Genomic DNA, 72,089 nt, shown 5'->3' on the forward strand with positions numbered 1-72,089 from the left:
TATATATAAGTAATATGAGAACAAGTCTTGGGTGGGACTTTCTATAGGAAGCCATGCAAATGGCAAAAAAAAAAAAAATGAGTATTTTCCCAGAGGTGAAATGGTAGTCTAATTGCAGTGGTAGCAAAAAGAGATTTGACATACCAAATAGGTGTTCTCACCAAATAGGTATGGGTGTGTATATGAGCTATAAAATAGCCTATCTTGTGTCTTAGACTAAATTATTTGTCATGAAGATGGTTTGTCCCATTGACTTTGACCTTTCAGAAGTAAAGATAATTTTAAGTGCCTGGAATAAAACAAAATGTTGTTGGAATATTTAAAGTATCCTGTATATGACCCAAGAATAATATATGTCCTAAGGATTTCTCTATAAAGATATTCCACTAAAACTTTGTTACACAATAGTGAAAATAGATTGAAACATTCCATTCCAGGTGACTCAAATTCAATGTCACATTAGCCAAAATTTGGGGGCACTTAATCTTTGGGGCACTTTATATGCATTATCTCATTTAATAATTGTCTCAACTCTATGAAGTATGATCAATCCTATTTTTCTACTGAGAAAACTAAGGCACAAGGTCACACAACAGGTGGGAAACCAACGTCAATACTGCAGTCCTGCTAATAGAATTAGTTTGCCTTGTAGCTTGGACTCCGGGACAGGGTTGATAATGGGCTACCAAAAATTACTATTACAAATCTACTCTGACACCAGCCTGAGCTGCCAATGGCTCCACCAGTTCTGGTATTGAAACAACTGGGCAAACATTTGACCATTTGAGTTCGGTCACTCTCCTGGACTCTGGATGACACCACCCTTTCCCCACAGATTCCCAATCTCTCCAGTCCAAAATATTGTCCCTGTAGCTCATGTAGTTGGGGCTCCTCTTTCTGCCAGTCCCCAGGGGCCAGATGTGTGGTTTTGCACTGTCCTGGTTCCTACCACCATGAGGACTCCCTCTAAGGCTATGTCACCCATCTCTATCCCACCTCCAGTCCTCCCCTCTGCTGTCAGCTAACACACTTTTCATCACTCCCCTTTAAATCCATCATCCTGAAACCAACATACATAAAGTTTCTTTTCAAAGTAGATTTATTGACGTTAAACAAAAGGATAAATTTAAAAAATGTATTTATGGAGATACAGAGCTGTGACAAAAATCACAAAGGCTGAGGCACCCAGACGTATAATAAAAAATCTAAGCTCTTTAATAAGCTTCCAAGAGCCTATATCACCTGATCCATGCCTGCTTGCCTCTAAAACATCACCCTTCACCACTCAGTTCCCCACTCTTCACATCTTAGCTGTGCAGAACTACGTGTGGTTAAGAGAACATTCCGGGCTCTTTCTTACCCCACTTCAAACCATATTCATGATGTCTCTTTGCCATTCCAATCCCAGACCAATTTATTTTAGGCTAACTCCTAGCCTTAAGACTCAGTTCAATGGTTATTTTTTATAAGACCCTTGACCCCATCAGGTTAGTGGTAGTGGTGGGAAGAGAAATTTAACTCTGAAGCCAACTCTGTCATGTCGTGGTTTTACAAACATCTATTATATGTCTGTCTCCCTCATTGCTCTGTGGGTTTCTTAAAGGGATGAACTATGGTGCAATTGTCTCTTTCCCCCCAGCACATAGTGGGATACAGAGCATTCGGTGAATGTTTGTGGAATGAATGGATACCACCAAAGTCTCTAAGGGCAAAGACTCACTTAAAATATCTTCCCTGTCATTATTGCCTTTAAGTTCCTTCATTGTTAGCGCGAGGTCCTAAATGTGATTTCAAAGTTGTAATTTTGCATTTCAGAGACAGAAGCGATGTTGTGATTTATTTTTCCAGTGTCAAGACTGTTTTTACATTTAGGGCTGGGCTGGGTGAGCACACACTTGAAAGTTTTGCTTGCACACTCATGGCATTTATAAGTGCCCCATTCAAAAAAAATCAAATGCTCTTGAAATCGCAATCTCTTCCATTTTAAATAACATTCATGGTAGGTGTCCCCTGAGTAAAATAAATGTAAAATCAGTATGTATCAGAGGGAACATTTAAACATTTTAATTGAACTGCTAACCTAATCAACTCTATCATCTGATATATGCCCTCTCCATTCTCATTTCCTGAAGCAGAGAGAGAGAAGTGTACCTTGTTCCAAGATGTGCATTATGCGAGTGCCGCTTAATCAGCACATATAGGTTTTTGTCTTCCAATATACTTTTCTTCATTCTCTTGACTCCACTTGGCCTTTATTCTCTCCATAATTTCCAGAATCTTTGTTAGGCTTCTACTGAGAACTCCAAACATAAAGGGGATATGTTTGGCTTTAAATAAGAAAAGTTCTGTGATCTCAGAGGCATTTGCCATATGGACTCTTACAGAGGCAGACACTGGAATGCTTTCTTAGAAGACTCCGGAATGTTTCCAGAGACGCAGGCATGCAAATTAAAACTCGGCAAGGGCAGGGCTGATTTACTGTATGCATTTGCCAGAGGCTTTACCAGAATATTTTTCAGTGTGAATTGTAAACTTTTTTAAATAGCAAGAACAAGGAAGACATTATGAGCCTTGTTATATAGACAAGAAAGCGTTGGGGGAGGTAAATGGATATGCTTTTAACGTATGTTAGTATACGTCCAGTGTGCCTCCTTTCATTTATTATATCGTAAAATTTGGTTAGCAAAAATCAGTAAAGAGAAAAAGGTTTTCAATAAAAGAAGAACATAATTCCAATGAGGAGGAGAAGAATATTTTTCGGAGGCGGTAGCTTTGTAGAATGCTATAATTGGCACCATCAGTGTAAAGAGAGAAGTCATGCAGTCTGCTCACATCACATCTTTGGAGATTCGAGTGTTTACTGTGTTTTCAATATGCTGTAAAATGGTAGCATGGCATCACTAGAGCACCAGAAGGCAGGATTGGCATTTCTACTGGCAGATGGTCTGCAGAAAGAGACCAAGAGACCAGCAAAGTACCTATAGAAGTTCAAGCAGGTGCAGCAGCTTTAATGTAACTTAAATTTCCAGAGCTACAAGTCTCAGGGAAGTTAATGAATTGTGGTTTTACAAGAAAATATACATATAAATCATCACCTGGCAGTTCCGAGAATAAACAGGAACAGCGAGTTGATTACCAAGGACTCCTTCCCTGCTATCCTTCATCCTCCCTCCTAACTCCCCCTAAATGTTAACACTCTATACTCAAAGCTATCATCTAAATAATTGTTTTCAAAGAGCTATTTGAAATTATAGAACAGATTTTGCTTATTGCACAAACCTGAAATGGCTATACATAAAATAACTCCCCAGTAATATTTACTGACTAGCAACAATTTAGAGTGCACGAATTTGCATATTGAAAGTTCTTATAAACAACTATCTTTTAAACTATCCAGTGAATTGGAGAACCTGTGAATAGATCACAGTTTTAAAATCAGAAAGAGAATCATTTGCAGAGTTCTTGGAAACAATCCTTTTATTACTTGATATTCTGGACCTAATTCCTTTAATTAAACAATTAGTATAATAGAAAAAATGCCCAGCAAAATCTAGAATGTGTCATTAAAGTGTTTAGTAATATTCAAAATTTGCTGAAGTAGGTCTTCCAATATTCTCAAGGATAGCATAAAATTTTTAATTTAGCTTTCATTTGAGAAAAATCAGAGATTTTAAGGCTACAGTTCTCACTTTAATTTTCTGAGCAGAAAAATGTGTGATTAATTAGTAAACAAAACTTTAAGAATAGACTAGGTCAGAAACTATTTTTTAAAAAATATTTAGTAATTCCAAAGTAATAAGTGCACATTTTTTCTCAAAATGTACATATAACAAAATAAAAATCTATGCTCCTGCATTGACCGTTGCCAACCAAGTTGGCACAGTATTTATAAAAAATGCTTCATTAGCATTAGAAGTGTGGATATAACTTTAAGAACCAAGGACCAATTCTTAATGCTGAAGTACTGATTACTAGTAGTTATTTTTTTTAATACTAAGAATGTTCTTCCTATAAACTGTGCACCAGAATATTCTATTCTATTACTGTGAGTAATAATGCATTTTTTCTAACACCTGTCAATTCTTCTATTTCCTAAATCTCCGTTTATTCTCCTAATTCTCTGCTTTTGGCTGATGTGTACTTACAGCTGTTGATCATTAAGGTTACAGCTGGCCTGTAATGAAGTAGTCTTTGCAAAAAGAAAAATTATTTATGTTTCTTCTCATGTTCCAGTGGACATTAGCTAAAGCAAGTCCAGAAGCAGATAGCCAGCCCTGTCCATGCAGCTGGTTAGCAGCATTACACACTGGCCTGGAAATCACTCTTTCTGCAGCTCGTTTGAGTTTACAAACATTGAATAGGGAATATCATATGTTGTCAACTAGATTCCCCGGGATTTACACATGTGGCAAAACTACTTGTCTCTATAAAACAAAACAAGTATTCACGTGTATTTGGAATAAGAACCTTTCGAAATTTAGCTATGTAGGTGGTGGTAAATTCTGGTTGCCCTAATCTCCCTAGAGTAATATCAGGGTGATTTTATGCACAATTGTTTGACAATAGACACTGGAACAGGTTATTACATTGGTGAAGTAACCCAAATTATACAAATTGAAACAAAGTGGCTTTCTCTCTTAAATAATCATTAGGAGTCCTCAATCAGGGTGAAAAAAAAATTCCACCTCTATCAAAAATTGTTTCCTAAAATGATATCATTGTTTTGCTACATATAAGTCTATGAAAGTCAAAGAACTGACACAATAGTTTTGATAATTAATGCCTTTAACATGAACTTGTCTGTCACAAAGTGGTAGTCTTCATTTCATCCTATCATCAGCCCAGTTACCCAATAAATGTTGAAAGCAGTAGGGAGAGCAAATTAAAATGAATCTACTTCTTAGTATTTGCCACAAATTAAATATTCTTATAAGAAAAAAAGCATTTCAAGTCTAAGAAGAGGAAACAGTGCTGGTTGATGAATATTTCCACTCTGAGTTACATTTATGTCATAAAATATTTTATTTGCCACTGTCTAAATGGTCAGCAATCTTTCCCTTATACCTGATTCATCGTTAAAGCCACGATGGCATGGTTTAACTGGTACATGGCCCTGTGATGCTAACAGTTGAAAGGTAAGCTAAGCAAAATATAAAACAGAAGCACTGATAAACTTTAGAACAGCTAACTCATCTCTGAAAGAATGGGGGAGAAAGTAGAACGATCTATGGACAAAATCTAAAAGTATTTTGAAAAACAGATTCTTCAGGAGAAAAAAAATGAAGTCTGCAGAATAGAGCTAGGAACCTGTGACAGCAAAATAGCTTAGACTGTGACATCAATATTCTTAGCAGAGTTGACTGCATAGGTCTCTGAACAGAACACTCAGACTGCCTAGATGCAGCAAGCATTCACCAGTGTAGAAATAACTGGCTTAGGATATGATGTTATTCAAAGGGGTCTTTTCTGTTTTGAAAGGCAAAATACTTTCTTACTACTTATTTCAGATACTAGGACATGTTTCTCTAGTGTAGGCATGTTAACCCTTGATGTGCTGGATACTGTATTTTAAAAGCAATAGAAAAATCTGGAACACCATTTCATGTAAGAAAGCATATGGCTTGAAACTAAATATAGTTTAAACATATGAAGCATATTAAATTAATTATTATAATTTAAGTGATTTGAAAAATGTCTTCAGTTTTTATGACATATGCTTCTAATGATTCACATTACCTGTAGGTACTTCAAAAGCATGGGGATTCAGATTCTCTTCAGTAATTAGGAGGTCAAATGATATGCTGGCTATATTAGAGAAAAGAGCCTTGGGAACGTGGGCCATGTACCAAAATAATAACCTTCAAGACAGATGGGAACCAAGCCTCAAAATGTTCTGCAATTGTATCATTTTGAATATTGCACTTTAATGCTATGAGGAAATATAAGAGCTGTATTTAAAGAGTTTGATACAATATTTGTACCTGAAGTTAAACAAAATGTCCATTTTGCCCAAGGGTTGTCCCTATCTTTAGAGCCCTCTTTTTTTACTTCCTAGATTATTCTTTGTCAGATGCGTTTTCATGTACTACTACATCTGAGAGCCCTAATCTAAACCAGGCTGCTTTATGTATGTATGTATGTATGTATGTATGTATGTATTCACTCATTAAATAATTCCACAAAAATATACTGAGCACCCAGAGTATATGTTCTAAGTATTGCTTTAGGTACTAAGGAGATGTGGTAAAGAAGAGAAATAAGGTGATTGTCCTCTTGTATTTTTTTGCTCTTATTGGCAAACAGACAATTTAAAAAAAGAAATTAAGTAACTCCAAATATGGAAAGAAAAACGAGAAAGGAAAACTGATACAGATTGGTGGGAGAGATGTAAGTCTCTCTTGTTGGGTCATTGGCAGAAGCAGTGCAGAAGCCAAACGACCTTTTGTTGAGACTTCAATAGTGAAAAGGCAATGATGTTGGTCTTTTCTTTTGGAGAAACAGCCAGGTGATGGGCCTTGAGCTGGAAATGACCTGGGCAAGAAAGAGCAAGAAAGCATGGCAATTGGAACATGAGGGCAGAAAGGAGAAGGAATGAAGTTGAATGCTGGGTAGAAGTGAGACCATATAGAGCTGTCGCAGTAGGGAGTCTGTGTTTTATTCAACCTAAAATCACAGCAATAGCCATAATAACGCTACTACCAAGAGGGATCTCATTGAGTGCTTATTACGTGCTAGGCATTCCTTTAAGCACTACACATAACCTCATCTATCCCTTATCACTATCTCCATCTCATAAATGGGAAAATGAAGCACAGAGAAGTAAAGAAACTTCTCCAAAGTCACCCAGCTGGTAAGAAACGGGGTCATTTGCCGATAAACACCATACCTCTTACATTTAAAATAAATGGCAATCATGTGATAATTCTTAATCTTTCAATTTATTTCATGCCCTTAAATATGCATTACATGCCCACTTCCTGCAAGCTATTATATTCAGTACAGCTAGAACGCTATCTTACCCTGTGTTTTATTTGTCTGGACTCATGTCTTACAGGGACATGCCATGTAGAAGATCGCACGGTTAAGTAGGAAAAGCACCAGTCTCCGGATTTAGTGTTCCAGTTTAACAGGCTGAAAAGAGTAGTACGTAAGAGCACAGCTCAGGAGTTAGACTAGTTTTGTGCCCTCACACAATGATTTGATCACTTTAAGCATCATCTTTAACCTGTTGATAAAATACAGGTAATATTACCTCCTTCGCACAGGGATTTATTCATTCATTTAACAAATATTTATTGAGTTTCTCCCATGTGCCAGGCACCATTCTTATCTATAAATGAATTTAAAAATCCCTGCCTTTATGTAGTTTCCATTCTATTAGGACAGGCAGAACTCAGTCATGATTAACATATGTTAAAACGTATAGCAAAATATACAGTATGTTAGATAGTGTTATGTAATATGGAGAAAAAAATCGGAGCATTAAGCATGACAGGAAGTATCAGGGTGGGGAAAATGACTGCATTTTGGATAGGGAGCCCTGTTTAGGCATCACCTTGTTAAGGTGACATCTGATGAAAGATCTATTTTAAAAAAAGAGAAGACCAGAAGCAGAGACTGTGAATTGAGAGAAGACATGGGGTATCGGAGAAGGCCAGCAGAAAGGATGATGATATAGGATATACCAAGGCAGAGAAATAACTGTGGTTTTTACTCTGAGTGAAATGGACAGCCAATGGAGGGCAGGGATCAAATGAATGATATAATGTGACCTGTGTATTGACAAGATCACTCCGGCTGCTGTGAACAGAATGGACTGTGGTGGAGGGAATATAAACCATGAGGTCCCTTAGAAAGCTATCGCAGTACTCCAGGTGAGAGACTGGCTTGGACCAGGCTGCTAGCAGTGGCGATGGTAAGAAACAGTCATATCCTGGATATATTTTGTATGTAGAAAGGACAGGATTTGCTGAGGGATCAGATGGATATGAGATAGGGAAGAAAGAGAGGGCTCAAGGAAAACTGCAGTCTCAGGTTATGGTGAGGAATCCACATGATTCTACGTAGAAAGCATCCGATGCAATGTTTTACAGAGTGAAGGCTACAAAACTGGTAATTCTCATATGAATTTCAACATGCACCTTTTAATTTCTTCATCCAACAAATGGCCATGGTTCTACCTACACAACTGGTTTGTGGTCAGGATAATGGATGTAAATATCAAAGCAGTTTATCTACTTAAATTCTCATAGGAGATGTTCAATAAGGATTCAAGGGAAGAAGTTGGCACGTAACCCTCATGAACCACAGGCGACCACTAACTGTATTTGGTACTTACAAATCCTTTATAGGAATGCCCAAAATGCTTAAGTGAAAAGAACCAGAAGCAGTAGGAAAGGAGGACATAAAAACAGGTTCACACATGAGAAAGGGGAAGGCTCTGGGGGATGTTATAAAGAGAAGTCAAGGCAAAGTTCCCTAGAAGGCTAACAGGCAAAACTCTAGAGGCTTATTTTTGGGTTCGGATAAACTAAAATGGAATTGCAGATTTCTAGTAATAAAGTCATTAGTCTGGAGAAGAAAGATTAAATATAAAAAGAGCTTTTCGGTAGAGAAGAGTAAATTTTAAGCTCTCCTGTTTAGAAAATATTCTAAAGAAATGCAAATAAATAAATCAGGAGGGAGAACTTCTGTTTCATCTAGTTAATGGTTCTATGATGATGATAAAGGGAATGTTATTTTCTGCCCTTTGCTGCCTTCAAACGGAGATCTTAAACTGGAGTCATACAGCTAGATAGACGGAAAGGGCCACTTTTATAAAAACAGAACTATTTTGTTAAGTGCCTATCATTAAGAGTGCTGGTATAGGGCTCTGTAACACATATGTTCACGTGAAGTGTCTTTTTCATACTGAAAGAAGTATATACGACTTCCATTTGACTGTTAAGTCTCAGCACTTCACAGAAACATATTAGACAAGTCACTGATTTTTGAAAATGCTAAGTAAAGAACTGAGGGAAGTGAAATCACTGAAGGAAGATATAATTTGCCTTAATTAAAATGATGGCTACCAGAGTGAGTGAGAGATTATTCTAATATTTTAATTATTTAATAATTATTTTGAGTTTTTCATTAAATTGCCAGCTTTATAATGAAGCTATTGACAGGCAAGTGCTGTTATAAAACTTGTACCTCCACCTGCTAACACATGGCACTCAACAGTTCTGAAAATTGCCTGCCATTTTTAGAGTCAGGTGCTTTTGTGGCTTTCTTCTGAAAGGTATTCCCCCTTGGAACTTGCATTTTAATTACTGATTATTTTTTTCTGCCTTATTTCTATGTAGTGCTCGAGGTACTTGATTGAGCTTTATTTCAATAGGACATATGCATTGTTTCAAACTAGTTTTGCATAAGGTATGAATAGGAGTACAGCAACGATGCTATTTATTTGAATCTCAAATACACTAGCAACTATTACCCTCTGTCTTTCATTTAGCTATTATACAATAACATAAAGAATATTACATGTGCCTGAATTACGGAAGATTTTTTTTCAACTCTGATTTCCACATTATTCGCTTAAAGCTAGCAATGTAAAATTGCTTTTAATGTTTACGGTTCCAACTTTAAAGTTTTTCTTTTTAATCAGAGAAAATCAAGTTGGTGAAACACAATTAGGATTTTCTCCAATTACATTACCTTTAGGCAGTACTGTCTTTTAGATTTGTACCATACTTTACTATGGAATATCGAATGTGCAATATTTAAGGGTATGTTTCTAAAAGCAACAGATTAGAGATTCATAGAAATACTATGTAACCGATGTATTAAAACATCTCTAGCACTTCAGTGTATTTGGTACACGTTTAAAGTTTCAAAGAGCAATAATTCTGTGTTGAATGAAGGACTTTATGTAAGTTTCATGTTTTGAGGGTGTATTTTTGAATTATTTGGATAATATTTTAAATGTAAGAGGATATGTCAATTCACCTTTAAGAATCACCAAAATAGTGTTAGTAATTTCTCCTTAAATATTTTTTAAAATACAAAAAGTTACTATTGGCCTGAGATTAACGATGGAAAGTTTTAGATGGAAAGGAAAATTATTCAGAAGGTTGCAAGCAATTAGTTATAAATGAGAATCTTTAGGTCAGCTGTGTCACATCCCAGGTCTAACATAGAAGAGAAAGCTTGTATTTATTTTATTTTAATCCTAATCTTAATTTTCAGGTGGACTGAAATAAAGCTATTTTATTTCTTCCAAAACAAGCTTAATTTTACTTAAAAAAATTAATTTGTCTTCTGTTTAAGAAACCGTTTTATGATTTGGAAACTATTGTGACTGACATCAGAAATCCCAGACTATTTTCCTATAAAATATCAGAGCTATTTTTTTTAATTGAAAAGCTTAAACTAACTCTTTAACTGTTTCAATAACATGGAACTTTTTCCTCGTTATGAAAAAGAAAATCACATCTATGTCACAGGCTTATAAATTCTTACTACAATATGGCAAACAAAGTTAGTTATTAAATACGAATATGTGTAGTGTAACAGTCAGATTTCGGCATATGATCCTGAGGTCTTGATGATATGTTTACATAATCAGTCTAGAAATTAGTGTAGAAATCCTGAAGCTATCACTTAAAAATCTTATGTGCATTCTAAACTATACATATTATTACCTTTTAGGGAGAATGGCCATGCAGGTATTATTATTCATACATTTAATTAAACAACAAGGAAAAAAAGCTATATACTCAGCACTTCTTCCACTGATAGAATTTTTGGCAATGGCATATTTGGCCCTTACAAAAGTCTAACTTAAGCTGTTTTTTGATTAATAAGAAACCAAAGTGCAAATTGAAGAGAAGCTTTTAATTATATCAGTGGCTATAGGAGGATTAAAAGTAGGTCAGGAAATGATCTAACACTATGAGCTCAGTTCCGCCTTTTACAGATAGAAGTCGCACCAAATAACCTAGTTCTTTCATGTTAGAAAACTGGAAAACAAGTTCACTTGCTGAAAGACAGAGAAGTTCATCTGAGATCAAAATCATAAACTGCGAGTTTTACTCTGGCTTCGTGTCTAACTTACTCCCAGGCATTGGCCAAGTTACTTAAACCTCAAATGTTTCGTCTATAAAATGGGGATTACAATAATCCCTTGCCCTGCGATGATGAACAGAAAATGAAGCCTTGCTCTTAATGCTGTTTGAAGTTCTTCACTGAGCACTAAGGCATTATTCAAACATGTGTAGAGATTATCATCTGGAAGAAAATAGTATTTGAGAAAAAAAAAATCAAATAGGTCTGTGACCAAATGTGACGACTCTGTTAGGGATTATGCAGATGATTTTTAACACACACAACATGTATCTTCGTTTTGTCTACCTTGAGCGTTATTAAAAATAAAAGCTTAAGAAAGACATTATACAAAATAAAGTAAAAGTAAAAGGGGAAACAGAGCTCTCTAGGATAGATCGACAGAAAATCAGGGGAAGTGTTTTTGTGTTCTAGTAAGAACAACTGTAATAGAGGAATTATTTGGGCAGAATTGAAGCAAAGGATCTGGGGTCTGTGAGCACTTCTGGTCCAACTTTTAATTATGCAAACCTTTAGACACAGTTTCTAAAAACGGGGAGACATGCAAGCCGAGAAACTCCTCCCAAACCCCGCTTGCAGCATAGCTCATCAAATCATCGCTCTGAAAGGTAACAAGGACACCCGGCAAATTCAAGTCTCCTAAAGGCCCAGGTACAGGGAGATTCTAACTCTATCAAAACAGCAGCAGCAGAACTACGACTAGAATAACAATAAAACGAGCGCTTTCAGCTTGACTTCCATTTTAAAAAGACGGTTGTAATAAATTCTTGTCTGGTTCTCCAATCTCTTTTAGAAAGCATTTCAAATCTTTCTAAAGGCAAAGGATTAAAAAAAAAATTTTTTTATGGCTTCCTCTAAGAGGGATACAATTTTCTTCCAGTTTTTGAAGCTTTCAATACCCTGTCTTAATGCAAATCATTCTAAAGTGCTTTAAAAACAAACAGGAATATTTCAGGCGAAAGAAGCACTCTATCCTGACAATTGAACAGGAGAGAATATTCAGAAGTAATAAATATATATGTCTTCTTAATATCTTAAATGTATGTATTTTTCCCCCTCCATGTGGCATGAGGAGAGCCAAATGCAGAGTGCATGGGGATAATTTTCATTTACAAATACAGAATTTTCCTTCAAGGAGAAGTGTGTGTTTTCTTAATCGCTGGTGATAAAAGGCATCTGTGTCCTTGTTCATCTGGAAATTGAAGGGTGCGAAACTGTCACACGCACGTGCACACACGCACACACAGACGCACACCCCTCTTTTCTCTCATATGTTAAAATCCCATTAGAATAATCATCCAGCACCCACGAAATTTAATGACAAGCAGACATTTTATTAAAAAGAAAAATAAACCTTTCCATGGACATTCTATACTATTAAACTTAAAAGATCCCAACTGATGGGGGGTAAGGGGAGGAGGGATTGCCCAGAGCGCATGCATTAGTCAATAAGAAACAGACTGCTTTGATGTGTTTTGGCTATCACAAGCCAAGTTACTATTAATTATAGGTTGCTTTACCTTTCGACACATAATTTACGTTTATTAAATGTAAAATATATTTTATATCATGATTATACCAGAGCCAGGCTAGGTGGTGATTCTTTTTTTTCTGTATTATATGATGACAATAACTGCTATTACAAAACTTAAAATATTTTGAACTGAGGATGACACCCAAAGTATTAACATCTCAGGAACACCTTAGAGAATAATCCCCAGGAGGTAAAAATAAAGCATTTTAAGATCATTCAATTCAACCCTATATAATTCCTTTTGTTCACCTGAATTTGATTGAGGTCAGTAGAGTTTTTGTTTTCTGTTTTACATAAAACCATACACCTCGATCTCACCATGATTTCACTTATTAACACAAACAGGGACTTTGTATAGTTCAATTTTACTAACCAAAAAAGTACTCAAAATCTGGTGAATTAATTCTGTCTATATCCTGAAGCTCTATAATATATAAAATTTGAGCAGACATACCAGTGTGCAAAAAAAATGTAATTTTTTCCTTTAAGATTCATGGTGGGTACATGCAAGATTTGTATCTGAAAACAATCTTAAATTTCTTCCTGAACTTTCGCAAAAGAACCAATAGAGTACAAGAGCGTAGACAGAGCAATGAAAATTCTTCCAAGAAAATATGATTTTAATATTAAAAATCAGATCTGAATACTAAATAAACCTTTGGTTTCAGTTTACTTTAATCAGAGAATAGAAGATGAAAAATTATTTAATTCCCAACTGGACAGTTGACTTTTAAATTGGAGAATGCCAGAAAAGATTTTAGATATGGTACATTTAAAAACACATAATTAAATTAATGATAAAATAAACAGCCCAACATTTTGTTTATTTTTATCATTATTACTTTTGTGACCACTCAATTCATTGAGTGTGATGTGTAAAAGGAAAAACTAAGCCGTCCATCTGTGAGAATTATGCCTGCCATAAGCACAGTAAAATTACCACTGGAAAAGCACGATCCTTCTCTACTTCTCACCCCCTGATTTTTACAACATAAATGTTCTTGCAGATAATGCAATCATGTGAAAGGGCACCAATTTTTCTATTTAAAAAAAAAAGTTAATTTGATAGATGCCAGTGCTCATTTATCACGGATAGAATTCAAGTACAGTAATTGCAATTAACTAGCATAATTAGGGGTTGTACTATGATTTCAAGAAAACCAACCATGTTGAAATGTGTGTGTGACTCAAACATTGGTGATAGCTCAACTTCCGGAAGCCACCAGGCTACGCATTTCCCCGAAGCAATCACATCTGTAGAGTCAGTATCATTTGTGGCAGCAACAGATAAAATACAGATCGCAGCACAAATGTTGCCCCCATGGCTTGACAGAGGATAATGTAACTGCCCTGGTATCTGTGGAGTTGCCCAGACTAAGGATCCAGGACAGTAGGCTATGACCTCTCCTGGTAACAAACGTCGCACGCCTCTTTTTTTTCTTTTTTTTTTGTTCAAACTACTTTAAGGCATGGTCCCTGCTGGGGACCTAATCTACAACAACTTTTTCGACCTCCTGCTTCTACAGCTTAATTATTTAGGATCAAACAGACAACTAGATACATTAACATTGACCCTAGAAGCCAAACCTGTTACTCTCTTCAAATATTCAATTGACCTTCCAAAGTAAATATTTCCCCCTGACCCCTCTACCACTCATTTTCTCTTAAATTGGTTGCTAATGCTTTGAAAAGTCTCCTGATATTTTGCAAGCAGCTTTAAAGTAAACAATCCCTGACTGTATAATTTTAGCCTTATTGACTGGTGCACAGATAGAAACTGAAGCACAGAAGGGGTCCAACAGAGTTAGCATTATGTTAATCGTCCCAACTTTTTTGCTCAAAAGTAAGAGATCTTTGCAGCAGGCTTACAAATCTGCAGCTTCCATGGGAGCAGAGAGCTTGCTTTGTTTTATGCCAAGAGGATCTGTTTTTAAAAGAATGAGGTAAGAGTGTGTGGAGGATATCAGCACCATAAGCAGAATAAAAATTAATCTGAAGCATAAAAATATAGGTCACAGCTATTTCCATGGCGCAAGTTCCACTGGCTACATCACTTATACCCAGATAATTTGGGGGAAAACTACCAGCAACAAGAAGTGCTTAAGTGGACAGCAAACACATCTTGTCTTAACAAGGTACTTTGGGTTCCATTTACAATCTGTTGAGCTTAACATCACTCAACTATATTGCATGCCTTAAAAAAATAATGTAAATGAGCTAAAAGTTGAACAGTGGCTTTGCCTGTTTTTTTTTTTTCTTTTTTTTTCTTTTTTTCTTTTTTTTTTAGGTTTAGGTGGTAGGGCATGGAAAAGGAAGAATGAATACCGAAAGCCAGCTGTATTACTTTAGTATATAGAAAAAGAAAACCAAAACATAATGAGGTTTACAGCATTAGCGGCCCATTCTAAAAGGATGCCTTTTTGAAGCAAACACAAACACACACCATACAAATCCATTCCATTTCCAATGAATTGAAATGGTGGTAATAGGGCAGAGTAATGCACCCACTCCAGTTGTGAACAGACATTTTCCTACATGGGGGTACATAATCCCTGCTGACATCAACGGGAGTGACACGCAGGCAGCATGAGCGAATAGCCCCTTTTGTTTGTTCCCCCTTACATTACTCTAGAGTCCATTTTACAGCTCCGACTTAACTCTGGTGGAAGACGCACCCTGCGGACTGAAAATGGAAAAATGAGATTAACCAAGGGAGCAAACAGCCTCACTACTATTTGTGATGTGGGAGGCTGAACAATGCAATGAGAGAAGGATCTCGATTTTACCTTTTCATTCTTTCTTTTTCCTCCATTACCCGCTCTATTTAAGAACCTTTTCATGCTTGTAAAATTCCCTTTCCTGGTTCATGTAAAAAGAGTAATAAAATCATTATAGTTTTCCTTCGCCAAAAGGTACTTTAGAGACTAATCTTAATTTAGATCCAGACACTGCTAAGTCAAATACATCAGTGTTGGGAAAACGAATTAGAAGCGAGGTCATTTTTCTTACTAATTTTTTTAAAAGGTGTTGCAGATTGAAAATGCCTTAGGAATCATTCCTTAATGCTATGGCTACATTACAAAGTCATAATTCTCCCACTTTGACATTTAGGATTTTCAGTGGCTTCTTTTAGGGATCTACATTAGGAATTAATTTTTTACTTACTGGTCCATACCAAGGCTAAGATTTACTTTACTAAAGTGGGACAAAAATAAAAATTTCAAAATAATTATGTTCTCAAGAGTCTCATCACATAATAGGTAGACATGGCCCCCAAATAACAACTTTTGTTCTTAAAAATATTCTTCAGAAAATATTTGCACGTAGTTAACATTGTCTTCCTTACAGAAATAAGCAGCCTAAAATGTGTCCGTCAACTTGTCTACTTTTTTTGTGTGTGCTTTTTTTGCATCTTTTCCCTCTAAATGAAGCAATATGTTTGTTTATGTTTTGCTCCTAAGGGGAAAACTGATAAGATCTCAAACTGGAGAGTATACCTTTCATTCGTAGATGAAAAAGAAAATGAAAGGTTTTTTTCCATCACTAAACACCTGTTATTGTCTGAATACAAAAATAGTAGCATTTAATGAAATGAAAATGCTTTTTTTTTTCTTTTACTTTTGCATCCACAAGAATCCACAGTAGATAAAAGGCTGAAATGCCAGTCAAATTTGGGAAACTGAAAGAAAATATTTCTTAAGGGCTGAGCATGTTATGAAGAAAAGGATGACCTATTAAGACCAAGATATTGATTTGATCTGTTGACTGAATCTTTTGAGATAGTTAGACCCAAGAATGGTTGTGAATGTTTTCCTTCCCAAATAACATAGTTTGAGCAATTCTTCTTAATCTTCTTTCTAAAGAAATCTAAGTACCCTCCGAGGAATCTCTGAGATTGCTTTCGTGCATTTGTAACCCAGCAGCTACCAGGACCCCATAGAGACTTCTGATGCAGCATTGTGCAGATTCTTTGTTCATGAACAATTTATTTTATAGTATAGTAGGACACCCATTTTGGAGGCACTTGTCATCGCTCTGACTACATAATGTGAAAAGTTGCCAAGAGTTCTTTGCTGCTTTTCAGATTCACTTGTCATGAACAAAATATGTGATTAAGTTCCATTTTCTCCAAAAGGAACTCTATTTGATTCTTTACTTGGGAACAGAAAGGGAGAAGTAAAAGTGTGTCAGGTCTTAGTTATTCCTTGCCTTTTTAAGCCCTAACATATGGAATTATAGGAGCATTATGAATATGTAGATTGCATTGGATAGTGTCACATTTTTAAAGGCACTATTTCAATTCTTAAAGGAGTTGCACCAATGCAAACCCACTTTCATGGGCACATTATCCCTATGTTTTAGCAGATAATTTTCAGTTTTCATATTTTCAATGTAGTTGCAGTAGATTGCATTTTCCAAAGATGGCTGCAAAAATATTTCCTTTTTTTTTTAAAAGATTTTATTTATTTATTTGACAGAGAGAGACAAGAGACAGCCAGCGAGAGAGGGAACACAGGCAGGGGAAGTGAGAGAGGAAGAAGCAGGCTCCCAGCAGAGGAGCCTAATGTGGGGCTCGACCCCAGGACTCTGGGATCACGCCCTGAGCCGAACGCAGATGTTTAACAACTGAGCCACCCAGGTGTCCCTGCAACAATTTCCTATCCCACATTCCATTCTTACAGCGTGACCTTAACACTCCCCCCCATCAAGTGGTAGAATCAACCCTCTGTCATCACAGAAGCCTGTAATGTAATGTAAGATACCAACTATCCTAAAGCCTCCATGCTGTAAGGATGCCCAAATTAACACATGCCAAGAGACCACATGGAAGGCCCTGAAGTTACATGAAGAGAGAGATGCCAAGACAAGTCCCAGATACTTCAGCACCTTCCCCTCTGCTGTTCTAGTGCCAGCCAATGTCTAACTCTAACCACATGAGAAACTTTGAGTAAAAACTACCTGGTTCAAATCCCTGAGCCATAGAAACCATGTGAGATAAGAAAACAGCTGTTCTTATAAGCCACTAATTTCTTGTGTGATGAGGTAGACAGAATTTGATAAATGAAACAGTAGTAGATACTTTTAGAAATAGATCTAACAGTTTCAGGACACTTTTAAGATCACATACAGGCACAAAATTTCCTTTTTTACTTTGTAAGTTAGTCTTTATTATAAAAGACTTTTACCATTGGGTCACCATGTCATAAGTAAATCCATAGTCAATTAACAAATATTTATTATACACCTGAGGCAACTTTCTATCTCCTCCTCCACATATGACAGGAGGAATTCATTCAGTGTAAGTGCTCTATAAATAATTGCTAAGTTGAACTAGTCTTTGCACAAAATAATTTCATTTTAACTAATATGGTAAAAAGACTTTTCTACAATATATTGCAACATTCATTATCACATGGAAGCAAAGTAAATCAAACATAAATTTGCTGTAATTGTGGTGCTTTCAGGTCATAGTGTGAAGGTTATGGGAGCTGGTTACTTCCATACCGAGTGTTCCAAGTACTGCTGGTACTATTGCTGCGGTTGCCTAGCATAACTCATCACTTGTCAACCTATGGCCCCAGTCCCGTTTCACTCATAGTCTGTTTTCTTCTATGTCCCAAAAAGAAAAAAAAAAATCAGATATCTAATCTCATTCAACAGGAAAGAATTTAAATGGCTGTGGATATATTCCAAAGATATTCTGTGCATTGTTTAAGTTTTCTAGGTTGTTTGAAACTGTTGAAAAATTACCTAATAAATAGAGCTTTGCTGTTCTAAAAATCACGGTCTCACAAGTTTCAAGGTATTATTAAAATTCTTCTATAAAATCCTTCAGCAAATGGTTGTCAAGTTTCTGGTTGAATATCTTAAATATGTGAAGATTCTGGTCTTGAGTTTAATAACCTTAGTACTACTAACAGTTCCTCATATAGCACACACTAATTCTCCTTAGTTTGAAGGTCCAGCACCAATCCTACTGGACCCATGGAGACCCTGGCTCCCCTGGAAGGGCTTGGTAATAAAACCCGGAAGTGTTAGGAATGAACATCCTGTGGGACTGTCTGAACAATAGGCAGGAGATGAGAAGCAGCTGCCCCTTGCCTATCTTAGCCTCAAGATATCATGTATGGTTACCCACCAGACATGTTTTTTTTGTGGTGCTATTTCTCAAATAAACAAAGTATATGGGTCCAGGAGACAAGTGGTGAAAATAAACAATTAGCTCTTGTCACTATCACTTTGAGATCCACTTGTGCAATTGGTGCATTCTCCATTCCTACAGTTAGGCGGCCAGTTCCAAGGGAAGATAATTCTATAAGGGGACACAGTAAACATTCTATTGATGCAGAAGTTGAGACTATCAGTTACCATCCGGCCATTTTTTACACCTTGTACCATTGAACCAGTGGACAAAGACAGGAGGTTCTCTTGCTTGGAATAATCAATTCTGATTATCTTGAAACAATAGGTTTGTTACTACATAGTGGAAGCAGAAAAATTGTACCTAAAACCCAGAATATTCACTAGGGGAACCCTTATTCCCCAAGCCCAATGACAGCTGTGAATGAATAATTGAAGGCCCCTGAAAAAGGAAGGTTTGTGTCATTCCACCTGATAAATAATCGGAACAGCCAACGTATTGGCAGAGGATGAGGAAATCCAGAAAGGGCAATAAAGGAGGGTGACAATAGATATTAGAGCCCCAGGTGCAGCTATAGCAATGAGGGGCAGTGGCTTGGTTGGCTAGTATTCCTTAAGTCTTTTTTAGGAAATTGTCACTAGTCACTACCTTCTTTGTATGTTCTTGATGTTCCATCCTGGGAAGAAATGAGAGCATCTAGTTATTATGTGGGATATGTTATATGTGTATATATAACAAAGAATGAAAATGCATCTGAATGGCTCAAGTAGTGGATTATATAAAGTGGATTATACTGATCCACTTCACAGGCCTTTCCATTTTTACTTGACATCGCCTGTTTTCTGGGCCTTGGACATTTAATGAATGGAAAACACCATCATTGTCTCTGTCATCTTATCTCCTAAGATTCCAACTCTGCCCCTTCCCCCAAGATCTGGGCTTCAACAAGGTTTCATTATATCATCCACTGCAGTAGGGGTTCCAGAAGTTCCAGAACACAAGCCAAAGCAACCAAATTTAGGGAGTCTCTGGCTTCCTCAGTGGTGCCCAGAGGTATTGGTAATTCAAGTTGGAAATACAGGACATTTAAAGGCTTTGTAGGACAAATTTTAACTCAACAGAGACAAAAGATGGGAAAGAGCCCACAGATAAATTTATCTTTCTCTCCCCTACCAAATTTTCTATGTATCTTGCTGAAGACATCCCGCATGACTGATCAACTGGCTGTTTTACTTATGAGGTTTTGGATGGCTCTGTAAGCTTTCCCTCTTGCCCTGACTCTCTTCTCATCTTCTATCACTCTCTCTGCACAGAGATTTCATCACCCAATAAAACTAGAGACTCCTGCTAAGATAATCACATGTCTCTGAATCAGTTCTAGTCTGTCAATGTCCTTGGTATGAGGTACATAGATGTGTTGCATCACCTCCCTCATTCTAGAGAATATAGATCTAGTAATAAATCGTGTATCATTATAACTTTATTTAACTATCTAACAATGACCTCTTGTGCAGCTTTGGTAAAATAAAGCCCCTTATTAATTTTCATAAATGCTGATATATTCCTATTCTTTCTCAATATGCAAATTCACAACAGCTAAATGTCATGTTAAGTTTTATCTACCATTTTAATTTGTTGAGTCTCCTGAGAATTTTATCTTCCAAAAGTTTATGTTTCTCTCTCAAAACAATGTCAACTAAACATGCAAACAATATGCAAACACACAAGCTGATGCTCTTAACCAAATCATTAATAAAACTATTGGACTAGACAGAACTGAACACAGCCTCCTGTGGCATGCCACTATAGACTGTTTATAGCTTGATTTTGTGTATTGTTAAGCCTCACACATTGAATGCAGTAGTTTAATCATTTATGAATCTACCTAGGTGACCCGCTATCTATTTTGACTTTAAGGATTTAGGATTTTTTACTTTATAATGTGCTTCTATGTCACAGTCTATATCTTTTTTTAAAATATTTATTTATTTATTTTAGAGAGAAAGAGAGAGCATGAGTGTGGTGGGGAGGGGCAGAGGGAGAAGAAAATCTCAAGCAGATTCTGTGCTGAGCATGGAGCCCTATGCAGGGCTCCATCTCAGGATCCTGAGATCACGACCTGAACCAAAACCAAAAGTCAGATGGTTAACTGACTGCACCACCCAGGTGCATCATGTAATATTCTATATCTTAAAAAAAAAAAGTTTTTGTTAAGTTTTTTCCTCTATTCAATATGGAGAAGAACTTGAGAATTCAATTATGACTTATGGTGTTCTTTTAAGCCAAATTAATCCCTTTGGAAAACTTGGAGAATGATAAAAATGATCCTGATCAATTTAATAGTGCATATTCAATATTCAATAACTTAAGATGCACAACTCTCTTGATTCAGTAATACCACTTATAAAAATTTACTCTAAGGAAATAGCTATGAATGTCTGCAAAAAATACCTGTGTAGATATTTTTATGGAAGCAAAAATGAATATGATCTCAATAGGTTCAGCTAAACAATGAAAGGCAAATCTGGAAGTTGGAAAAAAATTTACTCATTAAAAATAGTTCTAAGGCTATTTAGTGACATGCAAAATATATTTGTATTAAGTAAGCAAGCAGCTACATCTTTCTGCTCCCCTTCAGCTAGAATTGGTTGGGTGGAGGCAACAGAAATCTTTGATCATTAGGGGATCAAAGAGCTGTAGTTATCATTTTACAGGCTAAGCATAGCACATTGCTTCCACCAAATGTCCCTGCCTGTCTAAGGATTGAATCAACTAAACTAGGGCAAGTTGCATACATAAACACGCATCAGAAAACAGACAACTAATACAATAAGAATTAAAAGTAAATCAAAATTATCACTACAATCATGCTACAAACATTTCCTGCTCGTTTTCTGAAAGCAATAGTCCAAAATTGGGGAGACTCTTTGCCCATGGATTCAATTGTCTCTAGACTTGGATATGTCCTGCCTCCACCAAAGCATGGAGATTGAATAGCCTGTGTCTTTTTTTGTTTTTTTAGGATAGTCATGTGGGAATTATATAAGGGTACTTTGGGCTTTATGTGAAGTTATTCGAAACCAAGACATTAATTATGGTATCGGGAAGAGTTGTGTTTGGAAAGATCAACCTGAACCAAAAGCAGCAAAATGACAATTTTATTGCAGTGCCTACAGAATATGTAATGAACTGGAAGCAAGGAAATTTTCACCTATTCAGAGCACTGTGGCTCTTTCTCTTTCACACACACACACACACACACACACACAAGAAGAAGAAAAAAAAGAAGAAGGAGGAGGAGATGGAGGAGGAGGAGAAACAAAGCATGCTGATATGTTAGTGAGTGTCTACTTTGAAATAAATTGCCTTCCTCTAAGAGATAAAATCTGAATCACAGTGAATCGATCCCTTTTGGAGAATTGTTAGCCCCATTTTCTCTTTTCAACTATATGCCTGTATACATCTAGCATCCCATAAGCTTCCCTTTCTGGATCGCCTTTCTCTTGGGCTGCATTCTGACCTTGAATCCAAGTGTTCTGACTCTGATACACACCTTAGTAAAATTAAAAAAAGAAAAAAAAGGTTCAACTCATTGGTATTAAGTGATAGTGACTGACAAAGGTTTGTGGTTATTAAAAATTATATATATGTATATGTATATAGATAGAGAGAGAGAGAGAGAGATAATATATACACACAAAGTGCACAAATCAAAAAGTATGGCTCCATGTTTTTTTCTCAAATTGGCCATGTATACACAATTAAAACTCAGGTCAAGAAATAGGACATTACCAGCCTCTAGAAGCTACTCCCTTGTCTGCTTTGAGGGATTACCCCACCCCTACAAAGAGTAACCATTTTTCTGACTTTTAACATCAATAATGACTTTGAACTCTTTTTGAACTTCATTCATATGAAACCATATGTATATCTTTTCATATCTATCTTCTTTCTTCAACATTACGCTTGTGAGACTCACCCATATTGTTGTAATAGTTGCAGTTCATCATTCTCATTGCTGTATTTTCCATTGTGGAATAAGCCACAATTTATTTACCCACTGTTCTATTGATAACCATTTAAGTAGTTTACATTTGGTGCTATTACAAATAGTGCTGTCAGAACATTTTAGTTCTGTGAGCATATGAAAATATTTCTATTGCTTGTACATCTACTAAAGCAATTGTAGTATCAAAGGGTAGGCATATATTTAGCTTTAGTAAATATTGAACTGGCAAAGTTCAAGATATTTTCTCTGGCATATTTACATTTTAATAAGAGTTAAGAAATCTTAAGCCATAGGAGTAAATCTCTAATTGTGGAATTAAACTGCCAAAGAGGTATTTTGAGGGTCAAGGAAATCTACCTGGGGACCATCTACAGCCAGCTCAGCCTTGCCTATAGCTGATTTTCATGTTGGAACAGGGGAAGATCATAAAAAACAGTTTTGCTAGTTTGTATTAATGAAAATTTTGTTCCATTCTTAAACCAATTATAAAATTCTTAAAAGGTCCTAACCAGATTTGTCACAAATCTCATAGAGCTGACATTTCTGGCTAAGTTGTTTTTTGAAATCTATGTATTTTTGTTTTGTTTTGTTTTCATTTAAGACTAAGCTTTTGTTTAAAATTATAGAAGAATATAAGTTAATATAATACTGAAGAAACATTGGTGCTATGGAACCAGAGGTCTCTCTAAGTGACAAAACATTTAGGAAAAAGATTTGAATCATAGAAAAATTGCACAATATTTTATAAGGGTTTTATATGGAAATCTTTTACTCTGGAAATGAGTAACACAAAGATATTTGCTAAACTTGAGCCCTCATTCAGAGAGCAGCTTTATTTAGTAGGAGGTTAAAAATCAAAATAGAAATGGAAAGTGGGTATATATGTATGTATTTTTACAACAAGAAAAGGATTTCTCAGGATTAGACAGTTTGGTGTTAATTTGTATCTCTCTTCTATGAAGACTGTGTTACCCTATGGTTTATTCAAATTACTCTCAATCTGTTTTCTACAAGAGATTATGAACTCCTGAAGGTAAGGAATGTCTTAGTCCTCTTTTTAATCCAAGGACCTAGCCTGGCATAAATCAGGATCTTACTATATATTTATTAAATTGAGTCTTTTAGAGTAAATTCTACATCCAACACTTTGATAATACAATCCTTCATATGTAGAGTACATGCAATTAATCTGTTTATTAAAAGGAACAAGTCTGAACTTTGGTGTTTGATCTGAATTTGAATCCCTCAATTCAGGAGCATATAAATTCTCGAGGCCTTGGGTTTCTTACATGGAATTGGGATAATAATAATTACCTAAATGGTTGTGCGGAGGAAATGTGATCATATATATAGATACTATAGTTAGATGATACTAATGTAGAAAGCAGAAACTCACTAAACATTATTTCTCTTCACCTTACAACATTGGAATTTTAGTAGTTGACTTTATCCTAGTCCAAAAAAACCCTTCACAATCAGTGATCTTGGAATTCCATGGAAAGAGAATCTAAGAGTCCCACTTCACGCAATTTCGAAGTCTGCTTACTGAAGCTTCTGGCTCTCTAGAGAAAGAGGAAATGGAAGAGGAGGGGGGAAGATGGCACGATGAGTAATGGACAGTAGGACTTCTCCAGTTGGCTTCCCCTACTCAATTGCAGAATTAAATAAAGGATCCTAAATGCTGCTCTTTCGTTTCCTTATTGTAAATGGCAAATGGTTTGGTGTAAGATAAAGAATGTGGGCTTTGAAGCTGGAGAAATTTAGCATCTACTATGTTGATTAAATATGGGTAATTAGGTTAATTCTTTAAGCCTCAGCTTCTGTTTGTAAAATGGAGATAAGACAACTCAGGGTAGTCAGCATTGAATAAGATGACAATCCACAAATTCTTAAAGTGTCTCTAATAATAGATAACATCATTAGTTCTCCTCTCTTATTTTTTTCCTTTCTCCCTTTGTGTTTACCAGCTAACGACTCAGAGCTCTCCCAAAGAAAAGACAATGGAAAGAAAACTGAAAGGTATTGCACTAATTGAATGATTATTACTCACCCCCCCAAAAAAAAAACCCCACAAACTTTTAGTGTTCATTGTATTTTATTGCTACTTACCAGGTCAAGAAAAAATGGAAACACAATGTGTCTATGTGTTCTGTTGCTTTGCATTTCTTAATTTCCCAGCAATGTTTGTCTATTGCTTAAGCAGCAATATTTAAGGTTATTGAGACCCTTAAGAAGTGACAACTAACTAATCTTTAAATCTGAATCTTGAGAAGAATATATTTTCATAGTTAATGTTATGCTTTTTCTGTCCAACTACCTTCCTCCCTACAACATGCCTTGCCCTAAGAAAATGAATGACAGCTTTTCATTGAAAAATCTTCCTAAGATTTAAAAAATTCTGACCATAGTTTTTTAATCCTTTGATATTAAAAAAAGCATAAGATATAACTTTTGCTAAACTTCCTCTAAGTAAAATCTATTTAATGTTGCTAGCTGACTTGATATTTACTTGTATATTTTGCCCATGAAAGTTACAGATTCAAATATAGACCACATATATTTTTTTTTCTAGTCATAATGGCACTTTTTTTTTTTTTGGTGGGAGGAGGGAGAAATGTTTTTCTACCATGTGGATGGAATTGGAATGACTATGTTCTTAAAGACCTCATCTCAGCTCCCTGATCATGGTGATGAGCTAGCCATGGCTCTTGATTGAACCTGGACTAGTCAGAGAACTTAGGATTTCGACCAAAGGATGCAGGTCTTACCTCCTTTGGAAGGAAAAATTGGGAATGTAAGTTTGGGAAGTTCTCTATTTTTCTTTTTTTTTTTTTTTAAGATTTTATTTATTTGACAGAGATAGAGACAGCCAGCGAGAGAAGGAACACAAGCAGGGGGAGTGGGAGAGGAAGAAGCAGGCTCATAGCGGAGGAGCCTGATGTGGGGCTCAATCCCATAACGCCGGGATCACGCCCTGAGCCGAAGGCAGACGCTTAACCGCTGTGCCACCCAGGCGCCCCTTCTTTTCTTTTTTTAAACAAATGTATTGAGGTGTAATCAAAGTACACTAAACTAACTGCACATATTTAAAGTATCTACTTTGATCTGTTTTGAAATATGTATTCACCTGGAAAATCATCACTGTAATTATGATATTAAACATTTCCTGCCCTACTTTTCCAAAAGAATACTCTGAAATTGGGAAAAATTTTTGTCTGTGGATCTAATTGTCCCTAAGATCTAGATAGGCCCTGTCTGCATTTTGATCAGATGAACCAATGAATCATTATGCCTAAGTTGGATTAAGTCAGGTTACCATCATCTGCTACTGAGAATCATCAGTAAATGTCCTGATTACTAGCACATTCAGAAAGCATTTTTACAGGCATTTTATTAGCAAAAATCAAATTAAATTTCAAATTCCTATTCATGCTAGGTGAAATATACAAAATTAACTACAAATGTTCATTAATGTTTGGGGATTTAGAAGCAATTCAGAAACTATTTGCTAATTTTTCTTTCACTATTAAAAAATCTCAGAAAGTAACTTGGAAGATTTAATCAATATTTCATTTTTCTTTTCCTCATCAGTACCAGTAAACTATTATATCATTTAAAGACCTACTATTCTGAAAGATGTTGAAAAATATGAATTGTCTAAATATACTTGTTTTAAGATGTGATATAACAAATTTTTTGTAGTCATTGGATCCCTGACAGTACATGTCTTTGGCTAGACCACATGAAGGGAATGGGTATAAGAAATTATAGGAAGAACATTGCCTCATTTCCCAATCTTCACATTTCTAAAAGATAGTCATCTTGCTTTGGGTAAGAACTAAATTGGAGGAAATGAAATGAGAGGGGAAACTTTGCTAGAAAGACCTCTTTCTAAAAATATGTCCCTAAATATCTCACCTTAGTCTTTGATAGTCTAACCTTGCTAAAACATCTTGGAATTGGGATTTTGGATTGAAGAATTAGAGTAAACATAATTTTTAAATAAAGTATATGCTAGGGCAAAAAAGAGTAGTAAATGAAAATTTGAAGGGTCATAGCAACATTCTTCTCTCTTTACAAATAATCTTGGTTATTATAAGATAGATTAATGCAGTTTATGCCTAATTGTTACAACATCTGAACTCTTAATTTCTTGGCATGGTTGTTGATGTCACTTGGGAGAATTTATTTTTACTGGTTGATATAATAATACTTCAAATAAAGAGAATAAAGACTTGGAAACATAAACAATAATTTAAATTTTCATATAAAATTTAACATGTAAAACAATCTCAATTTTATAAAACACCTAGAGCTTAGTTAGTTTTTCTTGTTTATTAGTAAATCCTTGAGCCCTACTCAGTCTCCAGGAAAAGTTTGTAAAGTTGTACCTTAGATCACCTTCCTTGAAACACTCAAACTTATGAGTTTGGAACTTACGAGTTTGGAACTAAACAAAAAATAAATGAGAAAATAAGATAGTATATTACATTTCTCATTACTGTAGTTTCCTAGGTTTCCCCAAATGAAGGCTTGGTGCCCACAGTTGTTTTAATAGTTCTTTAAATATTTCTCCCCTTTTATATTGATTGGAGCTCACTTCATACAAAGATTAGTAAGTATCATTTGCAAAATGCTTGGCAAATTTACAAAAATTTCTAATGATATGATTTCCCCAGGGTAAATGTAGAAATCTTTAGTAATCTGGTTTGTGTTAGCATTTTGGTCAGAGATCACAACAGGAATCACTCTCTGCATTTCACCCAGCAGACACTCAGAATTGACCAGGAATGACATTTAGCAAAGAAGTAGCTGATACACATAAATCAACTACATTGATGATGTACATCACAAATCTCTGGGGCCTTTCAGATTCCTCTAACTTTATCTCCATCCTGAGTAAGCTATGTGTCTCCTACACTGGATGGATCATGTTTCGTTCATCTTTGCATGTATGGTACTATGTACAGAGCAAAGGCACTCTTGGTTTGATGGATGGATGAGCAACCTGTTTAGTTGAGCTCCCATGGGCCATGATAGAGAATAATGTAATTTTTACTGAGTAGGGGTGGAGGTGTAGAGATAGAGTTGAGTGTTTGTGGCTATGCTTGTCTTTATATGAGTTCACATCAGTTAGAACTGAAGTATTTGGGGGGGTGAGTACTAATTCATTATCTGGAGTCTTTTCCAGACCACATCATTTAAGGGAAGATGGAGAGACATGAAGAAACAGTTATGGAGATGCAACATTGAACATGAAATGGGTGTTGGTCAAGACCCTTGGGGAGCAAAGGGATTCTTCAGAAGATCTCTGTTAGTGTGGGACTGAATTATAATTAGACATTATGAATAAAACAAAATAATAAAGAAATTAAAAAATGGGACACATACAGAACTGATCAAGAAGGGATTATCAAGAGACTATTACCCAAATACCCATTTGCAAATGAGCATATTCTCACCCAACACTGTTTTTAGTTATGACTGAATGGAAGCTCTAATTGAATAGTCCTTTGCGGTATCCAAAGTCCAAGACAGCAAGTAGTTCTTTTGTATGGGTTCATAAGTTTTCCCAGAATGAATTGTAAAACACTCATGCTTTCCGTGAACAGAGGCAAGCTGGCCTACCCAGTTTCTGGCAAATTTATTAAGCAATGCAGACTCCCCACTTAATCCTTTGGTTTAAACAATACTCAGTTAACACAAATGAATGAAGAAACAAACAGAGACACAGGTCAGTCGCCTAAAGAAAGATGTAAAAATAAAGTAAAATAAATTTGAAACATGCCGAATGGGTCAGGGCTAAAGACCAGTACAAGCTAGGACAAATAAAAACCCATCAATCTGGAAACCTTCTTGGGTTTACAAGAAGTCCCTTCTGATCTCAGGCTGTATTTATCTTCTAGGTAGAAAAAAGAAGAGCTATAAATCTCTCCATATCAAAGGCCTGTTTAGTAGGAATAAATTGAAAGTGTTTGGCCAATTAGAATGAACTAAATCTCCCTTAGGCAAACCTATCGATATATATTTAGCTTCCTGACATATTTAAAGGTAACTTGGGAAAGGCTGGCTAGTCAAAATAAAAAAATGATAACTCTAAAATTTGAGCTACCTTTTAACTCTATCCACCACAGTAATAAAAAGAGTTGTATACGCTCTATTGCATTTTGCTGAAACAAAAAAAAAATTTTTTTTTAAAGATTTTATTTATTTATTTGACAGAGATTGAGACAGCCAGCGAGAGAGGGAACACAAGCAGGGGGAGTGGGAGAGGAAGAAGCAGGCTCATAGCAGAGGAGCCTGATGTGGGGCTCGATCCCATAACGCCGGGATCACGCCCTGAGCTGAAGGCAGACGCTTAACCGCTGTGCCACCCAGGTGCCCCTGAAACCAAAAATTAAATCAGAGAATAAACAAGCTGGACACATTACACAGGGATAACGTGGTAATGTTGAGAGAGAAGGGAGAACAATGAGCCAAGATCCAGATTCCTATACCAGCTCTGCCATGCTCTGTGTGGGCAAGTCCTTACACTCAAAACTTCACAGGCTACTTGCTTGTAAATAAAAGAATAACAACAGATTTTTAAGGTTTCTCTGTCATCCCCAAATATCTATGACTCTAAAGGGAGAAAAGAAGATTTGTGTATAGATTATTTCAAAAGTGTCTATAGTAATTGTTTCACTTACACACAAAAGGGAAGACCCAGAAGTGTGTTGTCAAGATATCTCTAAAAAAGATCTTCTAGCATCAAAACGCACCGAAGAGTCAAGTAGTCAAGTAGTCAAGTAGACTTTTGTTGAAATACTTAGTAAATAGTATTGGCTAGTATTCAGTGAGTTCTTATTATTCAAAATCTTATTTAGTTCTCAACACAATCCTCTGATATAAATATCTTTTTATACTTATTTTGTAGATAAGCAAACTGAGATACAGTTAAGGAGTTAGAAAGTTCTAAAGAGGAAAAAACCAGGATTTAATCCCAGGCTGTTCAGACTCCAAAGTCCGTATATTTAATCACCATACAATTCTAACCACTCTCTCCAGATTACTAATTGGAGAGGCAACATAGTAAGTTTTCTATAACTCTTCAATTTGTGCTTCAAGCTACATAACATACACTATTTGCATATAGGCACTTTCTCAGTATCTCTGCTATGGAGTTGAACATTATTCCTCTTCCTTTGGTTTGTATGAAAATATTTTCTTAATTTACTGAGACTGAGAAAAATGAATCATTGATAAACCATGCTAGGCTGTTGAAAGTGCTTGAGTAACTCACTGAATTTTAATATTCTCAACATCCAAATACTATGGTATAAACTGAACTAAAAGTAAGATGGCTTCCATTCAAGCCCTTCCTTCACCAATTGTCTTTAGGACCTTGAGCAGATTATCTCATTACTCTGAACATTAGTTTCCCAACAACAAAACAGAGCTTTCCTCAGTAATATTATGACCCAAAAAGGTAAAATGGAAGGAAGAAAGGCTTTGGAGCTAAAAGCACCTGGGTGGGAATTTCGTCTGGAGTAATGTTACCTCTCACCTGAGTCTCTGAGTTTCAGGTGTTTTGTCTGAAAAATGAGGATGACAACGGTAACCCCATGAGACTAAAATGCAGATTAAATTAGGGACCTTTCTTCACATATAGTACTTTAATACACAACAATAGAAGAAACAAAAACAAAAACAAAAAACCAGAAGTGTTTCTGAACACTGCGGTAACATTCTGTCCTGGATATGACATATTTTCTACACCTAGTCCACTGGGCAACTGTGTTTTCTTTTTCCTTTCTCTTCCTCTTTTTCTTGTGGCCCCCCAAAATGCATTACTTAAAAAATACTACGGGCAAAGTGAACTTTCCATTCCACATGATGATTAACATGTTCTTGACCTTATTAAAACAAGCATGGAGCTCCAACAACTAATTCATCAATAGAAAAATTAAGAAAATTACACATCAACGTAATTGGTAAATTTTTTAAAAAGATTTTTATTTATTTATTTGACAGAGAGACAGCCAGCAAAAGAGGGAACACAAGCAGGGGGAGTGGGAGAGGAAGAAGCAGGCACCCAGTGGAGGAGCCTGATGTAGGGCTCGATCCCACAATGCCAGGATCATGCCCTGAGCTGAAGGCAGACGCTTAATGACTGCGCTACCCAGGCGCCCCTGGTAAATTTTTAAAAAATATTTTACAAGTTTACATTTTGGTAAAATTGCTAAGTATATGTGTATCTTATAAGTTGTGGAACCAAAAGAAACTACCCCCTTAGACATGTTAAATGTAATGAACAGATATATATGTTACTATTATATGTACCTCATTCTCTTTTCCCTAGATGCTATCTATGAAAAGCCCAGAGATGAATGGTAATTTAAACTATAAAGTTGTGTTTAAATACTGCAAGTGATAGACTATTTATTTCCCCTCTATCTTCCTCTGAATTATTCTATTCCTTACTCTATGTAGATATTTACATGTTGTGTTCTCTTTATCTCATCAGATGAGAGAAGACTGAAAACTCAAGACCCTTGCATGGATAAGATAATCTGAAAAAACAAGTAGATGTCTCAGGACTGTCACTCAGCTATCACTAGGCAAACGTGTCATTTACTGTCCAAAATGAGGACACCTTTGAAACAGAAAGGGCACTACTAATAGTTATACCAGGAAATAATGATGAACCAGGTCTCTCTCAGACAGATGAAGATGTATGATTAATGTGTCACTGCACCCACATTGTGTTGGTTCAACCTCAAAAGTACTTTCTAGCTATCTAAAATATATCCTGCATTTCATGCTTTTTCATAGTCTCTACTACTGCAACATCAAGTCACTTTTTTCATGCCTAGATTGTTATAATAGACTCGTTAATAGTCTTTGCTTACACCTTCCTCTCCCCTCCACCCCATTTCCTCAGCCAATTTTCCACACAGTGACCAAAGATATCATTTTTAGAGAGTGGTTCTATACTGGGAGAAATTTTGCCTGCCTTGGGATATTCAGCAATGTCTGGAGACAATTGTGATTTACACCACTTGGTGGCTGCTGTTGGCAATAAGTGGGTAGAGGCCAGGGATGCTGTAAAGATCCTACAGGTCCAGATGCTAGCCCCCACAACAAAGAATTATCTAGCCAAAAATGCAAATAGTGCCATAATTGAGAAGCTCTATTGTAAAGTATAAATCAGATCATATCACACCTCCAGTTAAAGTTCTCCAACATATGTAAAATAAAACCCAATTACCTTACCACAGAGGACCTCTTCTTATCCTCTACATCCTTTATCTCTCTGACTCATAACTTCCTACAGTCTCCCCTCCCACCCCACTTTTCTGGCAACGTCTTCTTTCTTCAAGTCTGGCTGGTCCCAACCTGGGCGTCTGCCTGAACGGTTCTTCTCTTGGGTTTCTGCCTGGCTGGCTTCATCTCATCCTCAGGTCTCAGATCAAATGTTATCTACTCAGACAGTCTTTTCTGACTACCTTTAGCTGAAGTAGCATGGCCCCATCAAATCCACCCTCTGTCCATCAAAACCATTCTCATTATTCCTCTAGTTCTATTCTCTACACAGCACTTTTGCAAAGAAAATTCATTTACTTATTGCCCTGTTTCTTTCATCAACTTCTCTCCATTATAATGTAAGCTTGTCTGCTTTTTTCTTTACCAAATTCCCGATGCCCAGAGCAGAACAGATCCTGGTAAAGAGGAAGCAAGCAATAGATACTTATCATTGGAAAAACAACTACAGTAAATCACCCTGATAGAGAAANGATAGAGAAAAAAAAAAGGAAATCAGAGTTAAGTTCAACTAGGAATTTGGATTTCCAATTATAGTTTTAATGTTTAATAATAACAATATTAAAATTAGTGACAGCATCTATCACTTACTAAGTGTTTAGCATAGGCTGGGCACTATGCTAAATACTTTATATTAATTTTCACAGTCCTTACAACTTCCCAGCTCACCATCTATACTCTAGCCTCATTCAATGTTGCCATTCCTTGCTACTGCAATCTCTAGACCTTTGCACATGCTAGGCTGTGCACCTAGACCTATTGTCTTCCTCTTCATCCTCCCATTGTCATGCAAAGCTCATATGTGACTACTTATGACAAATTGGATTTAGGGTCTATGTTCCCACAGCACTCTCCTTTATTTCCTTCATAGACAAAAACTCTTTGATTGCAGTCTATCCCCATTGCCTGCCTCATATTTGTGGAATTGATGAATGTGGTAGAGATGACTGACTTACTGATGAGCAAATTGAACTGTACAAGAGCTTAATTCTCCCAGGGTCAAAGAGTGTGCATGTAAATAGGATTCAATTTCAAGCCAATTGGAACACAAAATCTGAATTTTAATCACTCTTTTATATTAGATATGTGGCTTTGGACAAGTTACTTGACCTCTTGGGATCTCATTTTGCTCATCTGTAAAATTTGGTATGAGTGGGAGAGGAAACTTGTAGTAGACCAACAAAATCTGTAGCTCATTTCAGCTCTAACACTCATGACTTTAAGTGCTTGCATAAAAGATGTTTTACAGGTAGAAAGTATTTGACAAGTAGACAAATAATATTGTTGAATTCTACAGAAGACATTCAATGCAGAGAACATGGGCATACGAAACACTTTTCTGTATTCACCAATGCCCCTACTCCTTAGTCAATTTTAAAAATGACCCGTTCCTTCACTTTTTAGGAATTTTCACTCTTATTCTAATAGTGAAAACAGGTAGGTCTGCTCTTTTTCTACAACAAAATTGCAGTTCCTTGATAGGTTAAGCTCCCTGGCTTTCAACCTCCTTGTTTATCCACTCAGGAAACTGGTTTACTGCCTCACAAAACAGCACACCCATGCGATTAGCACTTAATTATGGTGGAGTCAGTAGCTGGGCTATAGGCTCAGGTTGATTTAACTCACTCAAAATAAGCCTGGATTTCGTTTGTTTCATTTGGATTGCAATGTGACAAAATTTTGCACACCATTCACTGCAGATTTCACTTATTCTGAAAGAATATAAACCTTTCATCCATTTTTCTTTTAATGTCAATGTAAAAAAAAAGTTACTTGGAATCTAATATCAAATCCTTCCATGTTAAAAAAATTTTTTTTAATTGGTGACATACACTTAGATGTATATTTAAATGTAAGTATTGCCCTATTTTGCCAATTGGAAAATCACTGTTAAAGATTTATGAAAATAACTGACTATGATTTAAATTGTAACAGACTTTTTGGGTTCATCTATTTTAGTTTTCACCAACTGCTTCCAAAATAAAATGAGCCTTTAAGATGAAATATGAAAGGAATTCCCTTTGTCAGGTGCAGTAGCCAGCCTGGTTTTCATCTTCTTGTGTTGTTCCCTTCTAAATCATACCAGGTTGATCTGTGTGACCATGGAATACAGCAGCAATCATGCATACCACTTCCAAGACTAGGTCATAAATGGCACTATGGCTTTCTGCTTGCTTTCCATTTTGCCCTCTTTCTTGTATCAGCGGGTCTGGGGGATTCCAGCTGCCATGTGTTGAAGAGAGACCTCTAGCCAACAGCCCCAAGGAACTGAGGTCTCCTGCTGACAGCCACATGAGTGATCCTAGAGGCAGGTCCTTTAGCTGTAGTCAAGTCTTTGGATGACTGCAGCCCAGGCCAACACCCTGACTGTACTCTCCTGAGAACCACCCAGCTAAGCCACTTCTGAATTCCTGATCCACAGAAACTATGAGCTAATAAATGTTTGTTGTTTTTAGCCACTGTATTTTTGGGTAATTTGTTAAGTGGCAGCAGATAACTAGTACTGCAGGGAATGAAGACATTTCATTTCTCATTTATACATTCTTCATACTTTATTAAAGCCAAAAGACAGAGAGAGAGATGGAACCTGCCACAGATGGACTACATATAATAATAATAATAAGTAAGTAAACATTATTATTTTAAAGGTAATTTTAAAATATAAAATATAGCTTTTGAATTTTGTTTGTTTATGGAATTGTGTGGGGCCTTAATGGAACATTTTATTATAAAAATTAAAGCAGCATATAGGAAAAGAGGAAAAGATTCAGGAAAAAGAAAAAGAAAAAAACAACTGGAGAATCTAGTCCCAATTGAAAAGGCATACATCATAACAACAGCAATCAGAGCAGTAGTTTTGAAGATTTTTTTGTTTTGGATTGAGAAAGGTTTTTTTGTTTTGTTTTGTTTTGTTTTTAATGAGTTTTTGGAACCCTGAGATAGACAGTCATAGTCAATATGTCCCTTTAGTAGCCTCAGCAAAAACGAAGGAGGAACTGGAAAAAAAATGATGCATAAAGGAGTTGAATGGGCCTTCCACCTGAAAGTCCATCATATAATTTTTAATAGAAATGGTGATAGAAAATATACTTACCCTCTTGCTAATCTCAGGGAGAGGCTTTCAGTGTTTTACTTCTTAGTATGAGATTTGGTGTTCATTTTTTGGTAGATACTCTTTATTTTAAAGATTTTATTTTTAAATAATCTCTACACCCAACATGAGGCTCGAACTTACAACCCCAAATCAAGAGACACATGCTCAACCAACCGAGCCAGCTAGGTGCCCCAGTAGATACTCTTTATCACATTAAAGGCATTCCTTTTTGTTTGCTAAGAATATTGTTTTTTCATAAATTGGTGTGGAAATCTGGTATAGTTCTTAGATACTCGCAAACAGGACCCCAGCTCTTGCTGCATGTTTTATGCGGTTTCACTCTGGTCTTCTCCAGCTGTGTCCTAAGCTGTGGGTGAATATATTGGCCATATTCCAACTTACACAATAATTTCACCTCTCCATAGTCCCTCTTCATTTTCATTTTGGCATCAATATATGAGCCTTATAAATGGATAAAATGACAATGCGAGTGTTGTAAAATTATACATTGGCACAAAGTAATATAATATTTCTTTTTAAAAAGTGTTAGTTTGAAAGAACAAAACTATATATGCGAAGATTAAGATAAAAATTAAAATAAATAGGGGCACCCGNTCTCATAGTGAGGAAATTTCACATAAAATGTGCATTTCAGGATCATGCTAAGATATTTGATTACACAGAGCAAATAGTTCCAAATGAAAATAACTGGCTAGAGCCATAGCTGGTTTATGGAAAATTACTCCAAATCTTACACCTGCTATATGAAAACAAACAAATAAACAAAACCTTGACATAGGTTTCTCCAAAATTTAACACATACCCTAAGAGGTATTTGACATTAAGCAATAACAAGTAGTGGAGCTGAAGCAAAGCCTTTTAAACCATTAATAATAGAAAACAGTAATGCTAGAGGAAAGATTCAAATATATTTCTGTTCACTATAGAAAACATAAAATCACTATCAAATAAAGAGGCAATCAAAATAAAGCAGCAGACAAAAAAATAGGAAAAATTATTATAGATGTACATAAGCAGTTAATTAATAAAAATATTTCATTGTTTTTCTGGATTTGGTCATGTTTTCTGATTTTATCATGTTTATCTGGATATTTGTCAGAATTTTCTCATTTGTAATTTATTGTGATTCCTTTGCTCATTCTAAGTGCTCACTTTTTAACCATTTTATTTTTATAATATTGTATTCTTTTTCTTAAAGAGCCCCACAAAACTTAGATTTGTCCCTACCAGTTATTAATTGAGAGAGAGAACATCAAAAAGGATGGTCACAGGCTAGATAATTCAAAAGAATACAACTAGTACTCAAGGAATGCCTTGAAAAAAATTAATGAGACCATAGAACATTTTAGCAAAGTTAATCTTCATTATGATCATTCTACAAAAGTTACATATTTAGTGAAAATTGCTCTCATGCAGTTTTGTTGGGTAAAAAAGTGACAATTTTTTTTGTCAAAATAAGCAACAAAATGCAATATTTACCCTGAAATGTGGTATCCATTTTCAATGGATTCCCCTTAGTAGCCATTTTTCAGATGTCCATTATTTTTTAAAAACTGGAGATGCAAATTTGAAGGTAGGTTATGTGATGTGACCATCATAAGTAGCTAAATGGGTAGTAGCAGAGTAGAATTATTTCAAGAGAATTTAGAAACCATTTTTCTGACTTTCCCCCCATATCAAATCAAAGATGAGAAGGGAAAACTCAATGAGAATGAGAAGGGAGGGAACAAGAGAGAAAGAGAAAATAAAGAGGAAAGACTGAGTTGGGGGAAGAATAATGGAGAGAAATAGAGTTGATAGAAGAAAATGAACATCCCATGGTGATTATACACACACTATTTCTAATTTAATTTTCGCAAAGAATTTTCCAGACTGAGCAATCTGAATCCAAGTGAAGCACATTGTACATCAGAATAGGAATTCATATTCGGACATATATGCCTACAAGACTTCTACTGTTCTAGACCACCATAGTATACTTCACTCCTCCCAATGCCCAGCAGAGTCAACTGTATGTGAAAGATGACCTCTGGCAAGGCTGCATTTCTAAAGCTTTTCTTCTGAAGGAATTTTGAGTGAATAAGAAATCACCTATGAACCAGGTTATGGATCAGCAAATCCGTAATCATTGCAAAGCAGCTCCATGAACCAAATTTTTGAGGAAGGTAAACTTGATTGTCAATAGCAGTGCAGATTCTGGGCACAATGGAAGAACAAACTTAACCACCCCAGGAATAGCCTTCTGCATTTTGACCTTCATATAACTAGCCCTCATGGTATTCAGAATCCTTGTCATCTGGAGCAACAAATTTTGTATTTATATAAGAAGCGAAGATCATGAAAATGTTTCCTCTTCTACAGCACAATGATTAAGAGCACATTGCACGGGAGTCAGGCAGACAGGGATCCATTTCTGCCTTCCCACTTCCTAGCTGTTTAACTTGGATAAGTTCTTAACCTCAACAAGTCAGAGTCTTCTTATCTCTAAAATGTGGATAATAATACCTCCTTCGTAGGGGTATTTTGATGAATTAGTGAGAGCCAGGGTCAAGTACTAACTCAATACCTGACACACAATAGCCACGAGTGACTACTACAGAACTTCAATTAATAGAATGATAATGAGAAACAAAACAGACTCACAGAGTACACAATTAGGTTCAAAGCAAACGCGGGTCTGATTTTACTCCAAAAATAACTTTGAAATGAAGACCAGTGCCAATGAAGACATGAAACATAGCACAAAATTTTCAGACAATTTCTCCAGTTGCACTTATTATGGATTCCAAGAACCCTTCAAATCAGGAAAGAATGACAGAAGCAAAGACTTCCTTGAAAAGCTGTAGCTACTAGAAAGGAGGTGGCGAAGAATGCATTTGTTTGTAATCCAGTATTTCACTGGGAATCCAGACAAAGGCCTCTGTTTTCAAAAAAAAAAAAAAAAAAAAAAAAAAAAAAAAAAAAAAAAAANNACGAACTCCATCCCAGCTGCCCCAAAGCCCAACCATTGAAATTAGCTAGAGCAAATATCAGTTTGTTTTTTGATCACTGCCCAGCTTGGTGTCTTACTCATCACTACATCCATAATATAGGACTATTCTTCTAAGAAAATGGCTCTGTTGTGGGTTTGTCAGTGAGCGCTCCAGTTCAGTCCAGCTAAGTTTATTTCTTTTGTTCAAAGGAGAAAAGCTGTTTACAAATAATCTGTGTATAATTAGTTATCTGGTTCTAAAAACGGAGAAAAGCTGTTTACAAATAATCTCTGTATAATTAGTTACCTGGTTCTAAAACTGTTTTATTTTTATTTCCTCTTTTCCTTGTGAAGCCATCAGGGGGAAAGCTGATTACTCCCAAGTCATTATAAGCTAATATGCAGTCTAGGTAGGCTGGGTTTTGAATCCTCTGTTAATGCTGGTTAAATACTTAAAACTAATCAGACCATTTTAATAGGAGTCATTTATTATATAATGATTCTTAGGAAAGAACCTTACAGTTCATGCTGATATATGCTACCAATTACATATTTATAAATCTCAGTTTGATGTTCAAGGTCTGTTAGGCCAGGTATATAAGAAAAAGGTGATTCCCAAATGAAAGAAGATTACGTGAATGCATATAAAATTGTCGCTAATAAAATCAAAGTTAGAAACTCTTTTAAGGCTCAAGACAAGCCTTAAAACACTGACTACTGAAATGCTTTTCACATATCTCTGTTATTTCTATGTATAAACACATGAATTATTGCATCAGGGATTGGTCAAATACAAGGTAATTCAGACAGCAAATCTAGCTGTTCATAGTTTTTACACTGCTCTTACATTTTAAGCCAAAAAATCCACCACCCCTCCAAATCTCAGGTGGGCTAACCATGGCTAACGATTCAAGAGTTTCTAAGTACTCATCTATTTCTAAAAGACAGCTGATTCTAAAATGAACTTTGAGTTTTCTTTTATGTTCCTTTGAGATAAATAAGACATGAATATCTGCTTAAAACGTAATTTATGTTATGGGTATGTATGCAGTCTTCTTTTTTTTCCTGTAGGAGCAAATCCGTGCTTGCTTAATTTTTTGTCTTTATTCTCAGCAACATAGTGTTTAGGTTCATTATATGAAATGCAGATAAAGATCTTGAGTTTCTCCTGCGAGCTTCAGTACATTCTAGAGATCCAAATGAGAAATAAAATGGATTAAGATTTCTTATTGATCGTATTAAACACTTCCATACATACATTAAAGAGAACATAAAAAAGTCTAAAAAAAATGTAACCGGCTTTCAGTTAACTTGTTAAAAACAAGACTTTACCTTAGCAGATTCTGGTTCATCCTCCTGAATTTGCATGTAGTTCTGTGCAGAGGTGTCTTAAAACCTTATTAATGCATCTAATTAAAGTAATGACAGAGAACTTCCACAGCATCTAATGAAAGAAAACAAAGATTAAATTTAAGTTAATCAGCTTTGAAATGTAAACAAGTACATTCAATCATTAAATGATTCCATTTATTTTTAACAGGTTCTTAGAAGTGAGTCTAATAAACGTCCCACCATTTTTTCTTGGTTTGCCTGCATGTTTATTAGCATCATTAATCTGTTAGTAAAAATCCAAAGGGACATTTCATGCCTGGTATAAACCTATTCTAAGTTTTTGATGAATGGAGGCAAGTAGGTAGCCAAGATTTTTCACACAATAAATTCTAAAATAGTTCATGGATGTTTCAAAGTAGGGACTTCTAAAATATTCTAAAACTGGCACTAATAATAAAGGTTGTCATAAGACTACCATCCCAAAATGTTAGCTCTCTGCTTTGAGAAAACAGCGTAACTAGTATTCCTAGTAAATATGTCAGCTATGGGTTTCAGAATCTGTTTCTAGCAACCAGATAGTCCAGAGCAGAGGGAAATGTTTTTACATTTTGCAGAGTTTGGAGATGAAAGAACCAATTTCAAGGCTGATGAAGGAAGACATCACTCAGCAGGTATGGAGCAGCCATGAGGTAATAACATTCCTCCATATAGTTTTACTAGAAGCAAAAATCAGAAACCCATAATCACTTTGACACCAGGAAAAGTCTATTTGATTCTCTGTACTTTTCCTCAAATAATCAATGGTCTGTTGGTTGGTTTGTTTTGTTTGATTTTGGTTAGAATAGGTTTGCCCTTCTAATTGAACAGAAGTTAGCATTATCCTATGTGATGTTAGATCTATCCTGAGTTACCTCAAAATCCTCCCCATTTTTCTTACCATTATGTGTGATGGATGAAGGATGCATTCCCTGCCCAGACTCAAGGTTATTCATTATTTTTGGCATGCTAGCTCTCACTTCACTCATTTCTCTCCCACTCAATAAAACATATTAGCAGGGCAAATGATGAAAATAAGTTCATTATTGAGGTAGTCAAGATCTCTTCTAATTTATATGAAAAGTAAGGTATTCGTAAATTCAGAGATGTTGCTTATTAGCATTTATTCATTTATTCAATAATTATTTTTTATTGTGGAAGAACATTTAACATGAGATATACCCTCTTAACAAAATGTTAAGTGTACAATACAGTATTGTTAGCTATAGGCACAATGTTGTACAACAATAGATTGTTAGCAGTAACTCAGCTTGCATACTGGAAACTTTGTACCCACTGAATAGCAGTTCCCTATTTCCCTTCCTCTGGTCTCTGGCAACCACTACTCTACTCTCCATTTCTATGAATTTGACTCTCATATATATACCTCATGTCATATATACATATATATGTCATATATATATCATCATTATGTATATCGTATAAGGATCTCTCATATGTATATCTCATATAAAAATCATGCAGTATTTGCCCTTCTGTAATTGGTTTATTTCACTTAGAATAATGTCCTCTAGATTCATCCATGTTGTCACACATGGCCAGATTTCTTTTTTTAAGGCTAAATAATATTCTATTGCATGTATATTCCAAATTTTCCTTATGTATTGATTCACTGATAGACATATAGATTGTTTCCAAATCTACGCTACCATAAATAATGCTACAATGAATATTGGTATATCTTTTCGAGATCCTGATTTCAGTTCTTTTGGAAAAATATCCAGAAGAGCTCCTATGATGTAGCAAGCACAGTTCTAGGAAATGGGGACACTTAGTTATCAGGGAAAAAATTACATGTGAAACCCCTTAATAGTGAGCTCATTGTCCCAGTTTGTTACAATATTGTGGTTGTTCAAATATGTATTCTTCAGACAACAGAGTAATTTTTTTTATGAAAACAGAAATTTAACCATATCACTCTCTTGCTTCAAATACTGCAATGGCTCCCTTTACCCTCAAGATAAAATTACAAAACTCTACAGTGGCCAAGTCCTACAGCCTGACCTCTGCTACCTCCCCAGCCCCCTCCTGCATTGTGCCTATCCCCTATTATCTCAGCACCACACTTCTGCCACCTTGGCATCTCTTCAGTTCCTGGAATGCATTCACCCTTCCCAAGTCTTCTTTGAGCAGAAATCTCTTTTCCTTATTTTTAGTAAACCTGTCCAAATATTTTGTCCTTCAAATCTCAGCTTAAATACAACTCCGGCAGGGAAAATCTTTCCTGAGTCTCAGACTAGGCTGGATGCCTCCATTACTCATTCTTACAGCATCCTGTACTTTTATATAGCAGCATTTATCTCAATTTTAGCCAAAACATATTTGTTTAATTATTTGTTTAAAGCCCATCTCCCCTAAAGGACCATAATGGGGGGCCATAAGCACAGAAACAATGCCTCCCTTATACCTTACTATCTTTTCAGTGGGTAACACAGTATCTGCCATATTATAGGACCTCGATGAGTATTTGATGGATTATTACATAAATGAACTATGCAGCATCCCATAGGTCAATGATTTGCAAGCCCTTTTGTCATAGGATCTCTTATGCTAACTGATTATTTGGGGAAACAAGACTTAATTCATCCATCAACATTTAGAGCTTTTAAGGCACCGTGAAAAACATAGTTTTAAAACCCTTGCCATTAAAAATCATTCCACAGAGTGGAATACTATTCATCAATAAAAAGAAACAAATAATGACAGATGCTGCATCATGGATGAATCTCAAAAACATGACTAGATGAAAGAAGCTGGATGGAAGAGATTACATAGTTTATGATTCCATTTATATGACATGTCCATAAAAAGCAAGTTTCTGGATACAGAAAGTAGATTAGTGGTTGCCTGGGGGTGGGAATGGGGATTAACTGTAAATGGTCATGAGGGATCTTCTTGAAGGGATGAAAATGTTCTAAAACTGATTTATGGTGATCGTTGTACCATTCAGTAAACTTACTAAAATCTATACACTTGAAATGGGTGGTTTGTATAATATGAAAAATATATCTTAATGAAGTTGTTTTAAAAAATCATTATTATAAACTCTAGCTGACTTTCAACCGACCTTTCTGACATACCTGCAATTATCCTTTGTTTCACTTCTTCCAATTTGGCTTTTAAGAACACATGAAACTTGTAGTATTTCCTAACAGTGTCATGGGGGTTCATCTTGTCTAGGGATGGCTAACCTGCAGCAATTATATTTCTCTAAAAGCACTATAAATACATCTAATAATCAGATACTGATTGATTGGCTGATCCCCTGTCATAACATATTTGCTTCCTCTGAGATAGATCCTAGAAAATCTCTTTCTGGTAGGAAAACATTATGGAAGAGATGAGGCTTGGAATAGGAAAACTCTGCCTCTGCGGATAAAGTGGAAAAAAACTTTGAAGCAACAAATGGAAAACCTCACACTTTTAGGCAATTACAGACTCTTGGCTGAAATTCAGCTTCAGGCTTATCTTGTGGGGAGGAATTTTTAAACACTTCAAAGTCCTACCCAGTGTTATAGCTGTCACCTTAATCTATCCCAAAAACATCCATTTCAGAAAGTTGGAGTTTCAGAGTATACTGCTGAAGAATTCTGTAATTAGAGTGAAATATAACTGTGAATGCCTACAGGGATTTTTTTTTTTTCTTTTGATATCATGGCAAAGTCAAGTCAAAAAGTGAAGAACAAGGATCTCTTAAAACCACATCGCAAAGTATAATGGGTCATTTCTGAGTAAGGGTGAAGTAACCCCAAGAACAAAAATAGAGATTATTTATTATATCATGTTACACCTACCATTTATGTCAGACATGAACATTAAAACAACTTCCAGAAACAGGGAGAAATATTAGTAGGATGGACTAAAATCCAGGAATTCAAGAGTTGGAGGCTTTTGCAAAAATAAAAAGATCTAGGATTTCATTTCAGTTTTAGAATTATTTTCTGTAGGGGATGCCTATCTGATATTTTTGCTAATAGTTTCTTGAGTCCAAAATTATGTTCAGAAGAAAAAGAAAATGTACTATTAATTTTTTATACTAAAATATTATTGATAGTGTAATACTCATGTTAAATAGCAAAACTTTCATGTGTATAGTTGACAAAGCAATAGAATATATACTTGGTTTATTATTTTAATTTTTTACTGGTATTCCTTCTTTAGTAGTTTTCCATTTATACAACACAGCAATGACTTTTCACTTTTTACGCTTTACTTGCCCACTTTTGGTAAATTATGTAAATCACCATGCTGCTTCTTCTCTAAGAACACACAGACAACGATAGCTCTGTGTAGTATGATTTGAGTCCGTTACATGGAATGTTCTGATTGGTATTTGGAAATACACAAACTGGATGTTACACTATTTATTTTCATTTTTTTAAAAGATTTTATTTTATTTATTTGACAGAGAGAGTGACCATGAGCAGGGAGAAGGAGCAGAGGGAGAGGGAGAAGCAGACTCTCTACTGGGCACAGAGAGCCTGATGTGGGGCTCGATCCCAGGACCCTGAGATCATGACCTGAGCTGAAGGCAGACACTTAACCGACTGAGCCACCCAGGCACCCCTGGATGTTACATTTTAATTTTCACCTCTTTTTTTCCGGTATTTAAAGCAGAGGTAGAAATACATCCCATGAAAACTTGTCACATTTTGTTAAGAATTTGCCAGGGCAAAAATCGGGTTACTGGTCCTTGTTTTCCAACATGGGCAAGCTTACCCATAAATTGCTATTCATTAGAATCCCTAAAATGAACACAGTTTTTCCAACTCATGATGGGGAAAAAAAAAAGTCTCCTCTTGCTTTAAAATCATAATAAGGATGTGTGTGTCTGTGTGTTTTATAGCATTTTTAGGGGTTTTTTAGTGGAGGGTTTTCATACTGGCAGAAAAGGGAACACCTGGTTCTTCTTTACTTTTTTCTGGTTTTCATATGCAGAAAGTGGTAGGGAGATGGCCTGGCTTGGAATTACCTTTCTATTGAGAAGTGCCATTTGGTGTTTCATTTAAGGAAACTGGCTCATCATCAAATTTGAAATTTTTGCATGGTATTGAACCTCTTTGGACTTAATTTCTTACTTATTAGATATGAGGGTAAACGATATGGTCTTTAAGATCTTTTCCGGTTTAAAAAACATACAGTGATCCCTATCAAATGAATGCTCACAACCATGTGGAAGATAAGCTCTGCCCATCACACTTGACAATGATAGTTGTAAGCCATGCATGAGGCAGCTAGCAGTAATGCAGGTAGTGAATAATCAAAGTATAAACCGTCTTGGATAGTATGGATTCTACCAAACCCCACAAGTGCAATGATATTTATGGTATTATACAGGTAACTTTTTTTTTTTAAAGATTTTATTTATTTATTTGACAGAAAGAGAGAGAGCCAGCGAGAGAGGGAACACAGGCAGGGGGAGTGGGAGAGGAAGAAGCAGGCTCCCATCAGAGGAGCCTGATGTGGGGCTCGATCCCATAACACCGGGATCATGCCCTGAGCCGAAGGCAGACGCTTAACCGCTGTGCCACCCAGGTGCCCCTATACAGGTAACTTTTTGTTGTTATTGTTAAACTTTTATCATTTTTTTAAATTTGTGATTTGCCAGATATGTTTGTGTTTATTTATATGAGTGTGTGGTATAATATATGAGGATATGTGTATAGGAATAATATTAAAATATTTAATAATACACTTGTTATGGAAGACAGACATATGGAAGAAATGTCGTTAAGGTCCACTGGTGTGTGTTTTTCTGTGTGTGTTTCACGAACACCTGGCTTTTGCCGTCTGATGTCCATCCCTGGCTTGTTCTAGCATTAGCGCCTCCCCACAGTTTGCCATTGACACAACTCCCCATTTTCAGGCCACATGAACTGATGGGCTTAACCTCACCCTAGATTCCAGAGGTGAACAAATGATTCAAACATCCAGGCAGAGCAGCTCATCTCTCTGGCTGCACTGACTTGTTAAGAAATGGGCATACCATGAGCCAAACCAATGTGACTAGATTCTAGGGCTTTGTTGGTGCTGAAAGGAAGGCAGGGCTTTGTGATTCTACTAGGATTTGTGAGGTGGTAATCAGAGGAGGTATCTGCAGCTGCTAGTGGCTGCCATGGCTCATTAAGTAAAAAACTAGAAAGGAAATGTCAACAAAGCAAAAAGCAGAGCCAGGAGAAGAGAGACAGAGATAGGTAGATGGATAGAGAAAGAGAGAGAGAGAGAGAGAGATGTCTGAAGACAATATTTGAGCCTCTTGACTAAGCATTCCTGAAGTCTCCATCAGATGCTTTGGTTCTGTGAGCCAGGCTTTCTTCTTCCTTATGCAGCCAGTTTATTCTGGACTGGGAAACCCAGGATCAAAAGGAAACATGTTTAGAAGAGGTCATCTCCATCTAGTTCTTTCCTTCCCCTTGTGTGCACCTTTCAGATTTAACTCAGGTGTTATGCTGCCAGAGAACTCTTTCTAGAACCTGTTAACCTTGAGTTAGTGAATGCCCTCTCCACTGTGTGGCACTAACCACATCACATTATTATTATTTGTTAACATCTGTATTTTCTCCACTTTGTTTTGACCTCTGTGAGGTCAAGAACTTCACTTCTCTGCCCTGTATCCTCAGAGCCTATCAGAAGCAGTCAGCTACTGGGGTGCCTGGGTGGCTCAGTCAGTTAAGTATCTGCTTTTGGCTCAGGTCATGATCCCAGAGTCCTGGGATTGAGCCCCGCATCAGGGCCTGCTTAGTGGGGAGCCTGCTTCTCCCTCTCCCTCTGCCCCTCCTCCTGCTTGTGCTCTCTTGCTCTCTCGAGTAAATAAAATTAAAAAAAAAAGCAGTCAGCTACTATTTGATAATTGACTAAACATAAAGCAATGAATTCACAGCCTTCTAAAATTCAAAGACGGACATGATGTCCCCTTGTACTCTTCACATCTCTGGGCCAATATATTTTAAATTTACTTTTCTTTTTATTTTAGCCTATTCTCCTATACATTTCTCCCATAGTAACCTGCCTTTATCAATCTCTCAGTGTATTTATTTACGCATTCATCAATATTTTAAACATCTCCTTTGAACTAATTTCTGCACTAGACACGAAGAATAAAATATCGAACAAAAGCCCTGTTCTCAAGAACCTTACAGTTGGGAGTGGGAGACTAAGAACAATTACAATAAAGTGTGATTTGCTTTGGGACTGCATCAAAGAAGGATCCACAACAGGGGCAGCTAACCTGGTTTTAAGAGGTCACTGGAGGCCTGCTGAATGAAAGGGCTTTAGGCTAAATACTGAGGTGTGAGTAGATATTAACCCGCTCAAGGAAGGATCACAGAACGACCCAGGCAGACTGACCAGTTTTCCCAATCACAGAGTGATGACAATTTTGAGAGGAACTTACCTGAGCTCCATGGAGTTTCTCCTCCAGTCACAGAAGAGCAAGTTTTAGAGATGTGATTTCAGTTATTACCTAGGTGACCTATTCCTTTTCCCACTCTCTTCTTGCCTTGTAAAATTTCTCCAATTATAATTAAGACTCTTTACTTCACTTTCCCACAATACCTCCCCAACCCCATAAAATTAACCAAGATGAGTTTAATTTGGGCTCTGAAAATGGTCTTCAATAAGGCAAAGTTTCCTGAAAATGGTAATAACACTATTTATTGAGAATTACTATGTTCAGTCCCCGTGGTAAATGCTTTCCCTATGATGTAGGCATTATTATTCCCATTTTATGGATGAATATATTGAGGCCCAAGACTGACCTAAATGTCACCCAGCTAATAAGAAATTTGGACTCTAACTGCAGATTCTGAACCACTGTACCAGCCCAACCCTCTCCCATATCAAACAGTTTGCCCCCTAACATCTGGCTCTGAGATAACACAAGTATTTATGGGGAGGACCACTTGGGTAGAGGGAAAAGGGAAGGGAGGGTTTTAATCATGGGCCAAAGGACGGTAGCCTTGGGCAATTGCTGTCCTTGGGCAGTGGTTCATCAGAAGTGAGCAGTAAGGGAAGTGATTGCACTGAAAATAAGGAACACATGTTGCTAGAAAGGAAGAAAAGACTGGGGTATAGGCTATTTTCAAATCAAACTGAGTCCATCTATTTTGACACTGCATTCAAGAGTGAGACCTATTGGTTTAAATTATAATGCATGAGATTTCCAATGTTCATCATCTAATCCAGAAATTTCTGTCCCCATAGTAGGCTGTCCCCATATGTAATCATTTCATAGGATGTGTAGTACTTCTCTAGTCAAGAATCAGATTATTCTTACAGTCTTTGTGGAAATGGAACAACACATTGACAGAAAACACAATTTAGATCACTATCTTCCTAATTACAGACTTTTGTATCATTAATGGCCTGAAAGTTTAACCTAGCTGATGCCATGTGTTTTAAGTAGACAATAGTAAATCCATTTTTCATTTTCACAATTTCATTATAAGTTTACTAGAGTAAGAGAATTAAATGATATAGTAAAGTTATAGAAAACAAAAAAATTAAGGAATCAAAAATAAGGAAAAGGTATTAACAAGGCTCCAGGAACATCAGGTTTCTCTACACATTACATGTTGTTATTACTAAAAATACAAAATATAATCAAATTTTGGACATTTCAAGAGCACAAACCTATCTGTTTTGTTATGTAGAGCACAGAGTATAGTGTTAGGTGGTGCCAACTTCAGAGAAATAAGAATGGGGACCCCAGACGGTAAGACATGTCACTATTGTAGGGATTCTGGTAGTAGGATGTTCTCTGATCTGGGGGTGGGGGGTGGGCAATTTTGTATGTTCTCTTTCAATCCTGAATCAAGCCAACTCTAATTTCAAGTAAAAGGCATTTCAGATATTGATTAGGGTAGAGCTAGGTACTCTTCCAAAGAAACCAGTATTACTGAAGCTCATCTATTGCTTCTGTAAAGTCCCAACATCTGTTCCTAATCAGGAGGTGGCTCCCTTCTCAGCCCTTCTGCATTTTTGGTTCCACCATCTTCCACAGGACCCTTCCAAATCATCATGATCATCTGCATTAGGCCAGGGCAGAGGTGAGAGAGTAGGGAAGGCTCACCCACTGAAAGGGACACACATGCATCTCTCTATTCTCAAGCAAATGGCCCCACTAGTGGAGCTCACAAATGTAAATTCTGCTCAGCAACTGGGATGGTAGGGAGGTGGCTTGCACAATTTGGTGAACAAAGTTGTTGGTATTTCCTCCTGGTTTTCCCCCATCATCTCACTCACTGTTCGTTTTCTTCCTACAGCTCTCCATTAATAGTGAAATCTCTCTTAATTTCCCAAGCTTAGTACAGGCTTTCAAAGCCAAAATTTACATTAGATTTATGAGATCAATAGGTTATCAATAGATAAATGTATAGCCATTCAAAAAATTTTCTATATAGAAGTCATCTAGCTAATTCGGGCACATAAGATTTTTCCAACTCTTTGGTGTGACCTTAATTCTCCTTTTTCAATTTGATAGTAAGGTAAACTTACCTTTACATATTCCCGGTAACAATTTATCTTTCCTAGACACCTGAAAAGAAGACTTCCTTTTTAGTATTCACTTGCTAGCTCTTATTTTTAAAAGATAGGGACATGCCTCTGTAGCACCTAACTCATCTCTTTAATAGTCAACGTAGTGTTAAACTGACTAGAGAAATTGTTTCCTAAAGGAAACTAGAGTGCAGGGTTAAATGCTAAACTTGCTTATATTGGCTGTCTTGTTCCTGTTGCAATGGTACTTCTACCCCCTTGGAGGGCAGACCAGAGACGAGACTTCACTTTCAGACAGGATAAAAGACAATGACGGGGCTCTGATACTGTCTCTGTGACCAATATGACAGTCTTTCTTCTATGACCCTCATTGTCCATGGTATATGAACAAGTTTTTTCCAGACACTATAACTAAGAAGAAAACATCCAGTTTCTTAACATGCCTTCCCTAGTCAACCAGCCCTCCACTCCAAAGTCATAGAAAACCAATTTGCCTGAAGAATCAGACCTGGTTTTCAGTGTCTTCCCCAAAGCCAAGCATTTCCAGGTTCATAAAAGGTTCTTTTACCTTAGGGGTCTCTGCTAGAAATTACCTCACATAACATTTTTTAAAAAGATTTTATTTATTTTCTTGAGAGAGAGAGCGAGAGCGCAGGGGCAGGGGCAGGAGTAGAGGGAGAGAATCCCAAGCAGACTCCATGCTGAGCCTGGAGCGTGATGTGGGGCTGGATCTCACAATCCCGACATCATGACCTGAGTCAAAATCAAGCGTTGGAGGCTTAACCAACTGAGCCCCTCACATAAGCATTTTAAAGAATTTTAACAAACATTCTGTATGTCTCTTAACAGAGACACTAAAGACAGGTTTCCCCCGTTCCTTTATTAGAATAATTAGCAGGACAGTGGATTGACCCATCTCCTCTCTGAGTTTTCCTATAGGACATACGTTGACTTCATCAACTCTTCTAGTTTTTATTTTTTTTAATAGATCAAATAGTCCTGGTCCCCAAAACTTGTGTTGGAATTATGTTCAGGACAGAGAAAGACAGGAGGATTTCTTATATGTAACCTTTTGGAAGAAAAGACTACTTCATCTATATTTAATGCATCAATCTCACTAAGATCAGGTATATTGTAAAATTCATCAAAATGTGTTTTTTTGAGACATATATAGATGTTTTTAAAATCTATTTTACACTTTATTTATGTTTATTTCATTGTATAATTGACAAAACTATATATTTAAAGCATATAATATGATTTGATAAACATATAAATTGTGAAATGATTACCATAATCAAGTGAACACATCTATCCCTTCACAGTTACTTTTTTTTTTTTTTTTGGTGAGAACAATTAAGATCTACTCTCTTGGCAAATTTTAAGTATACCCTACTTATTTACTATCGGCACCACGCTGTACATTAGATCACTAGAACTTATCTTATAACTGAAAGTGTGCACCCTCACGCCAACCTTTCTGCATTTCCCGCAGCCTCCTTAACCCCTGGCAACTGCCATTCTCCTCTCTGTGTCTGTGAATTCAGCTTCCCCCTCCCACAGATTTCACATATAAGTGGTACCATACTGTATTTGTCTTTTCTGTCTGCTTTTCTTTCTGTCTGGCTTATTTCCCTTAGCATAATGCCCTTCAGTTTCATCCATCTTGTTGCAAGTTGCAGGATTTCTTTCTTTTTTAATGGATGAATACCTTTTCACTGTGTCTACACACCACAATTTTTTTTTAATCCATTCATCCACTTATGGACACTTAGGTTGCTTCCACATCTTGGTTACTCTGAAAAATGCTGCAATGAGCAGAGAAGTGCAAGATATCTCTTCAAGATATTGATTTCTCAGCCAATAATTAAATAATTAAAAGCTTTCATTAAGTGAAACTTTTTATGGGCTAATGAAGGCAAATGTTAACCTGATTCAGTAACATCTAAATTAGAGAATATTTAAATAAAATCCAGTTTTTTTTATGGTCAAATCATCATAAATAAAGAATAAACAAGATGTCTTTCTCACTTGCTTGAAAGAAAGAGGTAGTCAGTTTTGGCATTTACCAGGTTACAAAAAATGTAAATCCTTTTTACATTTGTTCTCTCTGAAAATTAGACGTTAATTCTATGATTTTCTTCCCCTTACCCAGATGTACTGTTATTTATGTAGAATTCTCCTGCTTTAAGGATAGTGGGAGGTAGTTTTAGGTCTACCCTAGCAGAATTATCTCAATTTCAGATTTAGTCCTTGAATTACTAATCTTGAGAATAAAGCTAGACTTGAATTTTATTTGTTAAGCATCTATTTCTAAGATTTTAAGTGTTAGCCATTCCAATAAAATTTTGAAGCATTTCATATGCTTCCTCATTCCTCAATAAAAAGAGTGTTGCGAGAGTCATCTGTAGTAAGATCAGACATTTCCTTCATTCCGTCTGTTACAGGAAGCGTGGACGGAAACATTAGAGGAAAGATAACTGAGGGAAAGGATAAGGAGGTGTGACAAGGATGCTACTCCAAACTGCAAATAAACAAGAATGGGCAATAAGTGGAGCAAAAGTAAGCTACTTGATCATAACTGAAACCCAGTAGCTCCTAAAGTAGGTAGAAAAGTGTCCTTCTGCACCAGGAGAAAGTGCCCTTCTCATTGGGGAAGAACCACAAGGCTTACTGGGCTACTTTTGAAATCTAAACCTGTTCCTGTTCCCTCCTGGATTCTAGGATCAGTTCCTTTTCTTTGAGCTTCTATTTGGTGCATAACTTGACAGGACAATTCGGTGGTTTGGCTAGAACCTGGCTGAAACATGTATCAAATGTTTAGTGGCTTCTACGTGCCATGGTTCAGCAGTTTTCATTTTTAAATAGGTATTAATCTTGTTGAAATATTTACTTTATTGTGGTGAGTTGCAATATTTCCCTATTCTGCCAATGAGATTCTGTGGTAAGATTAGCTCTGTCTTTTTAATGAAAATGTTTCTAGAAGTTTACTTTATGGGTGCTGTCTTATCAATCACTCGGTTATTCACTCACATGGAATATAGATAAATAGAAATACCATCAACAATGAGAAAACCTCAAAAAAAATCATAGCTTATTACAGATACATAGCCCAAAGTTTGGGTACATTAAAAAATAGCTTTTAAATTTAAAATTTCCTAGCCTCTAACTTTCTTTTTTCTATTTTTAAAAATAATTCCCAGAGACTAAATCTAGTGGAAGCTGTTTTCCCCTTTTCATTTGCACGTTTCTTTCCTAATCTCCAAAATTTCCCATAATAATGATCATTTTTTATGACAGTGATTCCTGAACTTTGGGATTTTACCTACAAGAAAATACTTTTTAAATAAATAAAACCTGGAGACCAACAATAGGATCGGCAAACCTTTTTGCTAAATTCACATAGTATAAAAATAACTATAACAATTGTTATCATTTTCTCATAAAACAAAGGACACTTTTGTACCAAAAAAAATCACTACTATTTTTATGAAAAGCTTGCTACAACATCCTTACTTCTCACATTCTTTCATTCTTTCAAAGATCAGTACAAACACATGTACTGGTCCATGAAGATCTCTCTTTTCTACTATATATATATTATTATTATTACTTTTTAATTTCATACTGTTTCCTATTTAACATACTTTGCAATATATTTGAAATGTTCCTATGTGTTTAAGGGCATTCCTTTCAGTGACATCAGTCTCTTACCCACTAATGTATGTATAAATAGAGAAGCAGCTCTAACTGAATGAATAAATTGCACAAACACAGTGGAGTATCTACAAATCCTCTCTACAGAAAAGGAGAATATTTTCCCTCTATTTCTTCAAAAGAGAAATTATTATGATTATATAGTGCCGTACACAGTTATTAATTTGCTCATGAATAAATGAACTTATACATGAATAAGTGGATAAGTAGACCTCGCTTAAGGTCTGCTTATTAAGTGGCGGTCCTCTGAATTAGCTTTTCTTAGTTGGGTGAGCTGGGCACCCTCACTGAAGGTGGCTCAAGATGGCAGGGTTGGAGGGGGCATTCCTTAGAAATACTTTGGAGGGACATTTGAAGGATAGAATCTAATGATCATCCCCATAGGGAAGCCATAGAAGGATCGTTCCTCATGAGTATAGAATATAGATTTTAGTTTTAGGAGCTATAGGAGCAGTAAAATCTGAACTTTTAAGAGAGTGACCCACCATTAAATTAACAGCTTTCTGTCCTGTATCTTCATTTTCCTCTCAATACCAACTGGCATATTTTATTCCTTTGTTTTGTGTCTTTTCTTAACTTCTGTTTCTTCACTGTTTCTGCTTCCTAAAATTCCATTTTGTAATATAGCATAATAATAAGGATCATGGGTTATAAAGTGATATAAATCTGAATTTGAATGCAAGCTTTGCCAATGGTTGACTGTTCAGATAGGTAATATACTTCATCTCATTGAATTTCAGTTTCATGAACCATAAGATAAAATAAAATTAGTAACTAATTTAAATTTAATGAAATAATACTAGTAAAGCAGCTGCTTTATTAGAAATGGTTAGTATTGTTGACCATTATTTTATTACTATGCCTAAGGACTATCATGGTCCTGACTTGACTCATAGCATTATTTGGAAGCTTTGGCTTCCATGCTAACACCTTTATTATTTCTGTATTACCCAATTTAAGTTCCCAAGAAAGTAATCTATTGACTATGATAATAAATCTATCTTCCATAGCAGGACAATTTATAAGTGTATGTCTAGCCTATAGATTGGCTGTCTTGGGTCAGTTATCTAGTCATGTCCTAATGGCTGTGGGAGGCAGGTAGAGGTACAGATGCAGTAGCTAATGCAAAATATAGTCTCATAAATTTCCCCCTTTAGTAGTAATCTCAGACAGGGCTGTCTCACTTAGAAAGAGCTATAAGTATAACAGATTTTAACTGACATGTTGAGTTTATTCACCAAGAAAGAATCCAGAAGATACTCTATTTTGAAGTAAATGAATTGGTGATCTTATCCTATAATTAACTATTTGTATAATACTGGGGGTCGAAAGATCCTGGTATCTCGTTGGTATTTTTATGGTATATAAATATGGCCTGCTAAAACTAAGAAATGTAAACTAACCAAAGTGAACCAAATATACACGTAGTTAAAGGGTTGTGAACCTGTAGGCATGTTTAGCCCAGGTTCATTTTGACATATGGGCAGAAAACTTGGTTAATTTGTTCTTACTGTATCCAAACCCATGATAATGTCCTGCTTTGGAAGACAGAGATATAAAAACAGTATAATTACTGATGGAAAACTAGCGCAGATAAAATAAGAATAACCTAAGCTTTAATTCAAACCTCAAACCATAAGCCCAACCCAAGACTTTTTTTAGTTTCATATAGGTTCAGATAACTTTGGACTTTAGAAAACATCATTTTCTCAAAGTGACACTTCTTACTCTGTACGTTTTAAGAATAAGCAGAATAAATATAGGATATACGGACAACTCCTGTTCAGAACGTAGGTTCCTGGCTGGGCTTTTGCAATTGCTTGCCAGCTGATGAGGTAGAACAAAGAGAAAATGCAAGGGGTGTATGTAATCCAATTTAACACTCATATTGACTCCCTGGAAGAGCCCAAAACACTACCAAATGACATGAAATTTAATCTTAAAAAAATAAAACTATAATTATATAATATCTAATCTACAAGGGCAGGTAGAGATTAAAATTCCCCATCTGTATACATCTATACCTGTTTTTTTTATGCTTTCTGACAAATTTCAGTGGATTTATATGACAATAGGATTTTTTTCTAACCCTCTTCTGTCATTTTTTTCCTATTTTCTTCTCTATCTCCCTCTCGTCTATTCTTTCCTTCTCCTCCTTTTTCTCTTCTTCCTCTGTATTAAGTAATGGCTGAATGCATAGTATTCTGATAGGAGAGTTAGAGGAGTATTGTCAGATTTCTTTGATCCAGCAAGTAAATCACCAGGTACCTATTTTTCCCCTAAATGGAGGGTCTGCAAAGACAACATTTGGGACTGTGTCTCTCTAATTAACTTTAGAATGAAATTTCCTTATACTTTTCCTTTCATTAGAAATATCTAAAAATTTGTATTACGTGAGCATACTTCCTGATGAGACTGGATTGAAGATCTATTATTTGTCTGCCTAGTCCCCTCCTTCCTTTAAGAAACTCTTTCTTTTCCAAGAGCTCCATGTGGTTCTGATGAGAATTGCTATCTAGGCCAAGTGTCGATAGGTCCAGACATAGGTCCAAACAGCTAGGGTTATTTCAAGCTTTTCTAACGCACTTAAAGGAAAAAAAGGCAGCCCCTTCCCAGTGGTCACATTCATGGTAATATGGAGAGAACCAGTCTGAGAATAAAATCAACTCTCCACAGAAAGAGGGAGAATGAAAGTCAACGAAGAGTCCTGGTGCTATTTGTACTCTTGCTTCTAATTGTGCCTGAGGCAGAGAGTAAAAGCCCAGCCACACCACACTTGACTGTTGAGAATATGAGACATTTATGGAAGAGCTAGCAATAATCAAGTTGTGACTGAACAAAGAGTGTGCCCATCTTTAAATTTAATTCTTTTTTTTCAGCTTGATTAGTTCAATAGGGTTGCTCTTATTATAATGAAGGTGCCCTGAATAAAATGAAAATTGAAGGACAGATAGTCCAAGAGCGTACTAGGTATAAGAGAAAAGCTGTGACTTGTTGACACCAAGGCGATTTAATTGTCTTGAGAGGTGTACCTGTCACAGATTCTCAAAGAAAAGATGGGTTATTTTTTTTTAAGATTTTATTTATTTATTTGACAGAGAGAGAGACAGCTAGTGAGAGAGGGAACACAAGCAGGGAGAGTGGGAGAGGGAGAAGCAGGCTCTCAGCAGAGCAGGGAGCCCGATGCGGGGCTCAATCCCAGGATACTGGGATCGTGCCCTGAGCCAAAGGCAAACGCTTAACAACTGAGCCACCCAGGCACCCCAAGATGGGTGATTTTAAACACTGAAGTGACCTAATGTCACACAGACTGGTTCAAATTCCGTTTCTGCCTTTTAGGAATTGACTGACTTTGAGCAACTTACTTGACCTCTGTATTTCTATTTTTTTAAATTTAAAATGAGACAAAAATACTACCCCACTTGTGGAGCTCTTTGAGGGTTAAAAATGCCACTTGTGTGCAACTCTCAGAAGAGTGTGTGGTACATAGTAAATGCTTAATAAATGGCAGTGACTGTCGTTGATTCCTTTCCTGAGAGAGCTGTATCAAAACAAGCTTCTCCGTTCAGCTTGACTCCTTGCTGAAGCAGTAAACAGGTAGAGTGTAAGCCCACATGTTCTCCCTCTGGCTAGAGGGAGGAGTAACTGTCAATGAAACCAATTGTCAGGGACCGTGCACAACTGAAGTCAACCAATGCAGATGGTCATGAATTAGTGTTGGAAAGACCACGGACCAAAGAGGAAGGGAGATGTTTGAAATTGATTAATCATGCTTTTATGTATCATCTCCTCTGGTGATAAGAATTGGGAAAAGTATATAGAGCGAAGTCTTATAAACTAATATCTTTCAGTTTATGCATATCGTAATTTATGTAGGAACACCTGCTCTACTTATTCATTCAACATATTTTCATTGATTCTCCCATTATAGGTCAGGAATCATGCTGGGCACCACAATGAAAAGAAGAATGATGATCCTCTGTCTTCACAGGGCTTCCAATTAAGTCTATTTCCTTGGTCCTTAATTATGACGGATACTCATTTCCAGGGAGTTCCCTCCATGATCCCTATAACTATTTTATAATTAATCTTTCCCCAAAGAACACAATGTGTTTGCTTAAGAAGTAATTGGGTGCTGGCTGTATTTGTATCATCAAAGATTGAATACAACTGAGAAATCATTATTTCCAATGTAAGCTGTTTTGCTCTGTGCTTTTCTTCACCAGACTTGGTAACAACCCAGAAAATGGTCTGGTGCTTTTCTGATGCTGATTTTGATGTCTACTTTTACTGTCAACTCTTCCAAATACCATGTGATACTGCCACTTACTTTCAGTGGTTTCTGGCCCAAAGATCAGGAATAATGAAATGAAAGCATATCAACCTCAAAAATGCTATTTTTGTACTCCCCCACCATAAGCTTTTGGCTATCTATCAGCACTTTTTTTTTGTCATTTTCTTCTTCTTTTTTTTCCAAAAAGAGACATGTTCACCATATTTCTAACATAATATATTAGAAGAAAACAGTACACACACAGAGAGACTCGTAGTTTTCAGAGTACATTTTAAATGCTCAAAATGTTATTTTGAATTGGTATCAGGGGCCTCCAAACACTTACAATATAATTAGAATTTATACATGGAAAATCACTGTGGAGAAGAGAGCAACTATCCTGTGATTTCTATTTTGAAGATAAAAAAATTGACACACCCCGGTTATAGTCATATGACAAATCAGTAAGTAGTGTTGTCAAGAAGAGAATCTCGTCAAGATTTCCAGTCAAATGTACCATCTACTTCATCATAATGAAATTGAAATATATGAATATAATAATGTTGTCAATTCAATGAATCACTTGCTTCATTATCTTCAAGTTCTACCTCCCGTGACCTATGTAAGCTATTAAGCCAAGATTAAATAATGAGTTACCTACTGAACTCTAGAATAGTTTATGCATAAAATAAACTCTGCTTTGCCCCAAACTGACCTATGGCCAGCAAGATCAAGTACAGGGAAAGGTTACTTTACACATGTGTACACATGTCCCCATGTGCACTCAAGAAAAGAAGAAATAAAGAAGCAGATGGCTAAAGAAAAGACCTTTCAAATGAACCTACACTGGCTATCATAGTGAAAGGAATCTCCTTTCTCCTTAGAGCATATTCAAATTTTAGAAGAAAAATGGCTTGAGAAAGAAAAAAGAACTAACATTGAAGAGCCAATTATATTCTGGTACTTGAGCTAGGCTTGTTATGTGGAGCACCATATTTTAACCTCTCACATACTTTGTGGTAGCTCTCATATTCAATATGTACATAGGAGTTTACAAAACTCAAGAAGGCCACGTAGTTCTGAAAATTCATACAGCTATTGAATAATAATCCAGAATGCACATCTCCATTCTAACTGACTTTAAAGCCTACATTTCCCTTTTACACCATATTGTGTAATGATGACCAATTATTAGGATAAAATTGTAGGGTTCTGCTATTGTTGTTGCTGAATAGTTTGGGGCTATCAGCTTATGTTAAATCTCTAGTAGTTCATTTACAACATGGCGTCCAATAGAAAATTCTTCTAGAATTTTCTGGGGCTTTTTTTCTTTTCATCTTTCTTCTTCCCACTTTGGGTTCTTTTTTCCATTAATTTTATGTTTAAAGTCTACTGTAGAAGCTTTACCTACACTTTTTATTATTTAGTTTATCTTTTTGTGTATTCTCCACTGAGTATTCAAAATATAAAATTATTTGTAATCCCTAAAGGAATATAGAAATATAAAACAAATTTAATGTTTAAATAAATTTACCAGTTTTATTTATTCTGATACTTCTGCTTATTTTGCTTTTCTTCCTCCCATCAACCAAACATGAGTTTCTTTTACCCATATCCTAGAATGTTTGAATATATAAATTAGAAACGTCAGCATTCATTTCTACATGTATAGTAAAAAGCCACTTGGAAAACAGCTGGAGGTTCCTCAAAAAGTTGAAAATAGAGATACTCTGACCTAGCAATTGCACTACTAGGTACTTACCCAAGGATACAAACATAGTGATTTGAAGGGGTACATATACCCTAATGCTTATAGCAGCAATGTCCACAGTTGCCAAAATATGGAAAGAGCCCACATGTCCACTGACAGGTGAATAGACAAAGATATACTACACACACCCACACCCACACACACACACACACACACACTGGAATATTACTCAGCCATCAAAAAAGAATGAAAACTTGCCATTTGCATCAATGTGGATGGAACTAGAGGGTATTACGCTAAGTGAAATAAATCAGTCAGAGAGAGCCAATACCATATGATTTCATTCATATGCGGAATTTAAGAAACAAAAGAGATGAACATCCGGGAAGGGAAGGAAAAATAAAATAAGATGAAAATTGAGAGGGAGGCAAACCATAAGAGACACTGAACTCTAAGTAACAAACTGAGGTTGCTGGAGGGGAGGTGTGGGGAGGATGGGGTAATTGAGTGATGGGCATTAAGGAGGGCATTTGATGTAACGAGCACTTGGTGTTACATGCAACTGATGAATCACTAAATTCTACCTCCAGAACTAATTAAAAAAAAAAAACATAAAAAGAAAAGAAAAAAAGTAATGATTCAGGTAGAATGGGCTAATCAGCTCAAGTTTTACTTAGAGGAGTTAAAAAAATATTATGGGCATTTTTCAATTCCATTTTGCTCACTTTCTCAAATGCTGTATAAGTATATGGTTATGTCATTTTGAAATCATTTCATGACTTTCATACATTTTATTTCAGCAATTGGATTTACAAAGAGCACACTATAGTACCATCTTGGCATGGTTGGGTCAGGGCCAATGGGGTGCTGGAAAGGGAATAGGCTATGCAGGAATGCTGCCTCCTGGCCATTTCAATTAGGGACAAACTGAAATACCCAGCATCTTAGGAAAGACGCTGCACGAGTGAAGCTGTGTGTATATCAAGACTTCCCTTCAAACCCTTGCATTCTTTTCTACCATGTCTAGTGTACACTATGTTCTTCTATAATTATAAATGTATGTTTCCCATCACCACAAAGACTTCTCATTGCTTGAAGGAAATGCAGCTTCAAAGAGCTTAAATTGTGAAGGGCAGGCCCCCTTCTGAGAGCTACCATTGCTTGGGGGTGATTCCTCCTCTAACTCATCCACAGTAATACCCTGGCCAGCTTTGCTGGCTGCATCTTACCATGTCCCGATTGGCCTGAGGCTTTGGTGGTTTTGGCTTTTGAAAAGAGCATCTCTGAATTTTTGATAATGTAAATCTCAATATTGTCTTTTAAAGAATATTTTTGTAGCATGTTCCCTTACTATCTAAAAGGCAGAAAGGGTTCCAGTCTTTTGTGATTCTAAACTTCACAGACAAAGGCTTTTTGAAGAGCACTGGCACTTTGATTAGAGGGTAAACTTCACATCCAGACGGAGTTTCAGTTTTAAGTTGCTGAGAGTCAAAAGTAAAGTGACATGCAACAGAAGAAAGGATATAGAAATATAAATTTAAAATGTGACGATCTAAAAAAACAGGTAACATACTTTATGACAGTAGCAGTTTGAGAGAAAAATATGTTCTATTTTTAATCATCTTTTAAAAAACTCTAACAATTACACTTTTTGAAAGCCTCTTCAAGATAGCAGCTCCCAAGAATGAAATCATGTCAGCCAATAATTATAACAGCTTATACAACCTTGTGCCAGGCACTGTGCTAAGCTCTTTTCAAAGTTAATCTTATGTAATACTTCCAATTAACCTATAGCATTACTCGTATTATCCCATTTTACATATAAGGGATCTGAGGTACATAAAGTTCAAGAAACTTGCCCAGAATCACACACTTAGAATACTATGAAAATAAGTTTGGAAACCAGATCACGAGACTTCATACCTCATGCCTGGAATGTTTATGTTACGCTTTTATGAATGTTTTGTTTGGGGATAACTTTTAAGTGGCTTAGAAAAGTAAAAAACACAAAAACTTGAATTTATCTCTACTGATTTTTGGTAGTGCCCAGCCTAAAAAATATCCCCACCAGTGTGCTCTCACAGTGACATATCAGAGTTGACTTATAACCCTGCAGAAAATGAATCTTTCTTAAATGAGGATAACAATAAAGTAGGTACCATTTAATAAGCATTTACCACATCCTAGGTAGTACGCTAAGTACGTTACAGAAATGTTCTCATTTTAATCCACTCACAACTAAGTCAGAGGTTATTATTTCCATTTTGAGCTTGTGGTGATTTGGGCTTAAGGAAATTGTGTAACTTGGTTAGAGGCACATGGTGAGGGGAGGAGGAAGAAGTCAAATGGACACCTGCCTGTTTGATTCCAAATTCCAAGCTCTTGAATGTAGCATTTAATTGCCTTCACAGAAAGAAAACAACATGCAAGATACATTTACTGAGCATGCATAGAGTATTGGATATTTTACTGGTAAGTTTTCATGTATAATTTCTTAACCATGCCTATTCCTTTTATCAGCTTTCATGATATCTTTTTTCAGATGAAGGGTATTCCTCGTTCACCCTATTTTTCCCCCCACATAAAGTGTGAAGAAGATAAGAAGTAAGTTCCAAAACCCAGAGAAGAGACTTTCATGCTGGTCCAACTGGTGCCACCTCTCCCTGTCATTACATAACACTAGTAACACAGACGAGACCTCTGCTACCCACACTCATGAGCAACTAATCTAAACACCATACTACTGTTAAAAAAAAAAAAAAAGAAAAGAAAATTTCACAACCTTCTTTGATAATTCATGGAAATTTTCCCACATCAGACTTCACTATCAGAAAGGTCATACTGAAACTTCAATGTAAATAATATACATTTCTCTTTTTAAACTTCTAATAACCACAGCAACTTTCCTTCAATAGTGAGTGGTAGTTGTAATAATAATGGTTTTTTATGATCCCTTTACTGTTCAAAATACCATTTTTCACAGCACTGCTGAAGGCAGTATTATCTCTCCAGCTTCAGTAATGTGCTTGCTGCTGAACTGGTTTTAGTGCAAACTGCTTTTACGATCTTATACTATGGCATTGGTTAGGGATGAGAAAGTTTTATTTGCCTCACCACTGAATCTGCAATGTCCAGATAGGTAGAATCATATTTTATGGCATCAAATGTTTTTTAGACACTCATTCTGATATGCTATTACTGATGTCTCTGCTCCCCCAAATACAAATGCAAGAAGAAATGCAGTTATGAGTATTTTTCAACTCCGTGTAGCTCAGGGAAGACAGAAGCCATATTGTGATTTCCAGCAAAGGTATCCCTCAAACTTTCAAAGGTGTTTATCATTTACCAAGAACTAAAACGCACCAATGACTACGGAGGTCTAGTTTCTAAAAAGGCAAAGGGTTACATGGTAGAGATGGAGATATAAAGAATCAATCAGGCAGGCCAATGAGATCTGGGAAATCAATCACTACCCCAATGACAGACATCTCCAGATCAAATGAAGGGCTAAAGGATCCAAGCTCCCACACGTGGGTGTGTTGTTTAAGCCACCTGTCAATGTCAAACAGAGTATCGAGTCATTTTATCTCAGTGATTCACAAGCAGGTCTGGGCCATACCAGTGAGACTGATTGCTCGATGCGGAAAATGAGATAATGAACCTCAAAGCAGCCTGAGATCTAGTTTTGGCTGTACTCTAATCCTGGCTTAGATTCTGTTCTTGCCCATCCTGAAATGATGAGTCCAGCATTGCTGGGCACTGCCAAGCTCACCCTGGATATGAAGTTAACTACCATCTGTAGGATTAAATAGACCCTCTCACCCCACTCACCCCTGGACCAATTTTTTTTTCTTTTTCTTTTTTTTTACCTGAGGCATGCCGGAACTTTGAAACACTGTTCCAACACTGTCAAACTTAGCCTTTAGTCACTCCTGCTACCAGGTCAACCTTGACCTTGGAACAGAGGCTTCTGCTTTGTTTCTGAGTCTCAGTCTCCAGCTTTTCATCAATTTAGCTGATTGGATCTGTGTATTTTTTTGTGCCTGAGTCACACCTTTAATAACCTCTCCAATTCCCTTCTTGCCCTGCCAGAGCTTAAGAATCCAGGAAATTAGGCTTAGAATAGAGGAAGGAGGATATCCTAGGGTTGACAACTAAAGACCTATTCCATACTTGTAAGGTTCTGGCATGGAGAAATTGTAGTGATGAGGAGGTAAGGGTGTGTTTTGCCAAAGCTGCTTGAAAATAAGACCCTCTCCTAGCTGTCATTCGATGTGCTTCCTAGTGGTATCAGAAGAAGGGCAGAGAAGAAGAATCATGTGCCATGTCCCCATATTAAAAAAAAAAAAAATCTCCGGACATACTTGCCTCCCTCAGGCTTAACCAAAAGCAGAAAATATACCTCACCATGATTCTTTTTGTTTTTTTAATTAGCATTTTTTTTATCACAGTTGTGTAGGCACCTAACTTAAAGAGTCCACAAATTCCATACAGCTTATAAAAACAGCAACTCCTGCCTAAGCCTCCTCACTCCCTAGAGGCAACTATTTTCAGCACCTTTAGCTATTTCTTTTGGCATTAACCTCATATTTCTAAATCACATGCACATACTACTGCTGCTTAAGCTTGTTGTTTTAGGTAGTATCTATTCACTTCCTAGTACTGAAATTGAGAATTTAGATCTCTTACACCACCATTTTCTCCATCTTACTCCATACTCCAGCATTTGATAATCTCCCTTTTGTGAAATGGGTTCTTCACTTGGCTTCTGGGACACCATTCTCTCTTGGCCCTTTTTTTTTTTTTGGCCTCCCGAGCAGTTCGCTCTCAGTCTTCTTGTTGACTCCTCCTTACCTTCCCAACGTGGTAACCGTCACAATTCAGTCCGAAGATATCCTCTCTACGCTCACTGCCCTGATAATCTCATCAAGTTCCCCGGCACTAATCACCAACAAAATGCGTAGATCATTATTCTTGTTAGTCCACCAGAGAGAAGTTACTGCCTCATTTCTTAGGCATTGAATATTTAAAGTAGCAATACGCTAATTCTATTAGAGTCTATGGAAAAGGCAATGATATTTTCTTAATGCTGTTTTTGATTCAAAAGAAGTTGCCATTCTTACCTGCTGACATAGGAATAAATCTGTAGAAACAGAGTCAAGAAAACTTATGTGCAATTTCCATTAATAGAATCTCTGTCACAGGGAAGGGAGAACCAAAGCCAAGAAGGGCCATCAATAAATTTTTCAGTGTTGCTGAATCAGGCATTGGTAGTCTGAAGGGTGTACTTAGCTCAATTTCTGATTGAGCATTATAGCATTGTGGTTCAATTGAATAAAGCTTGAAGATTTCCTTTTAGACTAATTTTACTTTCTATTTTTTTCATGATCTTGTGTTCTCTGCTTAGCTATTTTCTTTAATGCCCAAATATTTTTCCTTCTAACACAAAACTGTATCATTGATGGAACTTGATTCATCGGTTTAAGGTTTTGTGGTGGCTGCTTCTTCTGAACAGAAGAAATGGGCTAGACGTACATATTTACTACTTCTACTCTATTAAAATCACAAAACCATTACTGATGTCATTAGAATATATTCCCTCAACTTTAGTAACCTTCAGTAAGTGATAGGCCAACTGTCTAAACTTTTGGGGACAGAAAAGCATCATTACAATTTGGTTCATGATTACAGGCTTTGTAATAACAGTGACTAAACAAAAAGAAATGGCAGCCAAAAGAGTATTTTTAAAAAATTAAGGTTGCTTACTTAACCTAAGGAAAGAGAGAAAATGGTAACAAAGCTTAAAATGATTAAACTGAAAATAACCAGTTTTTTTCCCTCTGAAAAGACAAAGCTTAAAGGAATGTTTCAATTTTAGTAAGAATGTTGGTTGACATATGAAAGAATTTCTTGATTTCAGAAAAATTGAACTCTAACTTCTGATCATGGGCTATTGATCTCCAAAGATGTTGAAGCAAATTTCTACATTATAGTATGAATAGGTTTGTATAAAAGCAAAAATTACATCATGTATTCTCTTCACGTTTATCTAATTCTATGGTAAAAGTCATAGTCAAAATGTATTGAGCCCTTTCCAGGTGCCAAGCACTTCATATTTGTTCTTTTGTTCAATTCTCAACTCAACACTGTGAGGTTTGTATCACTAGACTCACTTTTTGGACATGGAAATAGGTTAAGAGAGATTGTATAACTTGCCCAAGATATCAAATGACAGAGCTGACACTTGACAGGTCAGCTTGGTCTCAACATTAAAGTTTTAACCACTCAGCATATCCTGTCACCATGACAGTGACCACCATATTGAAAAATGTCAGAGCCTAATTTTGGAAGGTAATTGTGAAAAACTGTTTCACAATCAAGTCTTTTTCCACCTGATGTTCATGCTCAGCTTCAATTTGTAATTCCAGTTGCTTTTTACAATGCCTAATGTTTATTTTTTTATAGTCCCATTTCAAATACTAAGTCTAGGACATTGTCATTGCACTGACCATTCCAACCCTATCAATATTACAAATTTGAAATGTAATTCAGCTAAATACCGAAAGGATAGATGTGTCATGGCCAGTTCAACAATTAAGACATAGAAACTGTAGAAATAAAACTCAAAGCCTTTGGTTAAGAATGATCAGTCCATTCCTGATAGCTACACCCCAGGCTTTTCTATTTCTCTTACTTCCCTGTAAAACATGCCTAAGCCATGACAACTCAGATTATAAATATTTTTCAGGCAAATGACTGTCAGCTGCATAAGCAGGGCTGGTCTGAGAAAAATCATAATGTAGGTCAACTTCATCTCCAATCCCCACCCAGGCATTTTCTCAGCATTGTTATCCACGGTCCATTTCAGGATTCTATTTCCTTCCTTCCAACTGCAGTGTCTTAATGCTTGAGACACTTGATACAGCCTCACCTTTCAACCAATACCTCACACATGAGGCTCTCCTGTTAAGGAACGCACTCTGGCCCCTACATCATCCCCACCTCATCCCAACATTACCTTCTTCCTGGGCTCTATTTTTCTTATTGGCTTTACTGTCAGGCAAAGGGGTTTCCTCATGAGAAATCCCACCACCAGTAGGTTCAGACTAACATTGTACCTACAGTCTGCTACCCCAGCCAAAAGGAGATACTCTCTTTCAAAAAGGCAATACATCAAATTAAGCCAATGTCTATAGCATACCCATCTCCAATGCAATTCCTGTGGTCTGGGTTATGGGAGAACCCTGGTTGGTCAACCCCAGGTCATGTGCCATTTCCCTAACAGAGTGTGGGTAGAGTATGGTATTAGACTCACCTAAAGTATACTATATAAGGAAAATAGATTTCCATTACTGAAATAAAAGATAAATGTTACCATTAGGAAAAAAAAAAGTATCAGTTCTATTTTGCATACTTTTAGTATCTTTCTTGCCTTTTTGGGGTCCTTTATGTCTTATTTTCCTTTTACTCTGTAGAGTCATAGATTAAACATGATATTTTAGTCAAGGATAGGTCAATTGTCATAAAAATCAAAGAAAAATCTACTGTTTTGGTTTACTTATAATCTTCCTTTCTCTTGGGTAATGGGCTTTCTTTTAGAAAGGTCATTCCAGATTGGTCTTCTGTTGATAAATCGTTCTTTTTATTCATGAAAATTCAAATTTCTTATTTCAAAACATTTGGAAGGCAAAACTGATAGTTTCTGTTTAAAACCCATAAACATAAGATTGAACCAACAACTAATATTGCTGATATTTTACTGTTTTTGACCTACACATAGGACAATTTCATGTGGTTCAACCTGATACACATTCACCATTAGGCAGGGTATAAAGGTATATATTTTTTCTATGTTCCATGTGTTGTGATGCTGTATTCATCATATTCATGAAAGTTTTTTTGGTGAAAAGAATAAGTTAATCAGATTAAAGTGATTGTTAGTTTGATGATGAGTCACTTGTTAATCAATTCAGTGATTAGTGCAGATTAAGTGATGAGTAATAGAACCTACTGAAAAAGTGCTATTGTTATTTGATCATTGCAAATAATCAAAATAGGACTTTGTACCAAGGGCTTTTTTCTCTCTCTTTCTCTCCCCAACACCAAGATGAAAGCAATCATTTAATAATTGAATCTACTGCTCAGCACTTCATCATCATAAAAATTAAATAACTCTATGTACTATGTTAAGCAAAGTGGTTTTCCAAAATTTTATACAGAGCTGTTTTCTGTAACTCCTGTAACATATCTATTTTATTCCCATGCAAGGTAGGCTTTCTTAGTGCAACGTTGCAGAAACAAATATTCTCATTCCCTGATGCTCTCAGCTAAGGGCTTGTGCTGTCTGTGAATGTTATAATTGACAAGCAGTGGCATATGCATCCACATTACATGATATTGTGATAAGAAAGAGACAAAACAATGATATGTTTTAAATAATACATTGTTTCATTAGATTTCCTTCAATGACGTTAGTGAATTCAAACCCTCTACCATCATTCAACGGCATTTAAAATTGTCTGAATGTTCTGTGAATATCTCAGGAGACAGGTTTTACATATTTTTGACATGATATGTACATTAAAGGCTAAAGGCATTTTACTACGTGAAAGTATGTATAAATCCTGAATTTTGGAACAACAGATCACTTAATAAACCATAATACTTTCTGAGCTGATGTAGATTTCTGTTTGATGTAGGGAAGAGAAATACTTGTTTTAATGACGTTTTAGGCAATAATGCTAGTGAAGGAACTGTTCTAAAGTTCAGGAAAAAAATAGCATTTGAATTTTGGCCAGATCATATGTCATATAGCATTCACAATACTCTTATAGACAGAAGTTACTTTTTCAAACAGTGCAATGGAGAAAATACAGATTTTTAAAAAACCAAGCTGCTCTATTATATTAATATGTGGTTTCATTTTTATGTAAAATCTGAGGTGCTTATATCTTGATAAAATACAAATGACTCACGCCTGACTCTTCAGGAACTTTCACCATTCTCTACTGCGGTTCTTATTAACACGGTGCTTACCCAGAGCATGTAGGTCAATGAGTGTTGCCATGAAAGACAAGAAAAAGAAAAGCTTTTCACTTTTCAGTGCTTGTCAACACACACAAAGGAGATACATTCTGGATTTTTTTAGAGAAAGGGCTGTGTAGGGCAACTCAAGCTTTGGCATATGATCATGTTTTTCCTGCCAAATGAGACAATTAATTTATTTGAGTAGACTACATCAACATCGCTAAAGAAAAGTACTTCTATTAGACATAATGATATTTATTTTTATTTTGTAAGCACTTATGTCACACTTAACTAGGTACCAGGAATTGTTCTAAACATGTAACAAACAATAATCATCCAATACTCATGACCACTCTATAAAGGTCTCCATTTTATAGATGGAAGAACTAACACACTGCAAGGGTACGTAACTTGGCCCAAGTGACATGTTAGCAATGACATCTGCTTTGGAAAATACCATGGAAGTATTTCCTTAGCCAGATTTAATGGAACTTGGTTTTAATTACTACTTTCTGCTGCCTTGGTCTCAATGTTGAATCTCAGTTCTAACATCTAGACTTTGGTTTTGTGTCCTTATGTATGAATCCCGAGTGCCCTGGTTGCTCTTAGATTGAAAGTGTTTCTCACCAGGTCCATTGCCACCATCCATGCAATTGGATTTCTACTCCTGATCTAGATGTGGCTAAGGACCGGGTACCTGGTAGATGACAAGTTTGGTCACTCCAGCCCATCACCTAAACTTTTAAGTATTACCTATTCTTGGGGACTTCTGGTTAGTAACTTCCTATTAGACTCCAACCTTGACAACTCACCTGAACTCCTATCTATCTATCTATCATCTATCATCTATCTAGTTTTATGTATCAAAAACTATAGTTACTCAGAATAATGTAAGTCATAATATAATCGTAAAAGATTTTCAACATTTTGCCATATTTGATTAAGGTTATTTTAAAACAAATAAAATGTTATAGATAAAATTAGAACCCTCTGTACACGTCTCTGTAATTGGATTCTCTTCTCTCCCTACTGAGAATTCACCACTAACTTGAAGTGGATGTGTAATATTCTCACGCATGTATTTTTTTCTTAAATATGGGTATATCCACACAAAAAAGTCATACAATTTGTTTTATGTATGCTTTAGCTTTAAATAATAGCATCCCACTGCACATATCATTTGACGACTTTACTTTTTAGATTTAATTGTTGATGATGCAATTTCTATTTCATTCTTGATAACTGATGTGTAGTACTCATTACCTAATTTTACCAACATTTATTTATCCATTATATATATTGGTAGGTATTTAAGCTATTTCCAAAGTGTTTCTATTAAAATCTATGTTTGAATAAAAAAAAATCCCTCATATCTACTTGCATACCTGTCAGATTTTTGATGCAATTACCTTTAAACTTTCTGTCATTGTGCCCCCCAAAGAGTTTTTAATCCCTTTGAAATTCTTACACATTTAAGAAAACTAAACCTCAGACTCTATCTGGATTTCACCTATTTTTCCAGTAATGTCCTCTTTTTTGTGCCAGGGTATCATCCAGGCTTCCAGACTACATTTAGTTTTCAAGTCTCCTCAGTTTCCTTTGGTCTGTGACAGTTTCTCAGTCTTTTCTAAATTGCTCATGACCTTGATATTATTGAGGAATACGGGCCAGGTATTCTATAAACTTCCAATTAAATTTTTTTTCTCATGATTTTTTTGGGTTTATGGGGTTTTAGAAAGATCACAAGTATGAGATGCCCCCCTCATCATATCAAATCATGATATCCTTATGAACATGCTGCTGTTAATGTTCACCAATTGGTTGAGATAGTGTTTGCCAGGTTTCTCCACTGTAAAGTTATTTTTCCCTTTCTATAAGTGATTCTTTGAAATCAAGTACTAAGTTTACCTCACTCTCAATGGGGATAAAGGGAATTTAGCTCCATCTACTAAAAGGGGGAATATTTGCATATACTAAATGGAACTCTTCTTACAGATTTGTAAATTGGCCTCTAAAACTGTTCATCTTCAGTTTAAATAGTTGCAAAAGTTACAGTTTCCAAAATGTCATAATATTGATATCCTCAAATAAAATTGCTACCCCATATTTTAAAAGATAACCCAAATAATCTCAATACCATGGCCATTTGATACCCACTGTTATATACTTTTAGATGTCACGTTAAAGAGCTCTTTTTTAACAGTCAAATATTTTACATTGTTTTTTTCCCTGAACTCATATTTTCATCCCAATTTCTTTAGAGAAAATTTTAAGCAATTTAATTCTTAAAGTGTTTCATTGATGCACTTTTCAATTTAAATGTGCTTTTTTAAAAAAGTATTTCTGGTGGCTGTAAAGTTCTAATTGTCAAAAAAATGTTATAGGGGATTGAGTTTTCACTGCAACTGTTTTTAGTAGACAATGCAGCAACATAAACATATATTATAGATTTAAAGGTAATTACTAAACAAAATGATAAAATTTGATACAGGATGTAATGATGTTACACAGGTACAAAAACCACACTGTTTCTTCATCCAAAGCCTTTGGTTTTTTGCAGTTGTGATGTAATGTTTGATAGAGTAAGATAAAAATGATTTTAGTATTTCTATAACTTGTATATCAAATGTAGTATTGGCCTTGAAAAATTCCAGAAAATAAGATGTTTATAAAGAACATACCATATTTGCAATGATTATATAAATATTAAACTTATTTTGCCTCTCTAGCAAAAAAAATGTATTCAGCAATTTACAAACTGTTCTAGAAAACAGTAAAAATGTATGGTTAAAAGTCGTTTTCGGGGCGCCTGGGTGGCGCAGCGGTTAAGCGTCTGCCTTCGGCTCAGGGCGTGATCCCGGCGTTGCGGGATCGAGCCCCACGTCGGGCTCCTCTGCTGGGAGCCTGCTTCTTCCTCTCCCACTCCCCCTGCTTGTGTCCCCTCTCTCACTGACTGTCTCTATCTCTGTCAAATAAATAAAAAAAAAAAATAAATAAAATCTTTAAAATAAAAAAAAATTATAAAAAAAAAAAAAGTCGTTTTCACAAAATTATTACAATTTTTAAATTTTTATAGTTCTAGGAATTATGTTACTTGATACTCCCTTTGCCTGAAATATAAACTCTAAGAGGTAAAAACAAATTCTTTTTTACATGACTAATTATATTTGCCAGTTGCAAAAAAAAGTGGCACCTTCACAAGTCATTTGTGGAAGTACTTAGTTTTTGATAGCAAAGTACAGTAATTAAATTCAAAGTCATTACTGTATTTAGCAAAACAAATACTGTGTAAAGAAATGGCTTTGTAATTGATGATAATTTCTAGGAATTAAATATTAATTGCATGCTTTACAAGAAAAGTGCTTTATAATGTGTGCACTAAGATATCTTTTTTTGGCAAGGAAAATAATTTAAAGTAATTTGGTAGTTACCGCTGAAGAATGTTTTGTGTATAATATTAGATACTACTTACCGAAAAACCAGTGAGTTTCAGAACAGTGTGTAGTAGGGAATACTGGGAAAACATAAATGGTCAATGGGCCAAATGATCTGAAAGAATGCCTTAGTTTTGATGAATAAAAAATTATCGAATAAACAGACAAAAACCTTTTGATTTCATGTATGTAGCAATGAAATAAAAACTGAATTTAAGTTCACTGTTAGAATTTGAATTGCTTTCTTCATGATTTAGTTTCTTTTTACTAAATTAATAAATAGCAAAATATCTAATAAGTCTAATAAATTAGAGATTCTTATCTCTTGTTTTGAAAAACTTAAAAATACAAGAATAAATGCTTATTCAAGCAATCATTCATTCACTCATTCCACATATATTTATGGTGGGTCTTTTTTAACATTTTATTTTTAAGTAATCTCTACATCTATTGTGGAGCTCGAACTCAGAACCCTAAGATCAAGAGTCACATGCTCTATGGACTGAGACAGCCAGGTGACCCCTACTTCCTATTTTTTCTCATAGATCTTACAGCTTTGGGGATTGCCATTAAATAAATTAATTCCTAACTAATTATATAAAAATTTAATTGGTGATCATTGTTATGAAAAACATTGTGCCTTAAGAGTGTGTTTGATTGCTAACAAACACAAAACATCATGTCAAGTCAAACCTTAGATCATCTCCCAAATCCTGAAAAAATATTCCTCCTGGCTCTGGCTTGGAAATGACCCGCTGTTTTCAAACTGAATGCTCAAGACACATTTTCATTTTTATGTATGTCATCCCCTAAAGTATGTGCTGTCTTATTTAATAATGCAATTAATATGGCAAAAATGAACC

The 72,089-nt window shown here is 36.0% G+C and overlaps 1 long non-coding RNA gene across 1 annotated transcript; it reads left to right on the forward strand.

Moving 5' to 3' along the window:
• Positions 1–30,905: 30,905 nt before the first annotated feature.
• LOC117803804 lies at positions 30,906–32,566 on the forward strand. The gene is made up of 2 exons (XR_004627889.1): positions 30,906–30,965; positions 31,298–32,566. It is a non-coding gene; the product is annotated as an uncharacterized LOC117803804 (long non-coding RNA).
• The last annotated feature ends 39,523 nt before the right edge of the window (positions 32,567–72,089 follow it).

This window comes from Ailuropoda melanoleuca, chromosome 9 (genome assembly GCF_002007445.2).
Source record: "Ailuropoda melanoleuca isolate Jingjing chromosome 9, ASM200744v2, whole genome shotgun sequence".
Classification (NCBI taxonomy): Eukaryota; Metazoa; Chordata; class Mammalia; order Carnivora; family Ursidae; genus Ailuropoda; species Ailuropoda melanoleuca.